Raw genomic sequence first — 51,344 nt, forward strand, 5'->3', positions numbered from 1 at the left:
AAATTGAATTATTAAAACTGTAGTGATTTGCTAGACAAAAAACGACGAGAAAAGAGAACTCACTGAGGTTCGAAGGTGAGGGAAACATTCATCGAAAGGTGTGTTGAAAGAATGGACCGTAGCTTGTGGATTATGAATAAAAATATATGAATAAAATAAATAAATGAATAAAATAATGAATAAAAATAATAATAATAAATAAATAAATAGAATAATAATAAATATATAGAATAATATTAATATAAATAATTATGAATAATAATAAAATAATATAAATAATAAATATAATAAATAAATAAAATAATAAAATAATAAATAATGAATAATAAAAATATGAATAAAATAACAATAAATAAATTACCAGAAAATAGTGCCGGAGTAGTACGGCAACAAAAATTTTTGAATAGCACGAAGACGAGGACAAACGTAGATGATTACGATTAATAAAACTATGGAGTAATGGAAGTTGATCAGATGCCACTATATTCTAATAACGAGGGGATAACAACAGATAAAGGACCAAAATTTGAAAACGCTAGCAAAAATCAACTAAATAAGGTGCACAGCCAGATCAATTCATTTTTCAGTCGTCAGGAATCTCATTCATGAACATGAGGTGAACATTTTTGAATTGAATCGAGTTGAACTATCAACCTATATAGCGAATGGAATGAATTCTCTCAAACTTCCACTTACTAGAAAATAGTTTAGTCCTCTGGAAACTTTTTCACGTTTCATTTTCTAAATTTACCCGATTTCGGCCTTTTTCCGTGGATGTCCACTTCGTTTTTCATTTTCGTCTTCTTTCTCTCTTTTACTCATTCGGTTCCACTTCATTACTCTTTGTGGATATTGTTCGGTTCTCCATTATTGAATATATCCAGAGATTTGACCTATAGTTTCTTTCATTTCGAAGTGATCTATGAGAGATGGGAATTCATCTCTCATTCGTTTTTTTTTCTTATTTTTCTTCAAATACCCTTTTAATCACTTTCTTTACGTATCATTTACTGACTAACCGTCTATTAGTCACCGACTTCTTCCAGTTTTTTTACAAGACTTGCTGGGCGGAGTCGACGCGGCTATTGGTGAGAGGAGTCGAGTGTGGGCGTGGCCAGTGAGGAGAGAACTAGCGCTCCTCTTTTACCGCTGCCGAGACAACACGTGCGCTATCAGTGAAAACACTAACACACACATATTTATTCCTGGATACTATTTAGGATGACGCAAGTCATTTGTCATGATTTGAACGAGGTAAGCGTCAGTTTTACCTCAACACTTAACTCCTATGTGGATTTTTTTTTGTATCGAAGATTGGAATCCTATAACTTTTGAATCCTATAACTTGTTGGATATTTGTGGATACATTAGAAAAGTCTTTGTATGTGATGATTCCTTTTCTTGAGCATACTTTTCGACTTTTCAGGTCTGGGATGACATTAGCGAATTCCTGGATCAGGAAAATTTCCGCTGCGGTGAGGTCAGTCGACTAGCGTTCTCGCCACTTGAGACACCAACCGTTGGAATGCTCACCTCAAGAGCACCTCGTGTACACGATTTACCCGTAAGGGAACCGCCAATAACGCTGGCTATGCCACCTCCAACACTACCAACGGGAACATTTGGCGCGGCGCCATTACCGCCACCGCCACCGCCACCTTCCTCTCCGTCACGTACAACGTTGCCGTTCTGTTCGGCGCCAACATGTGCCCTGGCTACTAGTATTAACACTACTGTTGTTAGTATTCCAACCAATACTACTTGCTCATTACTTCCTACTACTTCTACTTCTACCAATATTCCAACGTTCTATCATCCACCACCACCGCTACAACCACAACCACACCAACAACAACCACCACCACAACAACCTTCTCTTCCTATTAAGGAAGAGTCTCCTCCGTCAAGTCCTGAACTCGCATATGCTACCACTGATTCGGCTACGTATTCAGGAAGTCCTTTAGCAAATAGTCTGCCTGATTTAAATCTGCCTAATCGGAGGAATCGAAAAACAAGCAGGTATTGTATTTGGCTGTTTTTCTCTCAAATTTCTCTAATTTTGAGAACTGCTACTTTTGAAATATTCTCAAATATTCCCTTTAAAAAATTTTATCCTTGCCCTATGAGGACATTATTTCATAACTCCTCATGCATACTCATATTCGAACTTCCGTCACAGAATTAGAAAAGTATATCCTTCTTCTTTTCGACCATTCGAGCTCCAATCACCATTTTACTTTTTCTATCGATTTTTGTCGATTTTCTCGTCTGCTTGCGAGTACCTCAACTTCTGAATAATTTTGCGCTAAAATTGATAGGGATCAAAATTTAGAACTTCGAAAACAGTATCAAAAAATGCCTCTAGGATTTGTCTTAGTTCCAAGGAGATTCCTGAAAATATTTTCTGCAGAGCTTTTCTTCCAGATCTTTGGTTATCTTCAGGAAATACCAGAATGATTGTGTGGATAAGATAGATCACGCCTCCTTTTTTGACATTTTAAACTTTTCTTTTTTCTAACGCAAAAATTTCTTTTTCCAGTGTTTAACAGTTATTTTTTCCTGGAGCATTAGGTAAGGGGGGGGGGAATTTTTTTCTTTTAGACAACGTATACGCAGTAATGTATACACCGATGTAGCAGGGATTATTTACATTGCGGCCGTCCGTAATTGCAGACTTGCAGATTTCCGTGAATCATGGAAATCTTTCGCGATTTCTTTGATATCTCGTAGTTTACATTGTTCTCTATACGATCGTCAAATCTAGCCCATTAACGTACCAGTATAGTTGTCGCATCGTTGCGCATTCGTCTTCGCATTCTTCTGCTACCGTACATCGCATAGCGGTTGATGCGAAGCGCAACCGGCGCTGATGCCAGTTATGAAAACAAATCATCAACATTCATAATAAACATATTTACGAAATGCTGTCATTCGTAAATACCCGTAATGGACGACCGCAGGTAGGAATGGAGAAAAATAGAGAAAATGTTATGAGGATTTCTTTAATTATTTATTTTTTGCCCATTTACACATTTTATCTTACCAAAGTATCAATTGTCGGTTTTCTTTCAATTCCAAATCTAGCAATTCAATTTGAGACTACGCAAAATCTGTTCTTATGTCGTTTTTTGATTTTTTCTTTGTTTTAATTACCTTTTGTGATCTGTAGGGTCCCCTTGCGAAAACGTGGATTACGATATCTTTTCTCTGCGGCACTCAAAAAGCTTCATGCTATTTTCTCCACAAAATAGGAAGGAATTCATTTCTGGAACTTCAGAAATTATTTTTAGTCTTGATTAATGTTAAATAAATGCTTAGGGACGTGTACTGGAATGAGACGTGGCCGCCTACCCCATATCCATTAATAATCACCATTTTGGGTACAGTGAACACCATCTCCTACTTTTTTGTGACATCCACTGCAATTTCTATGTATTTAAATAATTAATTAATTGGTAATAGCTTTAACATGATTTATTGTCATTAAAATATGCATATTTATTTCAATTCTTCACTCACAGTCTAAAAACATCAATAATTATAAAACCAAGTTGATATAAAGGGAAAATTACCATGTTTTCTGAAACGAAAATATGCTAAAGCCTGGGTGGACCATATCTACATGTCGCATCCATTGAAAATTTCCTTTTATTGATATTTTTATTAGTATTAATATTAGTATATTAGTTTAATGCAAAAAAAAACTCAAACTTCTACAAAGTTTATTTCCTCTTATGTTTTGTTAGCAGTCGAGGTTATTTTCCAATAAGTGAAGCATCTCTCACCTCATTTATAGTTATGATCGTTCTCTACAGCAATAAAATGCTACTGCAGCATGGAAAAAAATCTCAATGCAGCCGGTTGCTTCTAGAAATGCACAGCTTTTGTTTTTTCATTAAATTTACTTGTTTTGCGAACTAAACTAGAAGGGAATGTAGCAATTCAGTTAAGTAGTCCTTTTCTCCTCATTTATTTTTTCATTAATAGTTCGTAATCTAGTTCTTTTAATTTTGTTTCTGTTATTCGCAAACATGTAGAATTTTCCTAAATCATTTCCGGATGCAGAAATTCATATCTTTAAGACTACTATACAATTAGATGCGAAGTTAGTCACACTCTGAAAAAAACAAAAGAACCGATCTTAAAAAAGAAGGCCCGAAAACTTATTACAAGGGTCAGTAATAGGTTTTCTCAAAAAGTGTTGGAAATTTCTATGGGAATGCTTTGTCTTGCTCTTTACACAGACAAATTACGGTATTTTTTGAATTCACAATCACTTACCAAAACAATGGGTCCATAATGACTGACAACATTAAACCAACGTAGAAACCCGCGCTTGCCATTAACGTCTCCAAATTCGGCAAAGCATAACCAGTTTGGACAACAAAGTAGTCAACTTTACGGTCTCCGCCAGACATTCTCCGGAAATAGTCCAGAAATCAAAATGATTTTCATGTAAAAAAATTGTGTTTATGAAAAACAGCTATCAATCACACTTGAATCGATCAACGTGGACCTCGCCGTATTTAATGGAGAATTCTGGACTGCGAAGTCAGCTTTGACAAAAGGCGATTCGGAAAAAAAACGACACTGATCCACTTGGGGATTCGATCTTCTTTTTGCTTGTGCATTAACATCAAAACAGCAAGTAATTATCCTGGAAAATGTGTCAGAAAAGCGGTTTTTTTTCTCAAAGAAATTTTGATTTTTGATCAGCTCAAGCCTCTTAGAATTCGCAGCGGAGAATCTGTCTCCTTTTATTGTTTCGGAGTTTTGTGGTGCTTTTTTTGGCACAAAAAGATTCGATATGACTGGTTCCATTCTAATTAATTTGTTTTCTACTTTACTAAACTGGTTTTGGTCTATTTTATTTGGGACCCTTGACACGGGGTCATTATTGAAGAGATAATACGTCGAAGTTGCATTGTTCCATAGATTTCTGAAGTTCACTCGAAACTCATTAAGCTTAGGACCAAAGAGAGCCGCAACCATTATTAAATCACTTCAGAAGTAGCTTCTCTTATCGAAGATTTTTTCCAGACGCTGAAATCCTGTATTTTTTTTTTGCGCATTTTATGTTTTTTTTTCTATTTTTCTTGTTCTGATTCAGACAAAATATGTTTTCTTTATCAGTTTCTTTTTTTCCTTTGTACACCATTGGTGTGGGTGAGTAGACAAGAATTTTCACTTTTACTATCGCATTCTATCATTTATTACCGTAGGCGGTGTACGTAGCTGCGGCTTATCTGCGTAGGTCGAGTAGACAGCATTTCCTCCGTTGTATGTATGATGGTTCATTCGTAGAATTTTTCCAAGAATTTTTTCCAAGATACGGTCGATGAGCTTGTCTTCACCTGTTCCTCCTGAGCCAACAAGAAACATTTGACGCGAATGACGTCGTCCAGCTGCAGTTTAAGCGACTCTTATCGCGGATCCACAAAGTTCCGGGTCATGTTCTCATCGATCTGCTTTATGCGCACATTTTTATCTACGCACGTAGGTAACACAGAATGCAAAATCAGTGCTGATAAGATGTACGCTGTCAAAATTGATGTATGCAGGTGACGAAATGGAAATAAATGTTCAGAAATTCGCAGAGAAAAACATTTTCTTCAAATAATAATAATAATAATAATAATAATAATAATAATAATATAAATAATAATAAAAAAATGAAAAGTCTCTCATGTATCAATCCACCAGGAGCGTGATCAAGTCAGTGTTTTTTTTTTGTCCTTCCAGACAGGTCTGGTACTAATTTATCGACCCCTTAACGATGAAAGGTTTGGTTGCCATTAGGCCGGGTTCGAACCTCCGATCATGCAGCCACGACGAACCTCTTACCGACTGCGCTAAACCCGCGCTTTATGAATAACTAATTATGAATAAATAATAATAATAGAAATGACAATAATAGAATTATGAATAAATAATAGAAAATAAAACGCAGTATTATAGAGTATTTCGAAATTTTGTCTCTAATCCTCTGGAAAATTGCATGAGTACCGTTTTATTTTTAATTTTAACAACAGCAGTATAGAATTGTGGGTTCAATGCATCGGCAACAAAATATCCGAGAAAAAATAGACTTGGAAACTGAAGACTTGGGAGAAATTAACGAGTAGCACTCCTCAATTTCTATTATTCAATAGTAATTATTAGTAATTAGTATTTTTCAATAGTAATTAAGTTTTTGATTTAAAACGTCAGTCAAAAGAACGTGAATTTTTGAATGTGATTAATTTTGATCGCGTAATCGTAAATCCAGTTCAACGGGAATCGCCGATGTTCTATAGCCGTAGCGTGGTGCTGCGGGCGCGCAATGGTTTGCCTACCGTGATCATCGCATCACCGACGCGATAACACAACGGTTAACCATCATCATTCATTTGCGCGACTTTTCTTCACACATCATGATTTTCACGGCATCAGCATCGCTGGTGATCATCAGCAATCACCGACCGCGATTTCACGTCCCTATCGATCATTATCACGCACCCACAACGAAAGACGTGCGCTTTTCCCAATGCGCAGAATGGGGGGAAGAAAAAGAATCGTGAACGTGAACAGAATTCACGAAAGATTAAAGGTTATCGTATCATCGTAGAACGTTCATCTAACTTTACAACAACAATCGTTGCCGATACTTTCTGAACGAGAATCCAAGAAAAAAATCCCAGCAATCACATCACTGGATCGGTCAACAACGCGCACCGCAGCGCTTCAGTTGTTAATTGTTGCATCTTCTTATCCATGTTTTTTTTAAAGATGAGGTTTTATGTCCTCGAATGTCAACACACACGGAAATGTCGAGTACCCCCCACCCCAGCCGGTCGGTCGGTCTGACGAGTCAAATATTTGACATGCGTGGGCGTGCGCATTGTAATTTTTACTTCGTGGTTACCTCTGTGGTTACACGTCGAAATCGGCTGTAAAACAATTGTTCGAGGACTCTGATCACGATTCCGTGAAACAAAAACTTATCCAGTCACTAAAAAAATTTTGAATATTCATGTAGCAGGTTAAATTCTTTTTAATTTAATTTCCAAAAATTCGGATACGACACGGAAATCCCCAAAAGAAAACGACCCAAAGCCTCTTCATTTTTCTCTACACTTTATCCTTTTAGAAATTCGCAAAAATTATCCAAGACACTAATTTCTCATTTTACCGCACAGCACTTTTTCGTCCTTATTTGCTATTTTGAATCTTTTTTACTTTCCTTATTTGCTCAAAATTTGCTCAAACACTGAATTATGGGAAACAGAGACGCATAAATGTCATGGGAATCACAAAATCTTCAAAAATTTTGCAGCTACTTGTTTTACCTATGTTTACTCTATTTATTTATTCTGTCTATGTTTTCTTCCCCCTTTCATTTAAATTATTAATATCAATTTACATTTCCGTTAAAAAAGCCTCATATCGCAGACCTGAGGATTTTTCCATCTATTATATAATTGCTACAAGGTTTGAAACTGTCCCTAGAACTTTTATTGTTAAAAATTTATGATTTTAGGGAAGCAAACACTTATTTTCAAGCAAGTTTTGTTTAAAACTCATTAATCCATCCAGAAAAAAAGTCCACTGACGAGAAACTAGAAAATTTTCATATTTTTTAGAACCATAATGAGGATACTCATTATGGAGCCTGCCCTTTCTTACAATCTCTTTTCTAATCAAACATACCTTTTTGTCGCAAACCCGTACGATTTTATTGAGCTTATTTTGAACCTTACAGTATTCTGACCAAACAGTCATTTTTTTCCAACTGCACACAGTAGGATTTCCGGAAAACTAACCGCTACAGTCGTATGCCTTAGTTCACATAGGGACTGACGTTCCCGCTGGGAATCACGTGCCCTTTTAACAACACGATTCATACAATACTAGTCGGTGTTTCGCTCAAATACGCTTTACGGTCACGTAAACATAAGTAATTATGATTTATTTCCAAAAAAAAAACAACAGCACCTATGCTTCATTTGAAAAAAAAATCATTCAGCACTCTTCATTTCTCTTAACTTGGCTTTATACCACGTGTTCGTCTCCTGAATCATTATAAACTTCATCATGCTAAGGATCACTTTTCGAAAAAGCATATTTTTCCAGGCTTCCAGGTTTTTCCAGCAATAAAATTATCTATTCCAAGTGCACCTAATAATTTCGGAAACGATCATGTTAGAAAATCAGAAATGTACACTCAGTCAGCGTTTGATCACTGTTTCCTCCTGAATCGCAGAAAAACAGCGAATCGTACATATTTCTTATTATTTCTCTATTACAATTGTCATGGAGCATGCATACACCCGTTGCAGGACGATACATTTAATTTAGACCTCTCCAAATGTTCTTTGTTTTCTGATGATGTTCTTAAGTTAAGAATGTCCTCTTGTTTACATCTACCTACTGAGTGATTATTCACTCGGAGCGAAGATTAGAATCGTTGTGGTAAGAGTTCGAATTCGACATGGGAACAAAGACATTCCGACACTACCGCATATTCACATTTCTAATATGCTTCACATTCCTAAGAAATGATTCATTCTTATTTATGGAAGGAATGATTACTCACGTGTAACCTATGAGATCAACGATTTGACGTTTCGTTGATTTCATCAATTATGCGCTTGGAATTGTGGACCCTTCCTTTAAACTATGGGCTAACCTTCATTTAAAAAAAATGCTGCTTCTTCTTCTTTTTTAATGCAAATCTAAGAAAGCTATAGTTTATTCGAAGTGGCTAAAGTTTTGTAGATCGCTACTTAAATAAGAGAATATTAAAAAAATAAAATAAAAAATAAATAAATAAAATATAAATAAAATAAATAATAATAAATAATACAATAATAAAAATGAAATAAAACAAAAATATATAAGGATAGAAGTCAGTGTTATAGTATAGTGAGTAGTATATTGATCACGTTGATATATGAACTTATTGTTAGCTTTTCCAAACGATCCGCAAATATTTTCCAAACGATAGAGGTACCAAACAACGGAAACAACGAATTACGACGCATACACCAAATATTCAGGAATTTTCCAGAAGTTATGAGTCGGAGCGGTTTACTCCGTAGATGAACTTGTCGTCATTAACGTAAAAACAATTCCTTCCTAGGTCAACTATCACAAATTTCAATTGAATTTATTTCCAAAGGATTGAAATTTCCAATCGAATCGACAATCGGCTGATTTTACTTCATCAATCAAATGTAATCATTTTCCTATTTTCCGGAAAACCATGGAAAATGGTAAATAATGGTAAATAACCATGGTAAATAATAAATAAATGGTAAATAACCATGGTAAATGATAATCATTAAAATAAATAATAATAAATAATAAAGGAATAAAAAAAGTAAAGTTTAAAAAGTTATAATTATTTTCCAACTTTCCTATCCGGAAAACCATGGAAAATTCTTAATTTTGTGCAATATTGAAGAGCAATTAATATTTCGAATTTAATTATTTTGTTTCTCTTTTAGCAATATTCTTCCCTTCTTCTTTATGCCACACGAAGCAAGTAACAAGTATTGTAAAATAATTTCCTCAAATAATCTAATATTTCATAAAAAAAATTTCTTTTTTTTTTGAATTTGTTTTGCATTTTCTTAGCATACGCAAAAAGAAATTGTGCTATCAGCGCTTCTCCATGCACATAATTGAATTTTTTTTTTCTTAATAGAAGTCGGCTTCTTTTATATTTTATTTTTATTTATCCTTTATCCTATTTTTTAATCAATCGAATGATGATCATTATTCACGCTATTCGATCGAATAATGATTTTCAGAGAAGTTTTTGTTTTCGGGATTTAATGATGTGTGTGTGTGTGTACGTTTCGACGTCGTCGTCCTTGTTCTATTTATTTCAGCAGCGGGAAAAACACGTACAGATTATCCAGTAGACGCCTGGATTGCAGTGTGCGCGCGCGATTCGTTGCTGACGGCGATGATTCCGCGATGCGCGATGCTCATTCACGCGACCGTACTAAACGCTAATGCTTTGCGAACGCAGCAAACCATCAACTAACGACACACACACGGACATACGTGCGCGACCTCGTTGGCTTTTTACAACACCCACGCACACATCACGTAACGGCGGCGGTTTCCGATGTCTGCTCTGTATGTACGAGAGTAATTCCATCGTCCGATTATATGTACGTGTGTGCGTAAAAGAAGAAGAAGGGAAGCCATTAAGACAAATTTTCAAGTATTTTCTTCCTGAAAACGTTTAGAAATCACCGAGTGCTTTGAGCAGAATGAAATAGAAAAGAGGATAAAGGATAAAGTGTCCGGCGACAATCAATCCATCTGGGATCCGCCACCGCGTTCAATTCAATTCAGAATCGTTTGAGGACGTTTACGAACCTATAACTGGCTTACGCAACGACCTGCGAGGGCCATCCGATACGTCAATTCAGTGTTTTTAACCTTCCAGACAAGTCCGGCACCAATTTATCGATTCCGGATAGATGAACCTATTGGTGAGCACCTGGGCGGATTCGAACCTACGATCGATCGTTTGGTCACAGCGGAACCGCTTACCGACTGCGCCACATCCGCTCTCTTTGAGCTCTTGATTTGAGCAAAAATAAGCATAAAAATGCTCAACTTATAAGATTTCTGAATGAAATCACCGTATTTACTGATAAATATGCAAACAGACGTTGTTTTTATTGTCACAAATGGGAAATTACATTAGAGAGTAACCTATTAATTCTTATTTTAAGATCAAATTTAATTTTAAGATCCTTAGTTTAGATTTTATTTCATTTTATTACATTTTAAATCGCAAAAAAACATTTTCAAAATTTTCGCACTGACTTTCGACTAATTTCACAAATACTCGCCGTTGAAATCCTTAGGATATTGAGCGTTACAGGATAAAATGCCCCAGCCTTTGATTTAATTTTTTTCTTAGGCGGTTAGCATTCTCAAGAACTTCCTTTTTGATGATAAAGCCTTATCGCAAAAAAAAAGGAATTCGAACACCATAGAAGTATAAGGTCATGTTCAAGAAAAAATCATTTATTGCCGCAAATAACTACGTATTAGTTCCTTAGACTTCTCTTATCAAGTCTGATTCAGCGAGATCGAGAAAACCACTGCCAGTGCTGCCACATTCGCTATCATTTATAACGACTAAGCGCATAATTTTCGATTAATTTCTTTATTTATCTACTCCAAAAACAAATTGTGCTACTTAATTAAAACTGATTAGGTTCTTAAGTGGATAGGCATATGACGTACATAAATAAAAGTTTTTGAGAACTTCGAATACTATATAAAGGACTGTAACTGAAAATTACCAAATTGATTAAAATATGTAGTGCTCCTGGACAATATTCAGTTATTATTGTCCAGGTCCACATCTTCTACAGCAAGACAACAGAAAAATACATAGTAATCACTAATTGCAGAATTAAAATAGGAAAATAATAAAAATATGAAAAAAATAATGAAATTTAAATGATGTGTATTGTATTTGCATGACTTATATATGACTTATATAGATATGCAATTTTTGTTCTTTATTTTAATGGATTTATAAAAAATGTTAAAATAAAAAGGTATGTAAAATTATAAAAATAAATTAAATTTTTTAAATTATATTGAATTAAATCAAATTAAAATTGTTCGAACATAATTGCAAAAATATTGGAGATGAGTTTTTTTGTGAACGAAAATCCTTCTAGAGCCCCTCAGTTCATATCATCAAAGTTTTGCGACAGTTGAGGATTTCTCTGCGAAATCCTCGGGTGACTGTTTGTTATGCAGTAGATATTACGAACTGCCGAATTTTATGTCATCGGAAGTTGTCCATCATCGTTTGAATCCACCCACCAATTGCACATTGCATTATCCATCTTTTTCCACCATCGTTTTATGAAAAGTGAACGTTGTTTATTATTTGTGACATACATATAAATCATCACTTTACAGCCGAACAGATGACTCAACTACCAACGACTACCACTTTTTTTTTCGAACACAGACCACACCCAACATTAATTAACCAGAAATGGGTAGATTTTCACGAATATCAGAAAAAAATCGCATTAGAAACCACTTTACAAAATTTGTTACTGTAAATTGTGGGTGTGTCAGTAGTTTCTTCCACGCAAAAAAAAATTGGTTGACTGTAATTTTTGATTTATTTAAAATATCTTATACTTTCGCAGTCATTCACCACTAGTTAAGATCACCTTATTTTATATTTGCTAACTTTCGAGAGAATTGTTCAAAAGATTTTTTGCTATTTTTTTTACTATTCCTTTTGTACAAAAATAATAAGAAATTAGTGAAATATATTAAATTTTATGTATTATATTTTCATCTATCTTTGTAGGATTTGTCCCATAACTATAGAAAAAGAGAGAACATTTAAACTATTGATAAGATCACATGTGAAAATCATATGATCATGATTCATTTTAAGAATTTAGCTGAAAGAAAAAAGTTGTAGACTTGAAAAATAACATGATAATTAAATAATAATAACAAGAAATAATAATAACATAATAAAATAGACATATGTAGGTTGAAATCAAGTTATGAATAGTAAACTTATAATTTCCACATTTTTAAACTTCAACTAATTTTAAAAATCCAGAACTGTAGATGCACTATGTACTGTAGCAGTTTTAAATAACTTTAGCGTTTGAAGTTTAGCGAATAATTTCGGAGGGAACACGAATGAAAACAGACATTAATGTTTTTTTCGGATTTTTTTTTGTTCAAAACACGTATCTTGACGTCTTCCTCGCTACGAGAACAAGAGCAGAACTTTTTCGGGCATAATAGAATGTCGTTCTTTGTGCTGCCTGGAATGTGTCAATCCAGAATCCCGTATGCTGATACAGCTGCATGGTGTTAATTTAGACCGATCGGCACCATCAAACCACAAGAAAAGGGGTCTTGCCTGGCACAATTATTGGCTGAGTTGAGTGCTTTTCGAGTGGGTGCAGAAAGATTTTTGTTTAACGCAAAATCTCTTGAGATGTTTTTACGACCACATCTTATGATTTTCTTTTTTTTTCTTTTTTCTTCTCTATTCTTTGCTCATAACAATTACAGCAGTTGAAGATCCCTTTGGATTATATTTATTCGATCTGGAATAAGTTTTTGGGATTATTTCTAGCACTCACCCTGTGTTCAATGCGAAATTTATGTAGAACTAAGAAGAGCAACATTTTTCTTCGTTTTTTTTTAAACGTTTTCAAACAATCAAGAAGTATATCCAAAAAAAGGAACCTAGCACTTGAAAATGGCATCGTGTAGTCCCCTTACTAGTTCCTTTTTAAAGCAAAATTGAAAAATTTATTGGTATAATTTGTTGTTGACAATATGATATGATAATGTATACGCGCACAAAATTTCTCCTCTTACCTCATAGGACGTCCGCCATCTTATGCAAAAAAGGGTAGCTGCCTTGAATATCACACGATTCAGAGCTTTTGAATAAATTACATGTTTCAGGTTTTGTCCACGAACGCGTTGCGAACCTTTTCTTTGACATCGATGACATGCCGCAACATCTCCTTTAGGATCATTCCCCCAAATTTACATTTTCGGCTCAGCGGCACATAGAACCCCTGCTGTGAATAATTGCGGGAATCGGATGACCTTGTTTGAGAAAACCTTCTTTGAGGCGAAGAGGAATCGGGAAACGTGGGGAAATCGGTGCAGGTGAGGAGGGAAAAACTCCTCTTCACGGAAGATTTCTCATATTATTCCTGTTGCAAATATGCAGAGCGCTAGCAACGGAAAGAAGAAACATCGTGTTAATATGTTGCAGCTGATCAAAAACCGGACAAGGCCAGCGGCGGTCTACGGAGATGCGTCGTTTTAGAATGATCGTTGAGAGATAGAGTGCATATGAAAAAATTTCTTCGGTGCAAAAGAAGGTAAGAGAATAATTAAATCAACCTTAGGATTGTTCCTAGACATAAAAATTCCATGAATCATACATACATGAATACAACGTGTTGACAGCTGAGACTGTCGAGAATTGGTTCCGAATATTCGAGGCCTCACAAAGCATTCGAATGGCCGAACAGATTCGACCATTCAAATGATCGAATACCTCGAATATCTTTTCGAATGGAAGCATTACGAAGTAAGTAATACGGAACCCTACTACATATGTCCAGAGTTTAAGGAATCCCGAGAAAGAGGATCTAAACATGGAATAAGGAGAAAAGACATTAACACGATGGTAGTGCTTTCCCTCTAGCTTCTTTTTCCAAATTTTTTTGGTTGCCGGTGTTTTTCCCAGGATTTTTCCTCGATTTCTTAGTTTTGGAAATATAAAATTTTATTTGAGGGCAAGGAATCTTGATGACTATTTCTAAAAAAAATAATTGTTATGTGGATCTGATTTAACGTACGCAAAACCACCATTCTTTGTCTGTCTCCTTTCTTTTCTTCACTGTCTCCCTCCAGTAATGCATATGTGGTGATAAGCGATGGCACTACCAAGAGAAAAAAGCAGCTGCAACTTTTCCATCCAGGCAAAACTAATCCTTTATCGGACAGATTTTCTTCATGTGATCTGTCAGGAATGCCGTTGAGTATTAAGGAATAGGGAACGACCTTCGAACGACCGTTTTCAGACCCAATCAGCATGGACTTCGCAGAGCGTGGGCGTACTATAACTACATAGTAGCGGAGGCTACAGTATTCTGTTCAGGTTACTGTAATAGTGCTGCGCATTTATTCCCGAGAACTCATTTGTAAATCCTCATTCTAAAAAGAGCCCATTACGGATTAGAAATGTTGGATTTTAGTGGAAAAAAACCTATTACACTATATCTAGAAAATGTATTTATTTATTTATTTACTTATGTGGTATTGTTAGTAACTCAAAGTAAGTAAACATTGTGAATTCAAGCTACAGAGAGAGATCGGCTGAATCAGCAACAGAGTACAATTAACAAATTTCAAAAAAAAAAACACAAGAAAAAAATTACGGTTCCACTCTCGCTACAAATTCAATTCGTTACGCCACCCCCTCAATTCGTAGCGATGGTGTTGGGTCGGAGAGGCGTGATGCATGAGGCAGTGCCGGAAAGTTTGATCGCTCCAAAGGTCCCATCCGAATCATTTTCATTATTATTTCCTAGGAAAGGTATTTCTAACACGTTCTGTTTGCGTTTGTATATTCCGTTTTGTGATTTTTCAGACTTAACCGTGATATTTGATAAGGGCGAAGGTAATGTCATGATCGCGGAAAACAATTGACCACATCTAAGCGAAAAGGAAAAAAAAACGATGGACGAGTTCTTTGAACAATCTCGAAAGTTTCATTTCCTTAAACGAAAAACTAAATTGTTACAAAGATTAATTTCCATGAACAGTTCTTTCTTTTCTTGAAATGAAATGAATCCGATTCTCTGAATACGGTAGCGATTTGATGTGGTTGCTTTGTCCGCGGATAAGACGTAACATGGAAGAAATGCGAATAGGGGGAAATCATTTAAAAATAGAAATAAATTGGGAAATTTTATGATAATAAAGTCTAAATGACAAGAAAAAAGATTGGATATGATAGTAGTTTGACTCCTATGAGGTTTTTTTTTAAATTAATTCTAGAAAATTCCAATCAATCATTTCTCTTTCTTTCCAGTAGCAGTTCTTAGCATTATCGGCTACAATTTCCTGCTTTTTTATGATCATTTATATTTATTCGTCCTCAGTCACAAGTTTTCAATAGTTATTCTGCTCAATAAATAGTTTTTTTTTCTTTCAAATCATTCTATTAGAAAAATTTCTTCTCTTTTATTTCATATTATTCCTTGAAAAAATCACTAATCTCTAAACATTTTTCAGTGGCGAATGCGAGAGTTCCACAGAATCCGAAGAGAGTGACCGACCTCGTCGATTGCGACGAGGAAGAGAATGCAAGCGATTGGCGATTCATGCTTGTCCCTATGCAGGATGCATGAAAACGTAATTTTTTTGTTTACCTCATCTATCTTTTTTTTCATTGAATAGATATGTTCACGGTTACTTCCAGTGATCAAGTGGCTGGATTTTATCCTGAGAAATCAATCGTAATCGCTTCGAACCTTCTTCTTTCAGATACTCCAAAAGTTCGCATTTGAAGGCACATGTTAGGACGCATAGCGGTGAGAAGCCGTACTGCTGTTCATGGGAGGGTTGCGAATGGAAATTTGCACGAAGTGATGAATTAACAAGGTATTTCTATTTAGAACGTTCTTCAGAGAACTAAAAGCAAGTAAACAATTCCTCCGTATATCTTTTTTTTTCTGAAAGAAAAAAAAAAGAATGTCATTTAGTAACGAGTAAGGTCATCTTTTCTGCAACGCCTAATGTTACTTGAATGAGAAAAAATATATAATTATGTGTATAAACGCAAGTGAAGGTTCACGTCTCTGGCAGAAAACTACGGAAAGAGGTGGGTTGAGCAGCAGCAGAATCGTAAGGGGACTCCAGTTTAACACAAAATCATTAATATTTGTTGTAAATGGAAGAATGAATGGAAGCAGACGAACCTTCTTTCCTCACCCTTTTCTCCTCAAGAAAGTTAAAATCCTAGAAAAAAATCATCAGGAATAAACTTTAAATGGTCCCTGATAACTGGACATTAACACTGCGCTTGTACTCCTCTCGGAGAAAACGTAGTCAGGGGAAGGGGGAATCAGTGGCGCCCTTATTTCTTGACGTCCCATTTTACTTTGTTATTTTAGTAACTTTAGCTTACATGTCATAGATACTCTAAGACTGATGCATAGGTCTTAGGGCCCCGATTGATTTAGTTATTTAATTCGAGATATAATTGTCCCATTGAATACCCCCCGCAACTACATTTTACTCCTCCTTTCCATGTGTAGTGTGGTCAAAATGACTGGAAGCTCGATGCAACTGCGTAAGCGCCTGCGCTCGAAACGGTGCGGCGGGGCGTAGCGGTTGAGATCGAACCAGGACCCTTGTTAGTTCCACTCTTCGCTACAGTACAAGTGATGTTAGCGATGGTCGCGCTCCGATCCCATAGGCTCGCTGCAACACTTTGAGCGTAGCCGCTTGCGCAACTGCACCGAGCTTCAAGCCGTTTTTCTTTCCAACTATATAGCGGAACTGATCTGTGCCAGAAATGAGAAATTCGCTCTCCCTCAATAATACACAGTTAATTTTTAGTTGCAATAGCACGCTTATAAGACAAAGCAAGTCCACGTTTCTAAAGACACATTAGTTGTACGTCCTAGATCCTATATATTCTCTATAAAACTTCCTCGTGAACATATCTCGCAAGGATTGTCAGATTTCCCATATTCTGAAGAAGCTCAGCAAGCTATTGATTCGACCATTAGCAAGTGCGACAAATAGTTTTTCGAAGATATCTACATAGACATTTATTTTAGGCATAAACGAAAACATACCGGTGATCGCCCGTTCCAATGCAGTCTATGCGATCGGGCGTTCTCGCGTTCCGATCATCTCAGTCTCCATATGAAACGTCACAATGTCGCTTAATTTTCATTGTACACTCCTTAGGTTGATTTCATTCACTCGGAAAAGTGCATTCGACTTCTGGATGCACATTGATCACTCCTCAAATAGATCGTTCTTCATAATTCACATGTGGATTCACTTTAGAACGACTAAACATTCTATTGGTATGTGTTTGCTCGTGAATTCCAAGTAGAAATGGTTGTTGTTCTGGAAACCTAATGTCTCATCTCTTTTAACTGACTGTCTAAGATAAGATTCAAGTAAGTTTATGTAAGTTGCTAGAATGCCATTACATTTGGAAATTATCCAAATCTATCACGTCAACACAAACAACGAGCACAAGCAAACTTTTAATGATCAAAAATCTGAAACCAAACAGACGTCCAGAAAGAGAAATTTCAGTTTACTGTTCCACAGATAGCACTTCGGTAGTCTACCACCAGATATCCACATCCATTAAGTTTTCCGGATGCATTTACCTCTAAATGCTACTACAGCACTACCAAAACTACCACTGTTCTTAGCCCCGTTTCCTTATGCTAGAACAGAAACAACCTAGGAAAGTGCAACTGATTTGAGGAATGTTTGTATGTTTGGATGGAAGTGGACAATGGTTTTTTTTCCTCAGTTAATTCTCTTTGACCTCAACTTTTCCAAGAAAAATTGATGTGACTTTGATAGCCATCAGTTTATGTCCTTACAACGTGTATATGTTGTAACGTCGATATGCCTTGTCTTGTATAAACGCCTTATCTTATTGCCTTAATCTCCCCGTTTGTTATTTTAATTGTGTGTGTTCTTCAATAATTTTATACGTTCTGCTAGCAAAATGTTCCCATCCACATCTTGCCTTGCTTTATGTGATGTCTCATACATACAGGTTGTTGTTAAATTAGTATTAGCTGTAGTAGGACTATTGAAAGTATATGTTTCCACATGTTTTCAACAATGTGTAAAACAGTGTAAAATAAACTCATTTTTCTTAACTTCCTACTGTCTTTATTTTTTCTTTTGATAACCAGAAAAAAAGAGATGAAACACGGACAGCCATGTCTTATACACTCTCCACTGCGACAAAAAAAAAGCAAATCCATCCCAGTACTTTAATGTGTTGACTATTTTCGAACTTTCAATACTTTATTTACCATCCCACTATCAATAAGCAAGAATTATGAACTGAATACAATATACGTGTAACAAACAACAAACAAGAAGGAAAAACGAAGGGAACAGAGATAAAGAAATGAACAGCGGTGGATGTTTGAAAACACATATCCGGAGAACGAAAGTAACAATAAAAAAATGGAAAGACAACGAAGAAAAAGGAAAAGAAGAAACCATATTTAGAAGATAATTTTATTCCTGATCCCGTCAAGCATCAGGAAAAACATGTATGTCAATGTGGCGATATCGAAGTCAAAATCATAAGCGATTTAAATTTACAGAAGTCAAGCTCAAACCAATTTGTGAATGATGACGAAAGCGGAATATTTCCAAGCACTCTAACTGTACTATTCATGGATTTAAATCCTAACGCAAAAGCAAGCTATAGCTTAGAGTCGTCCAGCACATAAATAAGCGAGCCAAGGTTATCATTCTTCATATGTTCCTGTTTGTTTCAAAGGTGTGCACTAAAGAAGTCCCCAACATCGCTAATCCGTTTCGCTCCCCTTAAAACCCGAGTATTTAATTCACTACATTTGTAGTTAACTGCGTTAAATCAGTACGCAAAAGATTCACGTTAACTACAATCAGCTAACGTACTTTAGCTGAACGCATGAAAACTGTAAGCCGTCATCTTGCATTTCTGCAAGCGAAGTTCTTAAGAAAAAATAAATAAATAACGAAACGATCGTTCACTCAGATGAGAAACACATGTTTTAGAGACTACATTTTCGACAAACCATCCACATTGCAATATATTTGGGTACAATGATTAACAACCAGAATAAAACTGCAGAGAATAAATTGCATGTATAACCGGTTTTTTCCAAATTCAATAAGGTAAAACCGGTTTCGCTGAACCATACATTCTTAAATTCTATGCCCGCATTTTGCCTGTTATTTAATCTCACGTAATTTCAGAATGAACAAAACTCCCTGCTGATTTCAACATCCAGATGGTGTTGTCTTCTGCAACCATGGGTTAAATCGAGAAGATCAACAATGATAATGCTATAAACAACACATTTCGAACATGAGACAATTTGCATGAAAATCAACATCAGAACTTCAGAAGTCGAACCATCAGAATCATTACATAGAAATAGTGAAATCATTTTGTTGTCGACTTCTCCACCTCTTCAGTAGCAATACGAGGAAAGACTGCTATGAGTGGGTTACCGAAATTAGAATTGATAGGAACAAAATGTGTTGGATAATTTTGTGTTTCCACCATAGTGAAAAGGTTAAGGCTGCGTTGATCTGTGCACTGGGCAGCTAACGGTTCCCGATTTCCACGATTTGACATGGCGGAACTGTAAGCAACATCAATTAAACATTTCATAAAAGTTGTAGAAGAGATTTTCTATTTCTGAACCCTTAGTTCCTCCCCGCATTACAAGCGAAGTAGCTCGCGCAGAAAATCAGAGTTCACCGTTGCTTGCAACCCTTTACTTTGAGAGTTAGTTGGAATTAAAAGAGTTGCAAAATCAGCATTTCTACAGATCCAAGCAACAGGTCTATTCGACAAAAAAAAATAGGATTGGTGCAAAAAGCCAAAAGCGTTTATTTAGTTTGTATTTGAAGAAAAAAAGAAACTTCTCTTGGTTAAGGTTTTTAGCTTGACATCGAAAAGAACACCGTTAACAAATTTCGTTGATAAGTAAGACCGCGATTGAAGCTTCTTATATCAGAAACATCTAAATTCTAAAGATAGCTCCTGTAATATTAGTCATGAGATGGTCTACAAGTGAAATATTTGATTTGATAGGCCTCTAACTCGGAAAAATGTAGTTGGGGAGGGGGAGTTAAAGGGGGTAAAATGTAGTTAGGGGGTCACTCAGGGGCGCCCATATTTTCTTACGCTCTAACTTACTTTTTTTCTCTTATTAACTTTAGTTTACATGTCATACATCCTCTAAGACTAATGCTTAGGCCTTGAGGCCCGGATTCATTTGATTATTTACCTCGAGAAATAAGGGCTCTAACTACATTTTACCCCCTTTAACTTTCCTTTTCGCAATCGTGATAGTCAGATAGAGCAGCAATTTAATATCAGTCACGCGTGATTACCCTGCCATCAGCAAAGTCTTACAGAATATCCATTGTTCAGATTAATAACTATGCAAAAATATGTTCTTTCATTCTCCTTAGAAATTCCTGCTTCGACTTGCAAATATTGGCCAATCAAAAAAAAAAATCTTATATTAAATAGTGCCTAAGTTTGAATAATGTGGTCAAAGCGGGTCTGCTGCAAAACCGTGCTGGGTTTCAAACAATGAACATGAAAAGTCATGCGTGCACCGAAAATTAACCACACCTTAGAAAAATTGTTGCTACAAGAAAAAAAAAATTACTCACGTGTTTTTCAACATCATTTGACGAGATTTGTTGACTTCGTCAAGAATCATTTCGCGAGCAAACTGTAAAATGAAGAATTTACGTATCATCATGCATTATTCTTTCAAAGCATAGATTCATAACTATAAAAGCAAAGGAATTACTCTTCGGAAAAAAATGGAACAATATGCCCAGAAGATGCTTACACTGCGATCATTTGGATAACCAAGTGAGGTGAAGGACGTTGTTTTAGTTACTGTAAGTGCAATGTGAAGGAACCTGGGTACTCTTACTCGGGGAGCGGTTAAGAGGTACCTAGGCTAAAATATAGTTGGAAGGCACTCTGTGGCACCCCTATTTCTGGAAGTAAATAACTGAACTAGTCGGGACCCTAAGACCTAGCCATTAATCTTAGAGGATCTATAACATGTAAGCTAAAGTTACTAAAAGAAAAAGTAAGATAAAGCTTCCAGAAATAAGGGCACGGGAAATAAGGGCCGTGTATCCAGAACGCTAGTGAGCGCTCATTCCCTTTCTGGCTCGCTAAGCGTTCCCTCCAACCAAATAATACCGCCCATACTGGTCGAAGCTTCAAAACAATCTTTTACACGTTTTATTTCGTTGCCACTAAAGAGCTTGTCCTTTAAAGTCAACTATTCTGAGAGGATCTTACAATAGCTTAAAAGCTAGACTACCGATTATCCATAAACGGCTCATGGCTAGAAATAAAACTAAAATACAATCATGAAATCAAAAATAATCAAGCTAATCTGATAATCACAGTGTATGCTATATATAGAAAACTATTCACACTGCTCCAATTATTTTGATCTCTCACTCATCCCATACTGTACTTCCTGTGTTTTCTTATCGGTCCACACCCACTCTGGTCGCGGCTGAGCAACATAGAACTTTGCTACCTCCAACTTAAGTAATATTGCAGGTTTATTTTCATTTTTTTCTATCAAATGCATGACAGAATTGCTTGACATAAGAAAAACATAAAAAATGCGCCTTCTGCATTTTGGATGTGCTTCGCATTTTCTAAATCTCAACTTTAATTTAGTGAATTCAACTAGCAAAAGTAAGGATCAAACTAATACCGAAATAAAAACAACTGTACCTACTTATATATCTGAATTAAAAATAAGAATATGTGCAACTGTGAATTCACGGAGTTCATGAAGTGAACAGCGAAGTTTTTGAGAACAGATGTCCTCAGACGCTTTTTCCTTCACATTTTCCCGAACAGTGAGTCAGATAACAACCTTACAAGCTTTCTCGCTGGATATGCGCTGTAAACTCCCATACCGTTACCGAATAACCGTAGCCGTATCCAGTATACCTGTCCTTAGGAGGATATATACGATCGGAACGAAATCATTGGTGATTTCTTTCTCTATTCGTGCCATCCTAAACTAATTGTTTGGTTTCGCGGTGCAAGGACACATCGTTTCTGGACCAAGCCATTTCTCGTCGAGAAATCTCCAATGTTAAAACGTGGAAACGTATTTCCGCTGCGTGATTCGTTTGTTCGCGGACAAATCTTTATTGTATAGCAATGTATCCATAACTAATTGTAACGTATTGTAACCAATGGATATTTTTCTGATGGAGCGCGTTTATCCAACTGAGAAAATTTTGTTGAATACGGGCTCACAAGTCAAACGAAGCGCCGAAAACCTAGAATATCGCCATGGAGACAAATTAGACGGGCACGAGTAATCAATAATAGACTAGGAGACGAGAACGGAACGAGGGAAAAAGAAAAGACAAAAAGAGTAAGACTGCGAGGAGAAGAAACACTCTGTACCTTCACCTCACGCGAATATGGTACTCAATTATTTCATCCCAGGATCGATGATGGTTATAAAACGCCTTTTGCCGAACGCAGAGATACTGCACCGTGAGAATAAGACGTTTTTTTGCGTGAGAAATGAGCGATGAGCGAATCCAAGCAGTGGTGATCAAAGCCCGGGCAAAGAATCCGCACGAAAAATAGAATTCCCAACAATTGCTCCCGAGGCTGTCAGCTGTTCATCACTTTTTTTGTTTCAAAATCGCGGGTTATGTAATTTTCGCTTTGAGACCCACTTTGTGCGCGTCGACTCTTCGAACACAGAAAAATCGTTCGATAATCTCGAAGGTGCGCTCGCGAGTGGTTGTTTCAGCTTTTCGATTGTATTTTTCTGTTCAGTCGTGTTTTTTTGTTCAGTTCGTTGTAGAACTAACTGGAGTACTTTTTGGAAAATGAGGGGAAGGGAAACTATGCTTATAGATTGTTTTTTTAGGGTCCATTTAGCATGGACGTTTGACTTGGACGTATTTTAAGAAGAGATCAAAGGAACGAGGAGCCTCTTAAAGCTTGTTGAATTCTACTTCAAGCGAAAAAAAAATGGTCGAATACGGTTGCAATGTTGCCAACAAGTTCGGCTTCATGTCCGATGACGACGGTTAGTCAAGTCCCTTGGGAAAAGGATTGTTGTTAGACCTAAATTTCCGTTCTTTGCGATATTTTTCTTTCTTTTCTTAAGTAAGGTGTATTACTTTAGATCTTGATGACCCGCAAGAACTTATCAGCCGGGTCACTCAAATGGAGGCTGAGAAGGCTGCTGCTCAAAAGAAGGCTGACAAACTAGCAAAGCAAGCCGCTGCAGCACCTAAAGAAGTGGCAAAGCCTGCTGGTATGATTTTTCTTTGAGATTGTTTAACATTGATTGTTCCAGTCGGAATAAGTCTATACATATTTTCTTGAACATTCGATCAGCCGCAATTGCATTGGATTTACAATTATAAGTGGTTACGAAGCATATATGATGCGCCACGTTTTCTATTGGCATGATTTGGTTGAGTGACTCCAAAGGCGACAGCTATACGCTCAAGGCGTTGCTTTTTTTGAGATGGAGAAGCTTATGAGGCATGAATTTGAATTTTGTTCACTGCTTAGTCGCGAAAGTTAGTGGACGACCTGATTACTGCTTACAATATGCATGCTCTTAGTTTTTATTTTGTTCCGTTAATCGTTATTAGGACCCCTTTGTTTCCTTTTTTCTGCGATTAAAAAGGCAAGTTCGTTCTCAACATTAGTTGTTGGTTTTGTTTCGAGCTTAACTTCATGTCCATATTTAGGAACGTGCAATTTGAATCGTTGCACAATTGTTACCTAGTACTTCTTTCTTTTAAACGACGTCTTCATCATTCGCTTGTAATTAACTGATTTACTTGAGTTGGGTTATGCCCACTCATCAATTAATAGCAATCAACTAATAACTTCCAAAAACACTTCCAGGAATTACTCTGTCGAAAGCTACCGCGTTTCAGGCAAAGAGAACAGCAAGCCTGTCGGTGGTGAGAGAGGAGGTCGTGGCGGTCGTGGTAGAGGTCGAGGTGGCCCTCGTCCTCCACGACAGGAAGGAGACTTCTCCGAGCGATTCGGAGAAATCCGCGGTGAACGTGGTGGTCGTGGTGGACTACGTGGGGGACGCGGACGCGGAGCACCATTGTAAGTGCTTTTTTAGTTTCCGCGTCGCTCTTGATTATCTGACCGACTGTCTCTGCACGTCATTATTCTGTTATGAATTAACAGCTGCGATGTTTCGTGCTCTTGATATAATCTAAATGCGCAAGATTTCACCAGTCGTATATGGGTTCTTAAGTCTAGAAAGAGATTGGAAGCAAAGCAAAACGCTAGAGAACATGATGAAGAGGGATTTTTCTTTCATTCCGCGCCCAAACATTTGTTAATCTTTCCTTTTGCATTGAATTACTTTCACCGTTATGTGTATTTTAGCCGAGGACGTGGCGGAAATGCCAACACCTTCATAGACGCTCCCAAGGATACACAGAATAACTTTGATGAAGTTTCACATGATTCTCCGGTAGTGGAATTCCAGGGTGAGAATCGTCTTCCTGATATTGCACATATTGTCCATACTGATGCGATTTGTTAGGTGAGCGACGTGGTCGTGGTGGACGTGGTGGATTTAATGGCGAACGAAGGGGACGTGGTGGATTCCGTGGCGGCCGCCAATTTGATCGTCAAAGCGGGTCCGACCGCACCGGAGTGCGCGGTGTCGACAAAAAGGATGGACATGGGCGTGGAAATTGGGGGGATGATAAGGTGTGTTTCTATTCACTTGCTTATTGATTTTGATCTTCACGAAGCATTGTACGTCATGAAATTCTAGGACGTTTTTGGTGTCATAGATTTCAGGAGACCATGTATAGCTATTTCATAGTGAAGAAATACGCAACTAATTTGGTAAAGAACTGTCTCGATCTCTTCGAAACTTGTCTGAAAATATCTCTTCCAGAAATAAGTAGTGCATCCATCTCACCAACAAAGACAATGACCCTCCGTTGCTCGCAGCGTCTTCTATGATAATTAAAAAAAATCTGGAAACAAAGTGTAAATAGATGACTATAGCTTTTTTAAAAAGTTGGCAATTACAGTAGGGCTTGTTTGTTCCTTGTCCGCTGCGAATGATTACAAAGTACAGCCGCCATCAACTCATCAGTGTTGGCAATGTTTATGCCGATAGTCGAGGTGTGCGGGTAGTTTTGCTCCTTATCTCAGTGAAAAGAACTTTTCCGTAATGGAACACTGCGTGCTGTTGGACACGGCAGAGGCACGAAAATGCTGCCCTACGTAACTGATTGGTTTCAAACCCGATTTTAGAATTTTTAGAGCGAAACCCGATTTTAGAATTTTTGTACTTAGTGTTCACGAGCGCTCTATTTAAATGGAAGTATGTTTCGTGGGTTTTATGTTTCTGACTACCTGTTATATTTCCTTAGGCTACATTCGAAATGAAGCGAAATTCGGTGATATATCCGTAGTGATAGCGCCGCACGTGTGTGTCTATGTGCAGAGGACAAGTATTCGAATCCATTTTCGTAGGAATTCGAAATGAGCATACCAGGAGAAGATAGTTCCGCGCAAGAGTTTACCAATCATTCTTAGTCTCTCTCTCTAGTCAGATTTCTTCATGTTGCTCTTCCGCTTCGTATACATTGAGGATGTTTTGCAAAACCGAATTTGCTTTATAAAATAACAACCATAAAGGATGCTGAGGCTGCAACGAGGATGAGACTTGTTGGGTTTTTTGAGCGTTACCCTCTTTTTGTGCAAACGCGATTTTTGTTTATGTCTATATTTTTTAAAACGCAGCTTAGAAATCTTTTGTGATTCTGGTTGTTTATAATTACCGCTAATTTTGCCAAGTTTTCCTACCTACACTGGCGTCTTCTTGGACAGTCAAGCGATTTTTGCTTACTATATGTTGTTATTATTGTATTTATTTCTTCCCAGATGTTCAACTGGTCAGCTTGTTAACGTCTTGTCTTGAAATTACAGTTATTTGGTGCAGTCCATGACTGACGCGTGACCTGGGCTTGCACAGATATTTTATACACAGTTATCCGCTTTAGAGAAAGCACGACGGTTAGCTAGAATTGGCTTACGATTATCCTTGCAAAATGGTGAGGAATAGAATGCTTTAGGAGGTAGTATGTTAGGGTACTGCACTGCTGTGCAATACAACTGCTATTTCACAGAAAATTAAAGTTCAACCTCATTTGATAGTGAAGAAAACTGGAAACTAGCTTGTAAATGGTTCATTGTGGCAAACAATCACATAGGCTAGACAGTGCAACTCTATGGAAGTAAAATAGTGATGAAATTGTGACCGACTAAGACGTTGGTTTTAGTTACTCCGCGAAATTACAAAATTATTTTGTTACTGTAGCTGTGACCCTGTGAATTAATTTTTTTTTTTTGTGAAGGACGAACTCGCTGGGGAAACTGAACCAGTTGTGGTTTCGGAGGAGCCAGAAGCTCCCCGTGAGAAAACAGCTGAAGAGCTTGCTCAGGAAGCCCTTGAGGCTGAATATGCGAAACAGAAGACGTTGAAAGAGTACATTGAAGCACACAAGGTTAGTCGATGTTGATGTTCTTCTCTTTCGTCATTTTCCAAGTTATGGTAGCTCGGCTACTTTTTAAGTTGATACAGTCCATTTTTATTTAGAAGGAGGCCCCAAAATTCAATGTTCGCAAAGCTGGAGAAGGAGAGGAAGAGAACTTCGGAAAGTTGGTAAAGCTTCAAAAAGAGGTAGTGGTTGATAAAGAGGAGGAAGAAGTTTCAATAATTCGTCGTGAGCCTCGTGAGAAGGCCCTTCATATTGATATTCAATTCGCTGAACCCAGTCGTGGCTATCGCGGTGACCGTCCACCGAGGGGACGTGGTGGTCCTCGTGGAGGTGGACGAGGTGGGCGCGGTGGTGGTCGTGCACAAGCGCCACCACATTTTGACTCCTCTCTTGATGCCTTCCCTGCTCTTGGCTCCAAATAAACCCTCCACTCATTTCAACATCTGGCCGTCGTTCCATTGTTCTTTTCATAGTCGAGTCCCATATCTCCAATATTCGTATTGCTCTACGATTTCTGCTCGTGCCCAGTTAGTCTAAGCACCCTGCATGTATAGCAACATAGTAACGTCAGTCCTTCTAGAAGTCAGTTTTCGTCATCTTGTTACGCGACGTTTTTCTCGTTTTTGTTGTTTAGCCATTCGATCTCTGTTTTTGATGAAGTTGTTTCGGTGGCTACATTGCTTGTTTAAAATGAAAAGAGTCGACTATGATCTTCGCCTCCATTATCTCGATCATCTCAGATAGTTTACGCAGGGAAGTGGAGCACTATTGGGCCCTAGCAGAGCGACGATATTTGTTATTTGGAGTGTTGTTGTTTCTACTTGTTGAGAGGAACCCGATAAAGCGTGTTTTCTTTCGTTGGAAAGGTTTTATTTGCCTAATTCATACTTCTCTGGCGTAACTGTCACATTGATGGAAACGCGATAAATTTCCGCATTTTTACTACAATAAACATACATTCTACAAAGTGTTTGGTTCATTGGTAGACTACGGTTAACAGAAAACACATTGATAGAATTGTTGCGTGTAGTGATTGAAAACAGGTTTAAATATTCGGAGAATCATCCGTGATTTCAAAAGTTTTCGTGAGATCTTCTTCATTTTCGAATAAACCGGAAATTTGAGTATAATTAGTGAAACGAGTGTTGTTGGCAGACGAAAGACCCATGGAGACGAAATAGTGAGCGTGGATGAAACATGCGTCGTTGAAGTTGACATGTGATAAATGGGGATCTCCGATTCGCACTCATTGACGGGATATTTCGGCGGGCTATTATTCTATGCAGGTAAAAGTTCGTGTTAGTGAATTGGGCTGTACTAGTTTCCATTTGCATGTGAACATTCTATTTATTTGTAGTAATTCAAATCACGTTCAATCAATCAATATCAAATAACGTTACTCTCGTGAACTGGATCGTTTTTCCTTCTAAACATACATCCGCAGAGGTATCGTTTAGAAAACTCAAGCAGGAGAAGAGATACCCTGTGGGACCTCAAGGCATCTCTTAAAGTATAGCAATTTTCTCTTTCTAGGATTGATCCATAATGATTAATTTTTATGTGTAGGAAGGTGTTTTGCCGTAGAAATAGCTCAAGTTGTTTGGTCATTTTATTCATATAGGATCTGATAAGATCCAGATTTCTTTTGGGCATTGCTCATAGATTATATTTCAAGTCTGGTTAGGAATTTACCGTTTACATGAAAATATTACAAAAATACAGTATCGATTCGTATCCATTTATGGTGTGTCTAATTATATCTGAAGGAGGAGATCCAAACCACGCAGGGTATAATCGAATACGTCAAGCAAACAGCAGAGTTGTGAAAGAAAAACAAATATTGACTTTTCACCCAGTTTTTTTTTATACTTGTGGCTTCTTTACTTCTTATATGAGCTAAGTCGGAATTATTCAAGTTTTAATCGTCTCTATTTAGACAAAGTAGAGTTAGTAATATGCTGAATTTCTTCTGAAATCTTCTAAAATTTTCCTCATGTACTTTAAGGCTTTAAATTACACTCAAACATTTTTCTCCTGCTAAGATTGTATAAGTAATGAACTATTTTTAATTTTTTTAAAATCTTTTTTCCTTTCTAGGCATACGTCTCCATTCCTGTTTTCGTCAAAAATAAAACGATGATAATGTTAATCCTTTTTTTTTTGCTAGTGAGTTGCTTCATTTTCACGACTATATGGGAAATGATGCTGGTAATATCAGATGGATTAAAAATGGGTGATAAACTAATCATATTCCCGGAAATTATCCATGTTTTCTTTTTGCCTTAACTTTTCGATTCGTCTTCTTCCTTCTTGGAGCATTCGATTTCTTTTTTGTTGCGCTCTAAAATATCATAAATAAGAGTTCGATTATAAAATAGAATCCATGAAAAATAGAGAGAGGATCAACTATAGATTAGTTTCCGGACGTATTACGTATTTTTCCCTACTGGTCCCTGCTCCGAATGAATTAATGTTTCTAAACAAGTAAATACGCTATGGATATTCTATCAGTTTAAAGAAAAGTACAAATTTGCTGATTTCAAGAGATATTTTTACAATATAAGCATAATAACGTAACTAAGTTTTGATAATATTAGCGAAATACATTGTGCTTTCATCCAACTTTGACGTGAGATAAAATATTTAGTTTCTAACTTGTTATGTGATAGAATGAATGAATTTCAAAGTGAAATTCAACAACTGAATTGATTCTAACGAGTCAATTCGACATTATGGAGTCAGGGTCGTAAATGTTTAATGTGCGGTATGCATTCGCCGCCGTTGAAGGTGATGTCACTCGCTCGTAGCTGATTTTGTGGGGAATCAAACTATTACAAAGTACTGATTCGATGACACTTACAAAGTAATAAAATTACAAACAGATTTGGTTTTTAAGGCTACAATAACTACTTTCCCATAGTTAGTCAATGCAGAGATTACAGAGGCTTTGTGACGTGAGCAAAAAGGAGTGCATTATTTTTTTTCTGGAAAAAAATTAGGTAATAAGTGCAAGATCGTAACGGCTTTTAATTTTTTTTTTCGAAACTGGCTTTATTGCACTTTGTTGTGGCTTAGTGAGGTCTTGGATCAAACCGGTGAACGAATCCTTACGGAAAGGATGGATGATGGATGGATAGATGGACATATTCACTCAGTGTCATTAGGCTACTTCGAATTTTTACTGATCTGGACTAATAAATCGATGCTGCGTAGCTGGACCGCTGATTCAAAAATCACCAAAATCAAGATTCAAACTCAAAAATTCAATGTTTTCAATGAGGGAAATTGAACGCTCAAAATCAGTTGCTTAGGATGGAAAAAGAACATCCAAAGAAATTTATGATGTGTGGTCGAGAGACGAAGAACTATAGATAAAAGTAATATATAATAGAATCTATAGATAACTATGACTTAATATAATAAGTTGTGATCCTTCAAACATCGGTGAAAAATCAAAATTTTTTTTTTCTGAAAAACAACGATCGAAAAGAGGATGTTTAATTGTTTTTCCTTTCTAAATACGGAATAATACAGCAGAGCTGAAAATTAGGAGGTGTGCGTGTTGTATATGGGCAGCTACGACTGATATTAGCTGTAGCGCGTGGATGTCGACTGGAGAAGGTCTCAGGATGTTTGGCATTAATCAATTAATGATCTCTGCATTTAACATTGATTGATTTTTGCGGATCGATCATATTTATCAGTTCATCGTAGTGTAATTTCAGAATTGAATGCTACGGTAATGGTGGTGGTGGAGAGGTCAATGTTTTTTTTTATTGGTAAAAAAATAAAAGTTCTAAGTGAATGACGCTAATCTTACTGAACGACACGGTAACTCAGAATCGTTAACGGTTATTCACGTTTGTATGACCTACGTTTTAGTTGGTAAACAATGATTTCGAACCACCGGCCATAAATACGTTGTTATGTCTCCTACCAGTGCACTACCCACTGTTTAAAGGCATCATCCCACGAATCTGAGGTGGTGTAGATTTCAGGTGGAGTATTCTTATAAGGGATAGTAGATTATGGAGAGTTGGGTGATTCCGTCCATTTCTTCCTAATTGCCGTAAAAACGGCTCGGAAGGAACGGCGCGTGCACAAGGCTGGCGCGCTCCAATCGAACTCCTTGTAGAAAAAAGTTCGCCAGAACGCCCGAAGCCGTATCTTCCGGGCCGTTTTTTACGGCAATTAGAAAGAAATGGACGGAATCACTCTCCTTCCCATAATCTACTATGCCGTCTATGAATACTCCACCTGAAATCCGTACCACCTCAGTTTCGTGGAGTGATGCCTTTAATATTGCGACAAAAAGTCCTTGTGGTGGAAAAGGAAATCCTTTTCACACATCGTTGTTAGAACAACATAGCAAAGCCCCCGAAATTACAAATATAAACAATTTATAATAGGTGCATTTTTAGAATATTACTTCTCAACATTGAATATGAGCACATTAATTCGTCCAGATCATAGAGTAATAGAAATTTCCTATGAAACCAGTAGAAATTATCTTCACGCTTGTAATGCGGAATTCAAAACATTTAAAATACCTTTTCGGATTTGTTTTTCTTTGAGCGCGTAAAATTTCAAAGCGTATTTAACGAGGCGGTAGTGATTACTGTTTTTTTTTTCATTTTTTTTTGGCATTTTTGAGTGCTTGATGTTTGCTGCTCTGAATATCAGACTTAACAAACAACAGAATTTACCTTTGCTTTTCCTTTTTTGCTAGAAGTAACGTCCATTCCTTCCTCACTTCCAACCGTTTCTAATGAGCTCCTCTGTATTTGATCTTCGATAACATCTATATCTACGGCTGTCTCCGTCTCTGTTTCCTATATGACATTTCTCCGTCGATTAATCTTTATACCAATGTTTTTTTTTTAAATTTATTTTGAAACAACAAACGTTATTGTCAACTGCGGTTTTTATGGTTTCAATGTTCTTCTTTTCGACAAATTCAAGAAGTTCATGTATGTGTTCGATGTGAGTATCGTACTGAAATGTAGAAGTCATCACAGATTCTTATTTACGTTTGAGATTGTATGACCAGAGTGTGGCTAGGCTTTAAAATCTGGAGTTTTCCAGAAATATGCAGAGTATTGGCCAACCTATCCACTGTTTTGATAGCTACACCCGTCCTAGTACAAACCAACCTTTCATCCATCCGGGTTCGATAAATTGGTTCCAGACTTGTCCGGGAGGATAAAAACGCTGACTTGACACATTGGCTTGTCCCCGAAAGTAATTGTATAGGCTAGAGATGCGTTCGTGAGCGTCAAACGATTCTGAACTGAAGTGAACAGGATGGCACATCATGAACGAATCATTTAACGTCAGGCACTATCCTTTATCCTTTAATACATTTGTAAAAAAGTAACATAAGAAAGTGTGTGTAAGTGTCTTGAATTAATCAATCCGCTTGATTTTATTGTTGTTTTTATCCTTTTGTTTTGTATTCGCAGTGTTTTTATCCTCCCAGACAAGTCTGATACCAATTTATCGACCCCTGAGGGATGAAAGGCTTGGTGAGCACTAGGGTGGATTCGAAACTCCGATCGATCGTGCAGAGAGCGGAACCTCTTACGCCGATTGCGCTACACCTGCCCGCTAATATAATAAGGTTTAAAAAATTAGGCAACAGTCAATTAGGGAATTAGACAATTAGGTAATATTGGTGCATAAATCTTGAAAGTGAATTTTTTTTTGTGGATGAAAATCTTTCTAGATCCCCTCAGCTAGTCCTTCCTCATCCTTTGGTTTCATAGCCAGGATCACAAATGCTGGTAGAAAAATACATTTATTAAAAATGTAAAATAGATGCAATAAAATAGCTCCTAGTTCGATCACGGTGATAAACGCGACAAAAAAATAAAAAAAGATAAAGGATAAAGTCACTGGCGTATTAATCCACTCGGGCTGCGCCAACGAGTTTTACTGGAATTCGTAATCGTTGAGGTTTAAGAACGCGTGTTGGCCTATACAATGACTTGCGGGGCCAGCCGATGATCAACTCAGTGTTTTTATCCTCCCAAACAAGTCTGGTACCAATTTATCGACCCCAGAAGGATGAAAGGCTTGATTTGCACTAGGGCGGTTTCGAACCCTCGACCGTGTGGCTACAACGGACCTATAACCGACTGCGCCACACCCGCCCCGACAAAAAATAACGGAAAGCCAATTGCGGAAAAGCACGGATTTTTCAGGAAGGATGCAGATACTTTAGTTGTGGTAACCATATCCATCAGCTGTACACAAAAATGTCTTTCATGGTTATTTTTACCAACAACGGAACGAAGTCGGTAAAATACTACTATCATCCATATGTCACATCTATGCTGATGCTTCTCCCCAGACTGTCACGCCGTTTCGCCGCAACGTACGAACTTCCTCATGAGTAGATTTCCTCATTCCTAATCAAATCTTCGGGTGTAGCGCTGTCGGCAGGAGGTTCTGCTGCGACTGCACAATCGATCGATGGCTCGAAACCTAGTTCCGACCAAGCCTTTCATTACCCCGGGGTCGATAAATTGCTCAACAGTGTTTTTATTTCCTCTCAGACTTGATCCTCGCCTCGCCTGGATTCCGCAAGCCATTGTAATCCTGCACACACGTTCATAAACCTCTAACGATTCTGAATTGAAGACGAGCTGGTTAGCGCAACCCATAGGGATTGGTCAACGCCGAACGCATAATCATCTAACTTTGGCCTTCCTCCCCTACTGAGGAGTCTCAAGGAAGGCTAATCCAAAAATGGATCGTCTAGGTAGAGGCGAAAGATCCATTTTTCAATTTTATCCTCTATCTTATTTATTTTGACTTTTTTTAAAATCAAATCTACATCATGTACTTCTGGAGAACGCAAGCGCTTTTGATTCAGGAAATTGATTTCTTTCCAAAGTCTTTTTGTGGATCAATAACGTGGTATCGCATGACGTGCATTGACTGCGCGAAGCCAAAACGGGGTTTCCTCCAGACCACATCACTATACTTTGACCTTCATGAAGTGTTCGTTTTCAGAATACAATAATTTCTCGAATTTACATTTAAAACATTTTAATCTTTTCCTATGTCATCCACCGGTTATCCATATCTTTTACGTATACTTAAACCTTATCCGAATTCTCACTAATCATACCAAATTTTGGAACAGAGCTAGGTGCATATTTCTCTTTTTCAATTATGCTTTTGAATAATGGAAGAGAATCACTCACTTCTTTCTTTTTTACAATTTCTTCGTTGAGTAACGATTGAACAACACTGTAGTGTTGATCGAGCATTCGAATATCGTCCTGAACGTATTAATGGAGCAATTATCGGCTCAAATCCTCTATGAAGCGGCATGGCATTGTCTCACCCGTATTTCTTGAATTTTTCGTAGATCATTCTCGTATTCATCGATCCGCAACGTATCGATTTTCATGATCTTCTTTCGACTCATTATTGTTAATATGAAAGAGATTTTCAGAATTCCACCAACCGGACTAAAGAACACAAACAGAAATGAAGAACCCTCTCATAGTATCATATGAGATCTTTTTTTTCTCCGAGATTAGGTTGCTGATATTTATGTCGTTTTGTGAGTTGTGCAGCATTTATAACTGATTTTGTTACGAAGATTTCCATTTAAGAAATTATAATTCAAATGTAATTATTCGAGAAACGAAGCAAAATTCTTATTCGTAACATGAGTTATTCGTAATTAACCATTATTTATTTCTTTTTCCGTACATATTTTTTTTACGAATCTTTACACATTCAAGAACTACAGGATGTGGTGCTCGTCTACATTTTTTAAAAGATTATTTTATTATTTAGTTTGATACTTTCGGTTCGGAAAAAGAAGCGAAATTCTACGGTTAATCGTATTTATTACCATCATCTGAACCGCTCTCTGAATTTTCTGTAAGGATTTTTGTAGTACATGGGATGACCGTGTATTGTATTTTGTATTTGTATTTGTTGTACTTCCGCCCATTAACGTAAATACATGTCATCATTCTGAACGTCCGGCTAACGTCGAAATTAAATGATCAATAAAAATGAAAACTGGTGACATTCCCTACGGAGTTAAATTTGTATTTTTTTTAAACAACGGGACTACTACATTCAGAAAGTATTAAAATTTGATTTTACATCTATTTCTCTTTAATATGGCCACAATTTGAAAACGTTATTCGAAGTATGAGGTTTTCTTCTTTTTACTGGAATCATTTGCAATAGAATGATGTGCTAATATGAAATGCCTTGAGCGTAATCATCGTACTGATAAAGATAAAGTTATACCTCATTCCTCATCCTCGATTGTGTACAATGTTGGCTACAATTTAAGCAGTCGTTTCCATACATAAATGAAATATGACAAAACAAAAGCTTTTCACGGCAATGAAACTGTTCACAGCATCTCATTTACTTTTTGAGAAATTCACTTGGCCCTACTCCGCGTGCTGCGGCACCCCAGTGCACAAAATCCGACGTCGTAGGATCCGTTTCAGAACATTTTCTAGCATTTTGGTGCCCGACGCCCCAATTCGACGGACACGTCTCACTACTTTCTGGAAGTTTGGGGTGCGTCTGCAAGGACTAGTGAAAAAATGGGATGCATAGAACGAGAAATCTTCCAATTTTTTCCCTTTCTTAACTAATCCTTTTTTTGAATTGAAAATTTGGGTTTATCAATCAATAATCGATTTGATTTTGTTTCTGATCAATATCGATAGTTCATTATTGAATACCTTACATATTTCCTTTTGTTTCCACGAATCTTTGCACATTCAAGACCTCCACGATGCGGTCCATTTCAACATCTGTTTCGGTTTACTTATATCGATTTTAGTATGCTGATTGAAGTAATGTATTAAAGTTTATTATTTTCTTATCATGCACAACATTTATTGTTTATGTAACAGCTTCTCGAGTTTTTTAAAATTTTCTTCCAGGTGAAAATTGGTGCTAGACCATTTTTTGTCCAGTTTCATCCTGAATAAAAAAATAGAAGTGAAAGAAATAAATTTCAATTTTATGTGTGATTCTAAACAAACAAATGTGATTAGAGAGGGTTAGATCGAAATCAGTTATACATTTCCACATGTAGGTTTTTGTACTCATTTTTTCACCATATGATCGTCATAGTTTGTCAGATTTAGAGTGAAACAACAGAAAAATAAAAGTGTGTATGATGTCAGGTAGGGAAAGTTCGTGAAGTGTTGCGGACGCGTCGCGGTCGTTCATACAAACACAAAAAAAATGATTGGTTTGCGGAAGAACGGTGGCGGAACATTGTAACTTGATCCTAATTGTGAATATGAATAAAAGTTTTGTAATTTCCGTGGAAGCTATGTGCTGTTTCTTTTTTCTTTTGCCTTTTTCAGAAATAAAAGACCATGGTAGTATTTACACCCCTTTAAGAATATGTGTAAAATAAAGAATAAGTTAATAATAACTAATTAATAAAATAATTAAATAAAGACTAAAGACGCAAAGAGAGCAGATCGTTCATTTGCGAGAAATGTCGTTGCGCTTCCTTTTTTATTCTTTTTTCAGATAATATTGAACTTATTGCTATCCAGAAAACCTCTATTGAAGAAATTGCTTTCAAGTACAAATGTACCGCTGTCGAGTAATTAGCGTTATGAACTAATCCGCAATTTAATGGATATCTAAAGTAGTCTGTCATCACAAGTGCTTTGAAGAAATTGTTCCTTTTAGCCAATGGAATTAATTGACTTAGCTGCCAGTCAATATTAGAAAATTTAGAGGAAAAATAGTTTAAATACTTTCAAAATCATGTATTAAAAAAAAACTGACTTCAGATGTGGTGTTTCCTCGACGAGGAATGCAGCGTTTCTTTAGCACTATCGTGACGCGATCATGTTTTTGTGGTTCCTAGGGAAAGTTGTTGAAAATACAATTACAGCGTCATAAATGGTATAAGAAGAGTGTAAAAATGAAAGCGCGAAAAAATCCACAGTTTTTTTTTTTTGAAAAAATAATACTTATTTTGGGGCTAAATATGTTCAGCCAGGTTTGACACAATGCATACGCAGCGGAGGTGTACGCAATTTTCCCGAGGAGCGTACCGGAGTAGCGAAATCATGCCTGCAATCTATTGATGGGAATTTGACGGCATCACTCCACGAATCTGGGGTGGTGCGGGTTTCAGGTGGGTTATGCCTATTCGGGGTCGCAGATTATGAGGAGGAGGGTGATTCCGTCCATTTCTTCTCAATTATCGTAAAAAAACGACCCGGAAGATACGTCTTCGAGCGTTCCGGTGCGCTATTTTCTACCACGAGTTCTATTGGAGCTTGCCAGCCTTGTGTCCGCGCCGCATATTCTGAGCCGTTTTTTACGGCAATTAGGAAGAAATGGACGGAATCACCCTCCTCTCCATAATCTAGGACCCCGTATAGGAACTCTCCACCTGAAATCCGTACCACCTCAGATTCGTGGGGTGATGCCTTTAAGGGAGGCAAAGCAGCAGTGCACGCCTACGCCGACAATGCGATGTCAACCACAGTGCTCGGTGATGACCGGTAAATGATCCGCTGTAAAGAAAGAAAAAAAGCAATAGAACTTTTAACTTCAGCGTTAGAAAAGTCTTAAGGATTTTATGTGTTTGAAAGGATTTTCTTTATTTCACTTGCAAAATACTCTTTAGAAAAACCCGAAAGACATGCAACGGCGATTATCAACATGTATTCGTTATAAATTTGCTGATCACAAGATTGTATTATAAAAAAGACTACTAGATTAGGTGATCATTTTTTTTTTGCTTACGTTCCATAGTTTCTTAATCATACATTGATGATCATCCGTCCTTGTATTCACCATGAGTGTCTATCACACTGCTCCATCTTACTGGCAAGGTTATAATTCTTTGGGACCAGAAGCTGAGCGGCTGGAGCTCAAAGAACAACCCAACAGCAGAATTAAGTTCAATGAAACGACAACTGGTTGTGGTTAAAGGCCCGGAACAAGTGGTTCTCTGACGGAGCGAGGAATTGAAGCCTTCCCACCAAGATGGAACACTGCGGTAGACAGTCATGGTGAATACATTGCCGGATGATCTTCAATATATGATCAAAGGCTGCATACCACGAATCTGACGTGGTGAGGGAATCGTGGTGGAAAAAGCTGGAGATGGGTTGCAGAATCTGGGATCCGGGGTGGTTCCGCTCATCTCTCCCTATTCGTCGTAACAAAAAAAAAAACCGTGGGAACCGCTTTAATTTCTACGAGGTACGTTAGGACCCGTTTCTTTGTGCACGTTCCAACCCCCTCAGTTGCCTATTCACTGGTTTTACACGACATAGGCTGGTTAGGAGACCCCATTAATCTGCGACCGCTCGCACGTCAATGCGGGGCGCGTTGCAAGTGAATTTGTCGTGAAAAAACGAAGTCTTCAACGCTATTTTTTAGGACGATTAGGAAGAGATGAGCGGAACCACTCCGGATCCCGTAATTCACAACCCCATTTTTAGCCTTTTTCCTCCCGCGGATTCCTCTACTTCCTCAGATTCGTTGTATGCTGCCTTTAAGAAACTATGAAATTTTAAAGCGTGTAGGTGTGTAAAAAAGTAAGTAGCCATATGTACCTAATACATATGTGCAATAACCGATGCTGAACCGTCCAACATTCATACGTTCAGATTAAAAATTCGTTCAGATCTTCGGTATACCACACCTATACTTCTGACCTTTTCCTTTTTTTTGAAACTTTTATATATGTGCATAAATTTATGTACGCTTGGATTCTCATGACATCTAAACAAGATGATTTCTTGAGAAGCGGGAACAAAAAAAAGTAGGAGCAATTTCAAAGGAACCCTTCAAAAATAGAGAAGTAATTCAATGGACAGTTGTGTTACATCAGTTTTCCAGGATTTCAAGGTTTTTGGTTAAATAAGAAAAAGGGACAGCGGTTCAAAGAGTTTAAATGGGGCGGTGCTAGATGTACATGCGGATTTTATCCTTCAGATAAATTAAGCTGATCTTTCGACACGAGCGAATTTTTTTTCACTAACGTTGTTTATTGTATATACATTAAAGGCTTATTGTATATACTTAGCTGGTACATAATTACAATAAGAAGTGCTTTCACTAGACTTACCAGTACTGCTTCATCACCATCTTCACAGTCATCATCCGCAACTTCCTGAAATTACAGATTTCCTCCATAAATTATCAAGTTAAGAAGTTTACTAGGTTAAGGGCTGCCATGCTTACCTTTCTATTTAACAACATAAACAACTGATGCACGAAAAAAAAAGAAGGAAAAGAGGAAATCATTTTGTCTAAGTTGGAACAAAAAAGAAACGACTGTTAAAAACATACGAGGTATCCGTAAAGTCATGGTGCACTTTTGACCGCTCATAGCAAAGCAACAAAACGATATAGAAATGTGAATACTTTAGGAAATAGGAGGAAAACTCCTTGGTTTTCCTACAATTTCAGTGCAGTTCGATGTGCCTTCCTTTTGTTGTTTACACATACATCTAAATGATACTCACGTTCCTTCCACACACGGTTAAGGAAAGCGGGTACTGGTGTGAGTACTGTCTGTGATTGTCCATTTTACATGGTTATTGTCGTTGATACGTTCACTGTACACATGTTGCTTCACATAACCCCACAACTAAAAGTCTAATGGAGTCAGATCCGGGCATCGTGGTTGCTAGACGTTTTTGTCTAACACCTTTCAAACTGTAGTCTTGCTGAGGTGTATTGCAGAGCACACTCACGAACCGAATTTTAGGGCTCCTTAAGGGCATCACCCCCCGAATCTGAGGTGCTGCGGATTTCAGGTGGAGTATTCGTATACGAGATCGTAGATTATGGAGAGATGGGTGATTCCGTCCATTTCTTGCTAATTGACTTAAAAAACGGCCCAGAAGATGCGGCGCTTGCACACGGCTGGCGCGCTCCAGTCGAACTAGTTGTAGAAAATAGTGCGCCGGAACGCTCGAAGCCGTATCTGCCGGGACGTTTTCTACGGCAATTAGGAAGAAATGGACGGAATCACCCCTTCTCCATAACCAACCACCTGAAATCCGTACCACCTCAGATTCGTGGGGTGATCCCTTTAATTAGCTCCCCCGCATAGGCTCTACAGACTCGTCACTTACCGAGAACCTGCCGGAACGGTGTTTCTCCAACAAACTGCTGGTATCTTTCAATTGCTTATTAATTTTGTTCCTATGTTGTGGCGCTTCGTTGTACACGCGACGGTGCTCACGTTGCACTTTGCTCACGGATTCAAACCTACAAAAAAACCACAGAACACAGTGGACTTTGCTCTGTGCCCTACACATCCCGACTGGCGTGGGCGAGGGCTGATGCGCTGCACAGTTCGTGATGTTGCGTTATCACCTGTGTGCGCACACACTTGCGCATCGTTCTACGGAAACTTGGAGAGTTTTCCTTTCATCTGGTGAAAATTTCACATTTCTATCTTCTTTTAGTGCTTTTCTATGACCGATCAAATGTGCAGCATGACTTTACGGACACCCTGCATGTATATTATTGCGAATACTCACCACAATTGTTGGATGCATGCAAGAAGTGAGTAAAAAAATAATATGAAAATTAGTTCCCATTATAATTTCCATAATCTCTTTAGAACAACAATTATCAAAGATAAGAAAAAAAGAATCAATGCGCTGTAATTATAAGGATTAACTAGCAAATATTAGTTGTTAAAATTCATCGATAGTGATGTTCATTAACGCAAAAAAAAACGCTTTACTTTTAATATGGAAAACTTTGTGTTCCAGTAAAAAGTGAATAAAATAAAATAGCTCTTGTTAAACGTGAAAAATTGTATTCGCAAGATTGGAAAACTTAAATGATACACGTATAAGTAAGAAATGACACCGAAACGCATTTCGTTGATCGCTCACCTGATTTTGATTTTCTTCTTTAGAAGACATCGTTTCTTCAGTAGAAGACACCGTTTCTTCAAGAGATGTTTCAGAATGATCCTGAAAATATCGAGTTTAGTTTTTTTATTGAGTTAATTATGTGATCTGCAACTTACTCACAAGATTTTCACCATATTGTTCGGAAAAAAAAAGAATGTTTCTAATTTCTTTATCATCTCATCTAGTCCGCTGCGCTGCGGAAGCGCTGGTCTTGCGTTGTTCGTCTACCCGAACCCCTACCGGTTTTCGTTGAACGCGTGGGAAATTTTCTGCTCTGAACTGATTCCGCGAAATATAATATTTTTTGGAGGATCAAAAGGCTTACATTATGCTGGTCAGACCTGAGGAGGTTGAGAAAGCAGCTCTTATGGTAGACAACGAAACCACGAAGAATTCTTGCGCTGAGCCTTATTTGTATTACATAGAGAAAAAAAATTCTGATACCGTTTCACCATAAGCTGATAGAAGAGGAAATTCCTGCTCACATTTTCTCTATCGGTTGGAGGTATTGCAATATTCATCCGGATCTAAAAACAGAAGATGGTAGCAATGTCTCAGTTCATCGCAGCTGTGTTGGTTGTATGATAAAATCTGTCAGTTAAGTTGCAACTTAATTTATTATTTTTTGATTTTAACTGATAATTTTATTTTATGTATTAACTGTAACATTTTGTACGAATTTATAATTCTTTTGAGAACATTTTACCTGTTTGATAAATATAGTGCAAATGCACCATTGAAAAATAAAAAATAACATAAAAATAAAGATCTTTCAGCGAGCGATTAATGGAATTATTTAAAAAAAATGGATTGAATCAATTGGCACTACTTTTATTGCTTCACATGTCGATCGCTGCGCTGCGGAAGCGCTGGTCTTGCGTTGTTCATCTACCCGAACCCCTACCGATCTTATCGATCGGCTGAGCCGCGCCGCAGTGGCCGCAGCGCGGGACAATAAACAAGGTAAGCAATGTAAAGTCATATTTTTTCGTGATAAATTTACATATATAAATATATATATATATATTCGTTTGCAGTTACTACAGAATGGCTGAACTCGAAACAGAATCAGTGTAGAAATTTGAAAACTACAAAACTGGTGTAAAGGAAGCGAAGAAAACAACTTAAACAAAACACTCACATGAAAATTGCATGAATTGTTCGTGCAAGAGAAAATCTGAAACATCATCTATATTTTTACAGTGGCAAATAGTTGATCCTATACTTTTATATATATATATATTTATATATTTTCTGACTCACGTAACGGTTTTTTTCGTCCGCTCCGTTCAGTTTCTTCACTCGATTTCTGGTAGGAATATCCGGCTGCCACGTAGCCCGCGGCATAAGCAGCGGCCCAGTACTCCACGATTTGGCCGCTCTTAGCTATGATAGAGAGAATTCTATGCTTTCTTTCTTACATTTTCTACTTTTAATCTTATAGAATTCTAAAATTCAAACAAACTCTAAGTTGGCGACAGGGGTATCGAGGTTTCGTTCCGCCAGGGTTCTTTCCCGTTGTCTAAAAGTTCGGAATCTTTGCCTCATTCCCACCTACATTTTTTGATTCCTTGCTGGGAAAAAGTGCACATATGTACATGGAGCCTAACATAATAATAATATCGTAATATAATATAGTAATATACATAAATAAACACAGGTAAGAGGTTCGAATGCGAACAATTGTTGGATTTAACTTGCGGATAACTTATTGGATTTAACCTGCGGTTAATAAAGGTGGATTCGCTAAGAGGAACAAAAAAGCTAACTGGGTAAGCTGTGAACAGTATAAAATATCGCAAAAAATTCCTTCCTAAAGTGTTTTTTTATTCTTTTCTGTCTCGGAAATCATGTAATGAAAGTGCGTACAGTAATACAAAAACAAAGTCATACTTTTAACATTATATATCTAGGAACGTACTGATATTTAATACGTCATAAAATATTAATAGTTTCTTAGCTCTATAATGGCTGAGAGCTTAAAGAAAACGTTTGGGTGGATTTTTGATGTAAGATAAAATATCCATTAATAGAGAGGTGATAAAGACGTAGTTTGCAATTATAACAGCAAAACACCCTCCGTTAATTCATAAGATTTGCAGGTTTTAGGAACGCCAAAAATTTCAATTTACCCAACGATGCAACTTCTTACACCCACAACAGGACTGGTGGAATAGAACCGTATAATCCTTGGAGTTACAATACGAGAAACAAAAATGAAAAGGATATAAAGTGAGTCTCTGACTCGTTGATTTGATTGGGGTGTTTCTCGTTCTAGCTGCTATTCTGTAAAATTGTGTCTTTAACCCCAATATAACTCGTTAGAAAACATCAACAACGAAAATTCTGGTTGTTGAAATCGCACATTACCGTGAAACGATATCCAAGTTCCTTAGATCCGACCTTAACACTATTGGATTCTCTTGAAGAAGAGTCAGTGCCCTCATCAAATCCTGTAAGCGTTAGCGATTTGAACCGGTTCTGTCCAATGGTTCCGTTGTTGTTGAGTGAAACTTTTGTTTTTTCCAACGTATCGTTTTTGAAATCCTATAAAAGAATCTCTATGTATTTGATTAGGAGACAATTCGTGACTGTTTTCTTTTTTTTTCAAATTTGAGCATCCATAAATAATTAGAAAATATGGGGAAAAAGTTACATCCTTGGAAAGAGATTTCTTCATTTCACAAGACAGTAGTGTTCTAATTTTTTCATTACACTTACTGCTGTTTAATGAAGAAATGAAAAAAAACATGACGAAAAGAGCATGAGACATCGAAAAACCAACTGAATTATCGGTAGAAGATAGGAACGCTGAGTGGAACAAAAATAAAGACTGTTCTATGGATTATAATAATTTGCAGCAATTTTTTGTCATATAAAAAAATTGTTTTCCCCTACCTGTGTATTATCCTTTTGTGAGGTCAAAAATTCCCGTTTTGAAATACGAACACAAAAAACGAAGGCGTTATTTTTTTAAGATTTTTTCTTCCTATCATCTCGATCAAATGCAAGAAAGATTGAAGCCAAAAAAAATTTCGGTTTTTTCCTTGTATTTGATGATCATTCCTTCCTTTCTAATCATATAACGCTGAATTTACTTACTCACATAAAAATCGCCGTTAAAAAATGAGTCAATAAAATTAGAAAATCAAAACAGTGCTCTTTTGTAGAACGAAAAAGTCTCTATTAAATATTATCTAACGTTTTGCAATACTTTTCATTTCCAGTGCTTGTCATCGAAGTTTTCCTTCTGACTCATGTAAAATTTTCTTCGTCCTCTCCGTTCAGTTCCATCATTCGAACTCCTTCAAAAATATTCGGCATAGGAGTTGCTGTACTCATATCCATCCAAGGAGTATTTGCCTCCAATTTGTCCTTTTTTGGCTATGATAAAGAAAATGCTTTCAAAATGTTATTTCTGCGCTCTATACATTTTCTACAAATTTTCAGAATTGGAAATAATTCCATGATCTTTTTCTCAACCCGAAAGTTGTTCTAAATTTTAAAGCATCAAAACCTGGACAACATGGAATATATCAGCTCAATGATAACTGAGGTGGTTGTTCTCAAATTTTTTCACGATTCGAATTGTTTGGGAAACGTAGGCAAGTGAGTGTGCTTTTCCTAGGACGATAGAAGCAACTTCTTGAAAGCAACAGGACAATCTTATCGTAGCTATCAGCCAAAAATCAAAAAGATTTTGATTTTTCGATATCGTTCACATTTGTACATATACATATATACAGATATACGTATAAAAAGGGGTTTTAATATTTTTCAGCTATGAAAATTAGATTTTCAAAAGCATTTAGCCATCTTACCACTGATTTTAAACAAAGCAAGCCATCGGGTTGTTTAGAAAAATCCAAAAAATGTAATGAAAAAGGTTACCTGTTTCGATATTTTTCCAGTACCAATGATAGTCACAGTGCATAAGATAATAAACAATTTCATCCTGAAATTATTCCCGTGAAACCTATAGAAATCAGTTGTTAATGAAGTTCAAAGAACTCTTTGAAAAGCAAGTTCTAATAATATCTGATTTAATTTTTTCGATAACGATGTGTAAAGAGAGATAATAGGTTCATTTTGTTAGAGATATCAAGCGCAAAGGACGCAAGTCCCAAATTCGACCTTCTTTGAATCTTGGCATCGTAGAGTTTAATTGTGTACTACTTTTTGAGCAGAACCAAGATTGTTATTGATCCTTATAAATAAATATAATATAAAGATCAATAACAATCTTGGTTCTGCTCAAAAAGTAGCACGCCAAGGACTAAGTTCAGCATAGATGGAGACTTTCAGTGCATGAAAATGGACCGCTACAGTATAACACCACAGTATACGGTACTTTGCAAAAAGGATTACCGATTTCACAGTGAATAAAATGGAATATTGTGTATTGTGTTAAAATATTTGTAACTGAACTGTAATTATTTGAACCTCTACAGCTAAAGGAATCAGAGCCTCCCTCGTGAGTATGTGGGTGTGTTACCTTCACACTCACGAGCTTACACAAGCAAACAAGGAAAATCGACTTCAAATTGTTATCCTTCGTCTTGCCAGATGTAGAGCAACACGAGGACAACGATTACTGTATGCGATCGTCACAGGAGACGAGAATTGGTGCCTCTACATCAACATAAAACAGAAAAACGAGTGGGTGACTTCGAAAGACACACTGAAGATGCTGATTTTCCCCTCCTGGATATTCCATTTTTGTACACAAGTAATTGAAATTGAAATTGATTTGAATTGAAAAGAAAACAATCATGATACAGTCAATTGCAACAGCAATTATAATTATAGTCTTGTACAGCAAAAAGAGGTCTTTCGAAAAGTGCAAACACTTCTACAAATAATACAAAAATATTATAAAATTAAATCCAAATTAGAAACGCTCCGAACTTATTGACCAACCTAATATACTGTTGGAAAGCACATTTTGTGTCCTTTCTAAGGATGTACACAGAATTCAATTCCAATCACTTTTCTAAATTTATTTTACTTTTATGTCCAGATTTCCAACCTCAACTTTCGGCAAATCTACTTCTACGAGTTTGACCGAACTCCCGCTCAAAGCGCCCGAATTCAACATCAACACCACATGGGGCCAAGAAAGTATCGACAAATGTACACTACAACGCTGCTTTTAAAAATTCTCCGTAACGAAAAACAGCTGACCAACCGAAATTTTGTAATTTTTTTAATTCGTAGTCAAAAACCAGCACAAAACTACGCGGAATATTGCAGATCATCGCCTGAAGCATCATTTCTCCCCGCAAGTCACAATTTGAGCAGAGAAAACGAAATTTGTTCGTTTTTGTTTCGCAAATGATGGATCGACGGTACCTCAAAACAGCAATTTTTCTGGTTTTCGGTTAATTCATGTGGTTTTCCAGTTGTCGAGCTTCTCAAAGTTCATGATTTTCTTCAAATAGCGAACAACTGCAGAATGATCGACGTCGAGCTCATCGACAATATTCCTCGTAATTTTGTGCTGGTTTTTGGTCATGAATTTAGAGAAAAAAATTAAAAAAGCTAATTTTTGGTTAAATGTTTCGACACTTTACTGACCCTACACTGTGCTGACGGTTCGAAAGGTTTAAGCGGGAGTTCGGCCAAGTTTGAACTCGTAGAAGTGGGTCTAACGAAAATCGTGATCGGAAATTTGAAAACAAAAATCTGATTATTTTAGAAAATTTAAAGGTTTTAGAAAAAGCGACTTCAATTTGACTTATAAATATAAATATATCTAGAAAAAAAATAAAATGGGCTTTCCAACACTGTATAATACTTCGTACAAGACTATCACTTTATTGCTATATAGTATGGTTGAAAATAAGACAAAACCTAGACTTTCTTCTGAATCAAAGTAATATTTTACTTGAAAGTGGTAGTTAAGATTGTTATTATTGTTATTGTTATTATTGTTAAATTCATTAAGAAAATATGCAGCTAGTGATAAGCAGCTTAACATTAAACGGATTTTCTCAAGAATAACTCGGTCATTACGATATAACGATGTACAACAAATGTTTTATAGGGAAATAATTTTCCACGATACTGTTTTCATGCAAATGAATTCAAACACTTTATGAATGGTATCAATAAAAGTGATTACAGATGATTTCCCACGGTGTTGCCGTTATTGTTCCCTTCATGCAAGAAACAAATGTTTTATAAATAGTTATTGGGAAGAATAATCCAAAAAAGAAATGAGAGCTCACCATTTTTGAGATGTGCAATCGAACGGAGATTTGTCGCACAATTAATTTGATTTGCTAGCTTTGATCACCCACTGATCAATGGTGATCCTGGGAATCAATAATACAACATGCCTGAATATAAAAATCAAAGCTAAGCATCTATTTTCTTCATGATTAGTTGAAATAATGATATTGTTCGAAGAGTACATGATCAATATTATAAAATGTGCAACTAGAAAAAGGAACAAATGGAAATTACTAGTTTTATTGGAGGTCACAATTCACGAAGGATGTCAAGGACGTTTCTTTTGTCTTTTACTATTATTATATAGACGTTCCGAGCCAACTACAGTAGAAACACCGTAATTACTGATAAACATGATTATCGTGATGGCTATCATACATGCGATAGTCGGACCCGGTGCTCAAACCCCTTTCACTTTTGCACGGTTGCCGAAGGAACCCCTTCACTCTTGTACCGTTTGCGAAGGGACCCCCTCCACTTTTGTACGGTTGCCGAAGGGACCCCCCTCACTTTTGATCGATTGGCGAAGCGATCCTCACCATTTAAGCTGCACCCCATGAGCTGGACCCCCTTCACCCGAGGAGGGTCCGGCTCCTCCCTATCGCACCTATGATTGCCATCAAAATTAAAGTTCGCTACCAAGTCACTAATCCCTCTGCAGTTACTGCAAATATTCCATTGAGAAAATATGAATGTGCATTTATTTAAGAAACAAATATTTATTGTAAAAGCAACAGTTGAGCAGCTCATTACAGATTAACAGTACCACTTTCGAAGAACTCGGCTGGTTGTGAGGTGCAGAAGTTGGCCACACAAATTCGGACTTCGCCTACGTTTCAAAACTTTCTGTCCTTCAGAGAATCCTGCATCCAATGGAGCAAGTGGTAGTCGGAAGGTGCAACGTCCGGACTGTGAAGTGGTTAAGGTAGAACTTCCCACCTCGTTCCTCAATTTTTTGCTGCAGGATCCCTGCGACGTGTGGCCGAGCGTTGTTCTGGAGGAATTTTGTCAACGTCGTATCTACTCCCTGCCGAAGAAGCTGCTGGTCCACACAGATCAGTTTTTCCGCACATAGGTTCGCCTAATCGTCTACCTGGATTCAGTAGCTCAAAATGAACATCCTACAACATGGACGCGCACACTCGGAATTTTTGGTTAGGCATTTCATTAAAAAAAACCTTTTTTACTTCAAAAGGCAATAAACTTTACACTACATGGATATCAATTAATGCACAGAAAAACGCTCTTTCAAGTGAGTGCGAAAGCCGTGCAAAAATCCTTACCATACCTAAGAAAGAGGGAACCAAAGACAACGCGCATTCATGTTTCCTCAATCTAATAAATGTAATAAGTATATCTAAAATTATAATAGTTAATATATTAATAAATTGTAATAGTTATAATTATAATATAATAGAATATATCTAAAATTTTATGTGTGAAAAATAGGGATTTAAAAAAATTCACATTTGAGTGTTTCTGGAGGTTCATGTGTTTCGACAACTTCGAATTATTCGCCTCAAATAATATTCCCAATAAGTGTGCCTACATCAAACTAATTTCCACTTACACGTATAGATTAGTAGCGCAATTAATTTGATTTGCTATTGTCGTCAACATGAATAAATAATCAATTAATTAATTTGGATCAACAATTAATTTGAATGCTATTCTTGTCTCACTCTCGAATTCATTTCTCATTATCGAGAAAACATGAAGTTATCAATGGATAATTTTGTGCTGCAAAAAGGGGCGGGGAAGAATTTTGTCACTTATACTCAACACTTCTGTCAGAAACCACGTCCACGTAACAGTATCCGCAGGATTTCCGACAGCAAATGCAAATTATTTCAAAAATGATGCATATACAAGGCTTAGATCAAACTTGAAGTGAAATGAGCTACTGTTGAAAATACCAGGAAGACGTTCGAAGTATCCAAAATCATGACATGAATACCCCACCGTTATTCTTCCACTGTGGTCCGGAGCTCATATTTAATGAACTTTTTCCACTTGGACAAGCCCACTCTAGCAGAAAAATGTACTTTAGTTGGATGCAATTCAATGAAATATTTGATTTAAAAAAATGTAATAAAAATTTGTTGGCGAGTGGAAATGTTCCTGAAAGGAACTGCTAGGTCCCGCAGTGAAGTCTCCTTTCACCGAGATTTCGTCAGTAAACCAACAAAATAACATGGGACAGCACGATTAGATAAAGAAGTTATCGATGGTTTCCTTTCCAACATGCTTATCCTCCCAACGATGGTGGATACACTGAATAAGGGCTCAGACCGTTATCTTAGAAGGGGAACGAGTTGTGCAGCAGAGTACTGCTATTCCAGTCCGGAATTAATTGAGCAACTAAAGACAAGATTTTAAATGATGCGGTCAATGCTCAAATCAAAGATTAGATTTAAAACGATGCGGTCAATGCTCCTATATTCCTGTCTTCCAGGCACACAGTTGCAATCACGGTACACAAGGTACTCAATAGTCGAGTTTGTGTAAATATGCCAAACGGAGCGATGTTTTTGTCATTTATCAGTATTTAATAAATAGATGAATAATCGACCGGGAAAACCGCGTGATTATCCTCACTGGAACGTGCTAAAACCTCAAGTGCGCAAATCACTCATTATTTGCTCGGACAACAGCGCACCGCCATCTCAACAACAAACTTCACGCCCGTAATTGGAAGCATTTGAATTTGCACTCACTCGAAGAACTCGCCTCTGTTCATGTTCACATGATTTCTTCACATTTCTCTATTCTCCTTCGATATTTCAAAGGATAGGTGGGACAGTTCCTATACTCTCTAACAGTGCTAATCTCAAAAGAACAGAATGCTTTCGTACTTAATATCTGCCTAATAATGATTGAAAGAAGTTCCACAATTTCCATTTAGTTCTTCATATTCAAAAAGAAAACTAAGGTTTTCTTATCCGCGCCACTCACTAGATGTTTCAAGAGGTTATCCAACCACGGATAGCAGATGCAACGAGAAAAGCGCGAGGAGAAACAGTTGTTCTTCAAAACTTGTGTTTTATTCACCGTTAGATTTTCGGCTTTTTCTTTCTTTGGAAAGAGACCACATATCGCGGTTGCGATCTCGTAAACTTTGGTAACTTGTAACCTTTTGCAATGTAGAATGTAGAGGAAATGTAATATTGTCGATTTGAACGATCTTTGGAGGAGTTACCCCGTATCTATAAAAAAGGGCTTTATAGAAGGTCAGAGGACTCGTCGTCTGAGCTTTTGCTTTGCACGCCGGTATTTCTGCAGTTTTGTTCTAGCGCTGCGCTTTTCTATAGTTTTTTTTTCTTAAATTCGCTTTAAAGGATAAAGTATAAAGTGTCTGGCGTTGATCAATCCGTTTGGGATGCGCTCGCGCGTTCACTTCAATTCAGAATCGTTTGAGGTTTACGAACGTGTAACTGGCCTATACAATGACTTGCGGTGGCTAGCCGATGTGTCAAATGAGTGTTTTTATCCTCCCAGACAAGTCTGGTACCAATTTATCGACCCCGGAGGGATGAAAGGCTTGGTGAGCACCAGGGCGGACTCAAACCTCCGATCGATTGTGCAGGCAACGGAACCTCTTACCGTCTGCGCTACACCCGCTTCTATCTTCGTTTTAACACTTCATTTTTAGAACCCAGATTGTTATTTTGGTTTACTTTGTGCTTTGTTAAGCTGTTATTGCACTGTGCTTCTTTGTACTTGTTACATGGTGAATTCGCTTAGTTGCTGTTTTGTTTCTCCCGTTACTCAGTTATTAACCATATAACTGCACGTGTTATCCTTTTTGTATTGATAACAAGATTTGGTTCAATTACACAAATTTGAGGCAATAAATTTTAGTGCTGTTCGTGGTCCAGCAATCGCGTGACACACAAAGAACACTGACACTGTGTATTGAACAAGTTTACTAAGCATGCTTTTGCTTAGTAAATTTCTACTAAGCACACAGACGCGTAAAAGCAAAATTGTGGTGGATCACAATTCCTATGGGGCATATTTATTTATATACATATTTTCTTCTAGGGTGTTGACCTCCGATGCTTTCCAAATATGAAATCACGCTAGACTAACGAAGTGTCACATATTATGTTAGGATCCCTGAGCTGCGTTTATTTTAACATAATGGTCCAAATTTAATTCGTTCTACCTCTGAGATTATTTTCATCTAAGGCAGATGATGCTCATCTAAAAACTATTGTACATTTCTTCCTAATATTTTTTCTCAGTTGTTTTCGATCTCCAGCAATTTTTTTTCTCGAA

General features: G+C 37.1%; 6 protein-coding genes across 9 annotated transcripts; 3 read left to right on the plus strand and 3 right to left on the minus strand.

Annotated features, from left to right (window-relative positions):
• Positions 1 to 1,221: 1,221 nt before the first annotated feature.
• On the plus strand, positions 1,222 to 17,502 carry RB195_020420 (uncharacterized protein; the record flags this gene model as incomplete). The annotated part of the gene is made up of 5 exons (XM_064188705.1): positions 1,222 to 1,254; positions 1,427 to 2,019; positions 15,838 to 15,957; positions 16,090 to 16,206; positions 17,391 to 17,502. 5 exons carry the CDS (start codon positions 1,222 to 1,224, stop codon positions 17,500 to 17,502), a joined length of 975 nt encoding a protein of 324 aa, XP_064044586.1.
• A 2,254-nt stretch (positions 17,503 to 19,756) lies between these two features.
• RB195_020421 (uncharacterized protein) lies at positions 19,757 to 22,394 on the minus strand (the record flags this gene model as incomplete). Of its 2 annotated transcripts, XM_064188707.1 has the most annotated exons (4): positions 19,757 to 19,958; positions 21,004 to 21,065; positions 21,189 to 21,297; positions 22,300 to 22,394. In XM_064188707.1, the coding sequence occupies 4 exons, from the start codon at positions 22,392 to 22,394 to the stop codon at positions 19,757 to 19,759; spliced, it is 468 nt and encodes a 155-aa protein (XP_064044587.1). The 2 variants fall into 2 exon arrangements, with proteins under 2 accessions (XP_064044587.1, XP_064044588.1); XM_064188706.1 differs by lacking the exons at positions 21,189 to 21,297; positions 22,300 to 22,394 and having other exon boundaries at positions 21,004 to 21,053.
• Positions 22,395 to 23,377: 983 nt separating this feature from the next.
• Positions 23,378 to 27,332, plus strand: RB195_020422 (uncharacterized protein; the record flags this gene model as incomplete). The annotated part of the gene is made up of 7 exons (XM_013441430.2): positions 23,378 to 23,435; positions 23,535 to 23,666; positions 24,304 to 24,484; positions 24,773 to 24,876; positions 24,933 to 25,102; positions 26,767 to 26,916; positions 27,009 to 27,332. The coding sequence occupies 7 exons, from the start codon at positions 23,378 to 23,380 to the stop codon at positions 27,330 to 27,332; spliced, it is 1,119 nt and encodes a 372-aa protein (XP_013296884.1).
• Positions 27,333 to 28,135: 803 nt separating this feature from the next.
• RB195_020423 (uncharacterized protein) lies at positions 28,136 to 28,419 on the plus strand (the record flags this gene model as incomplete). Its single annotated transcript, XM_064188708.1, has 2 exons — positions 28,136 to 28,196; positions 28,268 to 28,419. The coding sequence occupies 2 exons, from the start codon at positions 28,136 to 28,138 to the stop codon at positions 28,417 to 28,419; spliced, it is 213 nt and encodes a 70-aa protein (XP_064044589.1).
• A 751-nt stretch (positions 28,420 to 29,170) lies between these two features.
• On the minus strand, positions 29,171 to 34,348 carry RB195_020424 (uncharacterized protein; the record flags this gene model as incomplete). 2 transcript variants are annotated; one of them, XM_064188709.1, is made up of 5 exons in its annotated part: positions 29,171 to 29,251; positions 31,617 to 31,742; positions 31,816 to 31,905; positions 34,122 to 34,199; positions 34,265 to 34,348. In XM_064188709.1, the coding sequence occupies 5 exons, from the start codon at positions 34,346 to 34,348 to the stop codon at positions 29,171 to 29,173; spliced, it is 459 nt and encodes a 152-aa protein (XP_064044590.1). The 2 variants fall into 2 exon arrangements, with proteins under 2 accessions (XP_064044590.1, XP_064044591.1); XM_064188710.1 differs by having other exon boundaries at positions 34,265 to 34,330.
• A 1,511-nt stretch (positions 34,349 to 35,859) lies between these two features.
• Positions 35,860 to 44,783, minus strand: RB195_020425 (uncharacterized protein; the record flags this gene model as incomplete). Of its 2 annotated transcripts, XM_064188711.1 has the most annotated exons (10): positions 35,860 to 35,886; positions 36,715 to 36,792; positions 39,020 to 39,064; positions 40,809 to 40,889; positions 41,315 to 41,356; positions 41,971 to 42,006; positions 42,093 to 42,215; positions 42,295 to 42,351; positions 43,233 to 43,376; positions 44,721 to 44,783. In XM_064188711.1, 10 exons carry the CDS (start codon positions 44,781 to 44,783, stop codon positions 35,860 to 35,862), a joined length of 696 nt encoding a protein of 231 aa, XP_064044593.1. The 2 variants fall into 2 exon arrangements, with proteins under 2 accessions (XP_064044593.1, XP_064044592.1); XM_064188712.1 differs by lacking the exon at positions 42,295 to 42,351.
• Between the last annotated feature and the right edge of the window lie 6,561 nt (positions 44,784 to 51,344).

The sequence above is a fragment of the Necator americanus genome, chromosome II, assembly GCF_031761385.1.
Source record: "Necator americanus strain Aroian chromosome II, whole genome shotgun sequence".
NCBI classification, from domain to species: domain Eukaryota; kingdom Metazoa; phylum Nematoda; class Chromadorea; order Rhabditida; family Ancylostomatidae; genus Necator; species Necator americanus.